Raw genomic sequence first — 72,089 nt, 5'->3', positions numbered from 1 at the left:
GCGACTCGCCCGTCCGCACCCCTGGGATCCCTTCGTTCCTCGTTCCTGGAGCCTTCTCCGCTCCTCTTCCTTCCTTCTCCCTCTTCCAGGCCTGGGCCTCTGTTACTAGGCCCGCCTCCGGAGCAGAGCTCATGCAGAGCCCCTGCTCCCTGTCACTTCTGCTCAGACTTCTCTGCACTGAACTAAGATGGTGCCCACCTTTTATACTCCCTTCTCAATGCACCCAGGAACTGCTTCCTCCCTGCTCCTGCACTACAGGGTTCCCCTTCCTCGGTGTTCCCTCCCCCCACTCCAGCCAGGGACATGGACTGTCGTGCCCAACTCAGGGGAATATTGGCGCCCTGCCCCACGGCAATGTGGTGTAATGCATGTAGGTGTCGGGGTCCTGATCCACACTCCATCCTTACCTGAGAGTGAGATATCACACCTCTGGGTGAGGTGCAATACCTCTGTAGCAACCGAGCCCTCAGGGTGCTACAGTTCCATTTATCTTCAGCCTAGGTGACGTATTGAGATACAGGGCCGTGATTTTGGCTATAAAAGGGTCCCCTAGACCCCTACTCCAAGCTTTTTAAGAGAATAATATATGGCGTGCCAGGAGACTCTATGGAATGCTTTCTCAGCATCCAACGAGAGTATCTAATTACAAATTTTTAACTGCATCTAGCCCAGGAAATACTTTGTGCCTAGTAGCAGTGTCTGCTAGTCAGCGGATTATCCCAGCTGTTAAGCAAGCTACACCACCTGTAGTTTGGACACTTATTTTTTCAAAGGAAATGCTTCGGGACCCCGGGATACTCAGTGAAGAGCATCAGGAGGCACCCCAAGGGGGCTGTGACTGGGGGCAGGACGCCTTGCGGTGGACCGCCGAGCTCGATCCTTATAAAAGCTTTTTAACTGCAGCCGCTTTAGTGGACGCTACTGGAGCTGGAATTACGCGGCTGCTGGCATGAGACTTGCCCTCCAATAGATCCTTGTAAAAGGATTTAAAGTGTATTCATTCAAATTAGAGAGACAATTTAAATTAAAAAGCTTAGACCTGCCTCCACCACAGGGGGGGCTCGCTCGACCCACCAGCGGACAGGCACCAGTATTGGGAGAGGGGGGCTGGCCGTCAGGGTCCACCGCGGCTCTGGCACAAACCCGGCGACACGGAGGTCGCACGGGCAGGAACGGACTGGCCGTGTCGGCTTCTCACTTTTTGGGTTTTAGAAGGGCATGACATGCCTATATCTGTGTCTCCCGCTCCTTTTACTCTTCCACCTCTTTTCTTTTTGCATGACTATATGTACTTGTCACTTTTCCATGTGTTAGTTGTGTCTTCTGAGCAGTTTGTCAGCTTTTGGACACCTTTGAAGGTGTTTTATATGTGTTTCTATGTATTTTTGTTTGCCTGACAATGGTTTTACCGGTGTTCGAAGGTGTTCGTCGAACAGTTCGACGAACAGTTCGGCGAACATACGGGTGTTCGACGAACCAAACCGAACTCGAACACTACGGGGGTGGCTCAACACTATTTGTGAGCAGAAGAGAGCAGTTGTGGAGTACCAGATGCAACAAGGCCGTCGATATTCAGGTCAGACTCCACACATAAGACCTCAGGAGTGGACCTGGATGTCTGACATATGTACCATCCTGACAAGCTTTGAGGAGTCCACCAAGATGGTGAGTGGCGATGACTAGTGTTGAGCACATGTAAGATTCTGCAACAGTCTCTGCTGATACTCCTGCATGCGTGCATCCCTTTCTATGGCAGGAATAATTTCTGCAAATTTACTTTTGTACCGGGGATCTAACAGTGTGGCAACCCAGTAGTCAGGATTATTTCTAATTCTCACAATTCGAGGGTCATGTTGCAGGTAGTGCAGCAAGAAGGCACTCATGTGTGTTGCGCATCCAGGAGCACCAAGTCCCTGTTGTGTTGGTGGCGAGGTAACAATCATGCTTCCTTCCTCTGTCCTCTCCCCCCAACCTCGCACAACAAAAATGTGATCAAGGTCTCCCTCATCTAATGAGTCTTCCATCAGTTCGTCCTCCACTTCTTCCTGGGCTCCTGCACCTTCCTCACTAGTTTGGCTGCTACCATGCGCCCTGGTAAGACCATCTCCCCCACCCTCACATGCCTGCCGCCTTGGTGCTGCCGACCGTCTGGACCTTGCAGATGTTAGCCCTTCCGCATACAACTCCTCCTCCTCTACTTCCTCCACCTCCTCTTGTGCCACCACCTGACTCCGAATTCTGTTTAACATGTGCTCCAGTATGTAAATCACCGGAATAGTCATGCTGATAATGGCATCGTCAGCACTAAACATCTTCGTCGCCATTTCAAAACTGTGCAGAAGGGTGCATTGGTCCCTGATAGGTCCCTGATAGGTCCCTGATCTGAGACCACTCCTCCAGCGTGATTTGCCCCACCTCTGGATCTCGTTGGCCCAGGCTATACGTCAGAACGTATTGCACCAGGGCATGTCGGTGCTGCCACAGTCGCTGCAACATGCAGAGTTGAATTCCACCGGGTAGGCACATCGCATTTTAGCCGGTGAAGTGGCAGGCCCAACGACTTCTGTAGAGATGTAAGTCGCTGAGCTGCGGGATACGAACGGCGGAAGTGAGCACACAGCGACCGTGCCCTCTGCAGAAGGCCATCTAGTCTGGGATAGTGGGCTAAAAATTGCTGGACAACCAGGTTCAACACGTGAGCCATACAAGGCACGTGTGTGACATTGCCCCGGCGAAGGGCCGCACCCAGGTTTGCAGCATTGTCGCACACGGCCTTCCCTGGTTTCAGGTCCAGTGGAGACAACCATTCATGAAATTGGTTCTCCAGAGCTGACCACAACTCCTCAGCTGTGTGACTCACATTTCCCAGACATTTCAATGTAAAAACCGCCTGATGACGTTGAGCCCTACTGCCAGCATAGTAAGGAGGTGTGCAGGATACCTTCTGCGCAGTTAGAAAGCTTGTGGCATGACCAGACAGGCTTTGGGTGCAGGAGGAAGACCGTGAGGAGGTTGAGGAGGCAGAAGCAGTGGAGGAACTTTGACATAAAGAGGATTGACGCACAACTCGTGGGGACGGCAAGACTTGGACAGCAGCCCTTTGTCCTGCTGTCACCATAGTTACCCAGTGCCCAGTCAGCGACATGTAACGCCCCTGTCCATGCCTACTCGTCCAAGTGTCTGTGGTGAAATGCACCCTGTCACACACAGAGTTTCTCAAAGAAGCGGTGATGTTGTGTGTGACATGCTGGTGGAGCGCAGGCACACCTTTCTTTGAGAAGTAGTGCCGACTGGGCATCTGGTACTGGGGCACTGCGACGGACATAAGGTCTCGAAAATCCTCTGTGTCCACCAGGCGGAAAGGCAGCATTTCTGTAGCTAAGAGCTTGCAGATGGTGAAATTCAACCTTTTAGCTTTCTCATGGCTAGGAGGAAATGGTCTTTTACTTGTCCACATCTGAGGGACCGAGGGCTGGCTATTGTGCTTAGACGGGGTTGATAAGGGTGTCCCCGGCAAACTGCCGGTCTGTGAGGAAGATGCAGGCGGACATGTTAGGTTGCCTTGATCCAAAGGTGGTGCTATCGATGTCGGACAGCGCTCAACACCAGCTGGTGTTACCACCTCCAAAGAAAATGATGACCTGCCAATCACGCTGGCTGTTGCGGGTAAAGAGGTGGCAGGTCTGCGCCCCAAAACAGGTGTGACTGCTGTCCCCCCAGTCACAGAGGATGAAGAGGCCGCGGATGCACAAGATATGGCAGACGGTGGTTGGCCCGGACGGCTAGGCCGCATTGTAGCACACTGAGCTTCCCACTGCAACTTATGCTTCATGTCCATGTGCCGGTTCATGCATGAAGTACTCAAACTATGTATTTTTTGGCCTCTACTTAGCTTTTGCTGACAAATGTTACAGATAACACGAGTTGGGTCATCTTTATCGATCTGAAAAAATGCCCAGGCTATGCAAGGCTTAGCACCAATGCGACCTGAAGAGCCACCACGACTTGTGGTGAGAGGCAGAGTTGTGTTTGAGGATGCAGTTGTTGACGTGCTTCCAGTACTACGTCTCTGTCCAGGAAGGCGCAACCTGACCTCGTCGTCACTAGCATCTTCCTCCACCTCCTCTGCTGACCTCATCTCTTGGCTGACTGTGGGTTGACAGTAAGTGGGATCTCCAACCTCATCATCATCACCCTGTGCGTTATCACACCCGTCGTCCTCAGAGCCAACCTGTTCCTGCCCTGACAAAAAACTAAAGTTGTCGCTCCAATCAGGTATTTGAGTCTTATCATCGTCTTCCTCATTGTCTCCACCAACAGGAGTTACAGTTTGGGAATGAGGGTCTACATTATGGTCAGAACCTTCTGCGTCTGGTCCTGGATCCGACTCATAAAGATTCTGGGCATCAGTGCAGATCATTTCCTCGTCTGGATTCACAGAAGCGCTGGAGTCGACCTCTGATTCCCAGGCTATAGTATGAGTAAACAGCTCTGCAGACTCAACCATCTGTTCTACCTCATACTCAGACGGGCAGCTGGAGATTTGGGAGCTGTGAGGTAGAAAGTGCGATTGGGGTGACACCTTTGAGGACTGGAGTATTTGTGATGTTGAAGTTGATGTAGAGGAGAGCCCACTTAAAGGATATCCGTTGAAGCACCTGCTGTTTTTGTGCCTCATCTGGAATTTGTAGCGATTGGCGTGGCCGTAAGAAAGGGATCTTATCACATTGTCCGCTAAAAGAAGTAGACATTTTAGTTTGGCTGGAAGATGGTCTTTCTTCTGCAGATGTTACTGTTGCTTTAACACCTACCCCACGGACACAACTTTTTTCCCCTTCCCAACACGCCTATTCCCCTTTCCACCAGCAGCAGGCCTTTTTCCACTCATTTTGGTGGTTAACTAATTCACAACTCTGGAGTTGTTTGCACAAAAAAACAATGGATGGGAACCGAGCAGAGCTGAGTGGCCAAACTGTGGTATTAGGCCAAAACTATTGGCTGGGTTAGATGCAGAAAAAAATTATATTCAATTTGCAACCTGATGGAGGTCAGTATAGATGGACTAATAGAACAAGTCCCACACACAGCTAGAAGCCCAAATATTTTTTCAGAGGTAGATGCAGAAATTTTTTTTATTCAGTTTGCAACCTGATGGAGGTCTGTATAGATGGATTAATAGAACAAGTCCCACACACAGCTACAAGCCCAATATTTTTTCAGAGGTAGATGCAGAAAAAAATATATTCAGTTTGCAACCTGATGGAGGTCAGTATAGATGGACTAATAGAGAAAGTCCCACACCCTGCTAGAAGGCCAAATATTTTTTCAGAGCTAGATGCAGACAAAAAATTATTTTGAATTTGCAACCTGATGGAGGTCAGTATAGGTGGACTAATAGAACAAGTCCCACACACTGCTAGAAGGCCAAATATTTTTTCAGAGCTAGATGCAGACAAAAAATTATTTTGAATTTGCAACCTGATGGAGGTCAGTATAGGTGGACTAATAGAACAAGTCCCACACACAGCTACAAGCCCAATATTTTTTCAGAGCTAGATTCCGGAAAAAATTATATTCAGTTTGCAACCTGATGGAGGTCTGTATAGATGGATTAATAGAACAAGTCCCACACACAGCTAGAAGCCCAAATATTTTTTCAGAGGTAGATGCAGATAAAAATTATTTTTAATTTGCAACCTGATGGAGGTCAGTATAGGTGGACTAATAGAACAAGTCCCACACACTGCTAGAAGGCCAAATATTTTTTCAGAGCTAGATTCCGGAAAAAATTATATTCAGTTTGCAACCTGATGGAGGTCTGTATAGATGGATTAATAGAACAAGTCCCACACACAGCTAGAAGCCCAAATATTTTTTCAGAGGTAGATGCAGATAAAAATTATTTTTAATTTGCAACCTGATGGAGGTCAGTATAGATGGACTAATAGAGAAAGTCCCACACACTGCTAGAAGGCCAATTATTTTTTCAGAGCTAGATGCAGAAAAAAATTATATTCAGTTTGAAACCTGATGGAGGTCAGTATAGATGGACTAATAGAGAAAGTCCCACACACTGCTAGAAGGCCACATATTTTTTCAGAGGTAGATGCAGAAAAAAATATATTCAGTTTGCAACCTGATGGAGGTCTGTATAGATGGATTAATAGAACAAGTCCCACACACAGCTAGAAGCCCATTATTTTTTCAGAGGTAGATGCAGAAAAAAATATATTCAGTTTGCAACCTGATGGAGGTCAGTATAGATGGACTAATACAACAAGTCCCACACACAGCTAGAAGCCCAATATTTTTTCAGAGGTAGATGCAGAAAAAAATATATTCAGTTTGCAACCTGATGGAGGTCTGTATAGATGGATTAATAGAACAAGTCCCACACACAGCTAGAAGCCCAATATTTTTTCAGAGGTAGATGCAGAAAAAAATATATTCAGTTTGCAACCTGATGGAGGTCAGTATAGATGGACTAATACAACAAGTCCCACACACAGCTAGAAGCCCAATATTTTTTCAGAGGTAGATGCAGAAAAAAATATATTCAGTTTGCAACCTGATGGAGGTCTGTATAGATGGATTAATAGAACAAGTCCCACACACAGCTAGAAGCCCAATATTTTTTCAGAGGTAGATGCAGAAAAAAATATATTCAGTTTGCAACCTGATGGAGGTCAGTATAGATGGACTAATACAACAAGTCCCACACACAGCTAGAAGCCCAATATTTTTTCAGAGCTAGATGCAGAAAAAAAATTATATTCAATTTGCAACCTGATGGAGGTCAGTATAGATGGACTAATAGAATGATGCTATGCCCAAAAGATTTTACTTCACTAGGTGCAGTAAAAAAATTGGTATTCTATACACAGGTGGTATATCTTGCAACACAGATAGGCTACTCCACTGACTAACACACTCTGCAATAGGCCAAAAAGGATTAGCTTTGCTAGATTCAGCCAAATTCTGTGAAAAAAACTTGCACAGCACTGGCACAGACCTGCCTGGCAAAAACTGATAGGAACTGATGTAACCTAGTCCTAAAAAAGGACTCCAATTACAATTAGTCTTTACTCCCACAATCTATCTATTTAAGAGCACAGACCTGCCTGATAAAAGTCGTAGGAAATGCTGTAACCTAGTCCTTAAAAGGACTGCAATTACAACTATTCCCTACTCCCAAGCTATCTGTAGATTTGTGTGAAAATTGGCTTGAAATTAACAAGGTATAGCGCACACAGCAACAGCGGTGCCGTCTAACACGCAGCTGCAGCAGTGAGAAAATGGTGGCGACGGGGAAAATGGCTTGGTCTTATAGGGCAAGGACATGTGACATACACTGCCAATGACACATGCCCTTGCTTGTGTGAAAAAAAGCACTTCGCTCCGTGTGTGCGCTGCTGATAGGCTGACAGATTGCACCTCCCCACTGTAAATGCGGGAAAGAGAAAAAAAAAATCGAGATCTTCATTGTTCCTGCAGAGATCCATCCCCTGCCCCTCCCCCCACCCCGCTGTACACTCAAACTGCGTATTAACATTAATTTTCATCATTACTGAGAAAAAATCCAGTTATGATTTTGGTGCACGAACAGTTATCGAACATAACCTCGAACAGCCGAATTTTTCTCAAATTGTTCGTGTTCGCCGAACGGCTCGAACACCGCCCAAAACAGCTCGAATTTGAGATTGGCGAACAGTTCGAGTAGAACAACGCTCATCTCTAGCGATGACGCCATCATTAGCGTCAGCATCCCACTTGTCTGTCTTTTGCAACGCTCTCTGCAGAGAATTAAACAGGAGGCATTGCAGCCAGAGTATGATGAGATAGATCAAGAAGCCGTAGCGGGTGATTACACACAGCCTAGCCTCATCTCATCCCAATGTGCATTGGGGGACAATGAGAGAGAGGAGGAGCAGGAAGAGGAGGAGAGGGAAGAACAGGATCTGGTATCATGCGCTGTACACGGAAGTATATGTACAACTGTCATACCGTCGGTTCAGCGTGGGTGGTCTGAGGACAGAGGGGAGGAGGAAGAGGAGGAGGAGGAGAGCATGGTCAGTCGTCATCTTGGTGAGGACACGGAAGTCTTGCCCGTTACCAGTCTGGCACGCATGGCTGACTTTATGTTACGCTGCCTTAACCGTGACCCTCGCGTTGTCAAAATGTTGGGTGACAGTCATTACTGGTTGGTGACACTTTTAGACCCCCACTACAAGGAGAACTTTCACTCTCTTATTCCTGAGGTGGAGAGGTCTACAAAAGTGGGGCAGTACGAGAAGGCCCTTGCTGCAGAACTGTTAAAAAAATTCCCATCTGAACACGCTAGCGGCAAAGGTCACAGTTCGTTTCCCAACCAAGGTGTACAGGTGAGAGAAACGCAATGCCAATCCAGCAGAGCCATGGGATGACTGTCAACATTCTGAGACAGTTTTTTGAGACCCGCCCAGCTTTCAGGCCCTGAGGCGCGGGGTACTCTCACAAGGAGTGGAAAGTTTCAAAAGATGGTGAGGGAGTACCTTGCCGACCATACCAGCATCCTCCGTGATTCCTCTGTGCCTTTTAATTATTGGGTATCCAAGCTGGACATTTGGAATGAACTCGCTCTGTACGCCTTGGAGGTCCTGGCCTGCCCTGCCGCTAACGTGTTATCGGACGTGTTTTTAGTGCCGCTGGGGGAATTATAACTGATAAGCGCACTCTCCTGTCAACTGACAATGCTGACAAGCTGACCCTTATCAAAATGAACAAGGTCTGGATTGTGCCTGACTTCTCATCACCACCAAATAACAGCAGAGTAACATAAAGTCAAATCCACTGTGTTATTTTGGGAGGTGTATTCCCATGCACCGCTTCAAACCTACACATGGGTATACGCTTCCTCATTTCGGCTGTTTTTTGCTCTTCTCCTTATCCTCAGCCTCCACCACCACTATACCACCAGGGTGACCGTGGTCCGTGTTGCCAGCATTGCAAGTTCCTCCGTCCTAATTTTGGGCAGCTTTTGCTTTGAAGACATAGGCAAAGACTATGGGAGACCCACTCCCCAATAATGGGAATAAAGTTTTTAATATGCTGTACTGAATGGCTCTTGTAAGTGGCATTGTAAGTTTCTCCATCCTAATTTTTGGCAGCTTTTGCTTGGAAGGCATAGGCAAACACAATGGGAGACTTACTCCCCAATAATGGGAATAATGTTTTTAATATGCTGTACTGCATGGCTTTTGTAAGGGGCATTAAAATTGTCTTGTTAACCCTAGAACGCATACCTGGGGCCTCGCAGGCCCGCCCTGTTAATTGTTTTCTATTTTCTGCAAGATTACTTTAGTTAGAATTTTGAAACTCTAGGTATTTCTCAGGTATATAGTTGCTTGTCATTTTTGTTTGAGTTATTCCATGTTATTTGCACACTGGCCTAAAAGGCCCCAGGTATGTGAAAATGTAGATTTTTATGGTCATGCGTTCTAGGGTTAAGCTACTGTGACCTCCTTGTCTCTTCCAAGTGTCATTGAAATTGTCTTTTTATTCCACTGTAACCTCCACCACTCTTCCAAGGGGCATTGATATTGTATTTTTATTCCACTGGGACCTCCACTACTCTTCCAAGGGGCATTGATATTGTCTCTTTATTCCACTGGGACCTCCACCACTCTTCCAAGGGGCATTGATATTGTCTTTTTATTCCACTGTAACCTCCACCACTCTTCCAAGGGTCATTGATATTGTATTTTTATTCCACTGGGACCTCCACCACTCTTCCAAGGGGCATTGATATTGTCTTTTTATTCCACTGGGACCTCCACCAATCTTCCAAGGGGCATTAAAACCGTCTTTTTAAACCACTCTGACCTCCACGTCTCTTCCAAGGGGCATTAAAACTGTCTTGTTAAGCTACTGTGACCTCCACGTCTCTTCCAAGGGGCATTAAAACCGTCTTGTTAAGCTACTGTGACCTCCACGTCTCTTCCAAGGGGCATTAAAATCAATTTGTTAAGCTACTGTGACCTCCACGTCTCTTCCAAGGGTCATTGATATTGTCTTTTTATTCCACTGGGACCTTGACCACTTTTCCAAGAGGCATTGAGATTGTCTTTTTATTCCACTGGGACCTCCACGTCTCTTCCAAGGGGCATTAAAACCGTCTTGTTAAGCTACTGTGACCTCCACGTCTCTTCCAAGGGGCATTAAAACCTTCTTGTTCAACCACTCTGAACTCCACGTCTCTTCCAAGGGGCATTAAAATCGTTTTGTTAAGCTACTGTGACCTCCATGTCTTTTCCAAGGGGCATTAAAACCATCTTGTTAAACCACTCTGAACTCCACGTCTCTTCCAAGGGGCTTTAAAATCGTCTTGTTAAGCTACTGTGTCCTCCACGTCTCTTCCAAGGGTCATTCATATTGTCTTTTTATTCCACTGGGACCTCCACCACTCTTCCAAGGGGCATTGATATTGTCTTTTTATTCCACTGCGACCTCCACAACTCTTCCAAGGGGCATTGATATTGTATTTTTATTCCACTGCGACCTCCACCACTCTTCCAAGGGGCATTGATATTGTCTTTTTATTCCACTGGGACCTCCACATCTCTTCCAAGGGGCATTAAAACCATCTTGTTAAACCACTCTGAGCTCCACGTCTCTTCCAAGAGGCATTAAAACCATCTTGTTAAGCTACTGTGACCTCCACGTCTCTTCCAAGGGGCATTAAAACCGTCTTGTTAAACCACTCTGAACTCCATAGCTCTTCCAAGGGGCATTGAAATGTTGTTTTAATTACCTCTAAACTCCACCACTCTTCCAACGGGCATTCCATTTCCTCCTAATTTTAGTCAGCTTTTGCTTTTCAATGCATAGGCGAACACTAAGGGAGACCCACTCCCCAATAATGGGTAGAAGGTTTTTAGTACGCTGTTATCCACGTCTGTTTCAAGGGGCATTGCAGTTCCTCATAATTTTTGGAAAGCCTTCCATTCACTGCTTAAGCCAACAGTGTTCAGGAGACCCAGTTGCTATAAATGGAAAAAACGGTTTAGTTAAGGCCCTCTGACCTCCATGTCACTTCCAAGGGGCATAGGAGTGCCTCGAAAATTTTGGTAGGCATTGCATTCACTGTATACCCTATAACTGTGTAGCCGAATGGCTCCTTTTGGTACAGAAACATATCCTACAAGACATGTGAGGTTGACTGGCCTGATATTGATGTGAATGGTCCCTGTTCCTCCTGCTCTTTCTCCTTTGCCACCACCTCATCCATCATTCATCGCCTGAAGCTTTGCTTTAATGGGAGTCATAGAACTTGCATAGTAGCAGGAAAACATCCAGCAATCCTCGGAGGAGGTAGGATATGCGCCAAAACGCTGACCACCTCAGGCCTAGCCGCTACTACATACATGCGCTTGCATTCCAAGGAAGAGAAAGCTAAGGAGATGGATGGCCTCATGATCATGAATAATTTACTCATTGTGTAGGAGGCTGACCACTGACCCAGGACCCGCAATCCTCTATGTCTGGAGGATGTGTTGCATCCTGTAGCATCGGCGTCTCTGCCCCCTGCCAGGCAGAGATGCCATCTCTCTCACCGCCGCGCTCCACGCCCGACGTCTTCCTGCGCTCCTCTTCCTGCTGCTATCAGTGCATGCAGCTTCCCGGGCACTGTGCTTAGGGCGCGCGCTCCCTCCCTCTTAAAGGGGCCGCGCGCGCCGTCCTAAGGAGTCCCCGGCCAATAGCCGGAGTTCCTCCCATATATAAGGCACCTCCTCCAAAATGGAGGTGCCCGAGAAAAGTTGTAGCTTAGTGTACTCACCTCTGCTTCAGCCCTCAGGTCTTGCTGCTAACCTGACTACTAGTCCTGTCTGCCAGCCTGACTTCTCTCCAGCCCGACAGTCTGTCGTCTTCTGCTCAGTCCGCCAGTCTGTCTATGGGCTCTGCCCACCTGCTTACCTGGAAGCACCTGCCTGTTTCCTGCTGTGCCTACCTAGAGGCTACTGCCGTCACTTGCCGTGACCACCTGCCAGCCTACCTAGAGGCTCCTGCCGTCACTTGCCGTGACCACCTGACAGCCTACCTAGAGGCTCCTGCCGTCACTTGCCGTGACCACCTGAAAGCCTACCTAGATGCTCCTGCCGTCTCTTGCCGTGACCACCTGTCAGCTTACCTAGAGACTCCTGCTGTCACTTGCCGTGCCTAACTGACAGCCTACCTGGAGGCTTCTGCTTGTTATTGTTAGAACCTTGCTCTTAGGTTTTTTCCTTTGCTGGTCACATGACCTTGTTGGCCTATTTAATCCTGCTCCGCCCTTCTGGCTTTGCTGGACTTCATTGTATATCTACTTTCTAGCTAGCCTGTGCTCTGTGTCTTGCTCTGTTAGTTTGCTTGGTTTACTGACCTCTATGTTCTTTATATTTTGTTTGTTCGTCTGTCTGCTACTATTTCTGTTAGGAGGTGTCCCATATTCCTCCCAGTCCTTAGTACTTGTAGGGATTCCTCCCCCACATCTATAGGTCTTCGTACAGACTAGCTTAGGACTTTAGCAGGTCTGATCGCAGGATCAGGTTCCCTGTTACATCGTAGGGATTCAGCTGAGTTCTATCGTAGGGACAGATCTCCTCTCTTTCCTTAGCTCTGGTAGCAGAACATAACAGTAAGTCCAGCCAGCAAATTCTCTAAGGAAAGATTTTTCTGTTCCATCATGGTGTCGGTTCAGGATTTGGCTCATCGCCTGCAGGGACTCTCTCTGGAAGTGGCCGAGCTCCGTCAGCACGTGAGTAACTGTTCTGGAGCACATTTCTTGGAGCCTAAGGTATGTTTGCCGGATTTATTTTTTGGTGAACATCGAGAATTTTTTTCATTTAAAAATGCTTGCTTATTGTATTTTCGTTTGAGACCCAAGTCCTCTGGGGATGAATCCCAGCGCGTAGGGTTCATAATGTCACTTTTGCGCAAAGAGCCTCAGGAGTGGGCCTTTTCTTTGCAACCTAGTGATACATGCTTCAGATCAGTGGATAGTTTTTTTTCTGCTTTAGGACTATTATATGATGATCCTGACCGTGTCGCATCAGCTGAGACTGAGTTGAGACGTTTAAAACAAGGATCAGGTAATGTCGAAAAATATTGTACACATTTTCGTCGTTGGTCCACTCAAACAGGGTGGAACGATTCTGCTCTGAAAAGTCTATTTCTTGCTGGGCTCAGTGAAAGGGTTAAAGACCTGCTAATTGCTTATCCTACACCTGAGGATTTGCAACAGGCTATGCAATTAGCTATACGGGTGGATAGAAGACTGCGTGCTAGGGTTAATGAGAGCAAATCCTCTGCTATGTCAGTTTCTGGTTATGATAATGTGTGTACTAACAGTGGTGAACCGATGGAGATTGGATCGGTGGCATCTCGCTCTCAAGAAAAAGACCGTCGTTTTTCGAAAGGCTTGTGTTTCTATTGCGGAAAATCTGGTCATTTGATTAAAGGCTGTGAGCTTCGTATGAAGAAAGAAAAAAAAATGGTCAGTCATGCCCGTATTGCCTGTTTAAATTCCAAGGGTGTATTTTTAGCTGCTTCCACGATTGCTCAGGAAAAATTAATGGAATTTCGGGTGTTTGTTGATTGCGGGTCTACACTGAATGTAATTGATGGGGGATTCGTGGAAAAACTCAATTTAAAACCTGAACCTTTATCATCCCCCATTGCTGTGGTTTCTGTGGATGGCTCCCCTTTGAAGAATATTACTCTCAAGGTCTGTGAATTTCCTCTCACTATTAATGGTGTTCACCATGAGAAATTGGATTTGGTAGTGTTGAATAACTTGCCTTCTCCAGTAATATTGGGATTGCCCTGGTTAAAATGTCACAATCCTGTACTGGATTGGTCTACCAGTGAAATTAAATCCTGGAGCCATAAATGTTATGACAAGTGTTGTAACGGGCGTATTGCAGCTTTGGATAGGGGAGAATTGCCTGTTCCTATTTAGGATTTTTGGAGAGTTTTTTCTGAGAAGGAATCGCAGGTTTTGCCTCCCCATAGAGACTATGATTGTTCTATTGAATTTGTCCCTGGAGCGACTCTTCCTAAAAGTCGTTTATTTAACCTTACTATTCCTGAGAGGAAGGCTTTGGAGGAATACATACAGACAAGTTTGGCCGCCGGTCACATTAGGCCCTCTAAGTCTCCTGTGGCGGTTGGATTTTTTTTTGTAAAAAAAAAAGGACGGCGGTTTACGTCCTTGTCTGGATTTTCGTGAGATTAACAAAATTACGGTACGCAATCCTTACCCACTGCCATTGATTCCTGATCTGTTTAACCAGTTATTGGGGGCCAAGTGGTTCTCTAAAATTGACCTTAAGGGGGCATACAATCTGTTGCGCATGAAGGAGGGTGATGAATGGAAGACTGCTTTTAACACTCCTGTGGGTCATTTTGAGAATCTGGTTATGCCTTTTGGTCTTACTAATGCTCCTGCATTTTTTCAGAATCTGATTAATGACATCCTTAGACCTTTGATCGGTAAAAATGTGGTTGTGTATTTGGATGACATTTTGATTTATTCGCCAGATCTGGAGTCTCATTGGCGGAGCGTGCGTGAGGTATTACAGTTATTAATGGACAATTCGCTTTTTGCTAAGCTGGAGAAATGTGAGTTCGCTGTACAGAGAATTAGTTTTTTGGGCTACATTATCTCCAGCAAAGGTTTTGAGATGGATCCGGTTAAGGTTCAGGCTGTGCAGGAATGGCCTAGGCCTATTGGTTTGAAATCGATACAGAGGTTTTTGGGTTTCGCCAATTACTATAGAAAATTCATAAAAATTTTTTCTAGTATTGTCAAACCTCTGACTGATCTCACCAGGAAAGGTGCTGATGCGGTTCAGTGGTCTTCTGAGGCCATTGAAGCTTTTGTGTATCTCAAGGAGAGGTTCACCTCTGCTCCCATCCTTATGCAGCCTGATGTTACTAGGCCGTTTTTGGTTGAGGTTGATGCTTCCTCTGTGGGGGTTGGCGCAGTATTGTCTCAGGATAACGGGGATGGATTACATCCCTGTGCCTTTTTTTCAAAAAAATTTTCGGAGACTGAATTGAATTACGATATTGGTAATCGGGAATTATTGGCTATTAAACTCGCATTTGAACACTGGCGCCACTTCTTGGAAGGTGCGGAATTTCCCGTTCAGGTTCTTACGGATCATAAAAATCTGATATATCTTGACGCTGCCAAGCGCCTGAATGCCCGTCAGGCTAGGTGGGCACTGTTTTTCTCGCGGTTTAATTTCTCCGTTACTTACATCCCTGGTACTAAGAATGTTAAGGCGGATGCCTTGTCTCGCAGTTTTTCTCCCATAGTCGGTGCTGAGAAAGAGGAAAACATTTTACAAGAAGGTGTTGTGATAGCTGCTTTAGACTCCGTTTTGGAAGATGAGATTCTTAAAGCTCAGGAGAATGCCCCATCTAACACTCCTCATGGGAGGTTGTTTGTGCCTGGGACCTTTAGGAGAGATTTGTTTGTTGAGTGTCACGAATCTCGGTTGGCAGGTCATCCCGGAATCTCTGAGACCAAGAGACTGGTGGGTCGCAGTTTTTGGTGGCCTGGATGGCAGAAGGAAGTCATTAAGTGGGTACGCCAATGTACTGTATGTGCTAGATCTAAGTCCTCACATACTCCTGCTGCGGGGTTGCTTTGTCCTTTGGAGGTCCCCAGTGCTCCTTGGACACATTTGGCTATGGACTTTATAACTGACCTTCCCCCCTCTGAGGGTTTTACTGTCATCTGGGTGGTCGTGGACCGTTTTAGTAAGATGTGTCACTTGGTTCCCTTCATCAAACTGCCCTGCGCTAAAACTCTCGCTAAGGCCTTTGTCAAGGAAATTGTCAGACTTCATGGCGTTCCTACTGACATTGTTTCTGATAGGGGTCCTCAGTTCGTGGCTCGTTTTTGGCGTGCCTTTTGTGACAGGTTGGGAATTCATTTGTCGTTTTCGTCCGGATATCATCCTGAATCTAATGGCCAGACAGAAAGGAAAAACCAGGATGTTGAGCAGTTCTTGCGTTGTTTTGTGGCAGACAATCAAGAGGGGTGGTCTGAGTTTCTGCCACTTGCCGAATTTGCTCTGAACAATCATACATCTTCTTCTGCTGGTTGTTCGCCTTTTTTTTGTTGTTCTGGGAGACATCCGTCGTTTGGGTCGTTCTCCAAGTTGGGATCTGCCGTGCCTGAGGAGGAGAATTTTTCCGGTGATTTGGAAAGAGTTTGGACGGATGTGCGTGGTAATCTTCAGGAGGCCAACAGAAAATCTAAAGACTACTTTGATAGGAAACGACAGGAGGTTTTGTTCGCTGTTGGTGACATGGTTTGGTTGTCCTCTAGGAATCTGCGGTTGAGGATTCCTTCTAAGAAATTGGGTCCCAAGTTTGTAGGGCCCTTTAAGGTGCTTCAGGTTGTCAACCAATCTGCTGTTAGGTTGGAGGTTCCTACCTCCTGGAGAATTAATCCGGTCTTTCATGTCTCTCTGTTAAAAAAAAGCTGTTGTGTCGGATGGTGACGCCTCTGCCTCTGTTCCTCCGGTGGTGGAGGACGGGGAATATGAAATTTCTCGCATCCTTGACTCTAGACGGTATAGAGGTAGTTTGCAGTATCTTGTGGCCTGGAAAGGTTTCGGACCCGAGGATAACTCTTGGGTGAGGTCAGATGATGTTTCCGCGTCCAGACTTATCAGAGCGTTTCACAGGAGATTTCCTGATAAGCCTGGTCCTAGGGGATCCGGAGGATCCTCTTAGAAGGGGGGGTACTGTTAGAACCTTGCTCTTAGGTTTTTTCCTTTGCTGGTCACATGACCTTGTTGGCCTATTTAATCCTGCTCCGCCCTTCTGGCTTTGCTGGACTTCATTGTATATCTACTTTCTAGCTAGCCTGTGCTCTGTGTCTTGCTCTGTTAGTTTGCTTGGTTTACTGACCTCTATGTTCTTTATATTTTGTTTGTTCGTCTGTCTGCTACTATTTCTGTTAGGAGGTGTCCCATATTCCTCCCAGTCCTTAGTACTTGTAGGGATTCCTCCCCCACATCTATAGGTCTTCGTACAGACTAGCTTAGGACTTTAGCAGGTCTGATCGCAGGATCAGGTTCCCTGTTACATCGTAGGGATTCAGCTGAGTTCTATCGTAGGGACAGATCTCCTCTCTTTCCTTAGCTCTGGTAGCAGAACATAACAGTTATCTGCCGTACGTACCTGGAGGTTCCTGCCCGTTACCTGCCTTGCCTGGCCTGACAGCCTACCTAGAGGCTCCCGTTGTTTACCTGCCGTGTCTGCCAGTCCGTCAGTCTGGAGTCACTCGTCAGCCTGCCTGCTGTGCCCATCTGCTATATCGGTCTATCCCTGCCATCTGACCCGTGGGAGTCACCTGCTCTCTTACAAGGTTGTCCCCAGAGTAGCACCTGGTCCCTCTGCTCGGTCCCTCCCTGGTCACAGAGTTGTTAGCCGCCGTACGCGGGGTGGCTTGGGACCGAGTATGGACACCTGGCCGCCCCCTGGCGGCTGGGGACCAAGTGTGGACACCCGGCCGCCGGGCGGCTGGGGATTGAGTATGGATACCAGGCCGCCGACGCAGCCATGACATGGTGGCCAGATTCCGCCTCCACATGCCTAAAAGGCCCAATTTCAAGTGCAAGCAAGCAAGCAGTATGGTATTGCAGCCTGGGGGTGGGTGGGTGGCAGGCTGCATACTTGCACTTGCATTGCAAGGAATGAGGGAGGTAAAATTGAACACTTCTCTGGGAGAAGGACTTGCACGGGGATAGTTGCAAGTCTGCTTCTTCTGATGCGGCAAGGATCACTTCTCATGGGCACACTTTTAGGCAGTGACCTGGGTGTCAGAGATGCTTCCAGGGGTCTTTCCCATGCTGTTCCCATGTCTTTTCAGCACTGTATGCATGTGTCACACAGCACATGGGCAGATAATGTTGTAAAATGTTAAAATAACATTTCCCGGTGAATGCATTTGTCACGGTTGAAAGCAATACAAAAGTGCAAAAATGCATAAAAAAATGCTACTTGTGAACATAGCCCACGGTGTGGAGGAGTATTTTTGTTTTTGGTTATTTATTTTACCTTATACACAAGTCTTTACCCTGGAAAGGATGTTCCTTAACATATTTCACAGGAAAACCGTTTCAGTTTCGTTTTTGAACGTTTTATTTTGAGCCCGTAAAAGTGGCTTAATACCTCTGACCACGTTGTTGACAGCAGTGACCTGGGGGTCAGAAATGCTTCCTGGGGCGATCCCCATGCTGTCCCCATGTCATTTGAGCACTGTCACTATCATTTTGGGCACTTTTTAGGCTTTCTACAGACTGCCGGGGGTGCCGCCGCAAAAATAATCGGGTCTCCCATAGACTAACATAGGGCTCGTTGCTCGGGTCGAGCACCCGAGTATCGCGTTGAGCTCGGCCCGAGTTTCGAGCACCCGAGCACTTTAGTGCTCGATGAACACTACTAGTAATGTTTTTGCGTTGACGACTCAATGTTACCGGAGTTGGAAGTCTATGACTGCGATGCACACTGTGTACCTCACTGCTGTCTTGGGGGAAAACCACTCTCAAGATTGTCTTCAAGCATGTTTTGATACTCCAGCATGGGTGCCCTTTCCAGGGGGGAAGCATCTTGAAAAATGTACTCTTGTACCATGGATCTAACAGAGTGGCAACCCAGTAGTAGTCAGCACTACTTCTAATCCTAACAATACGGGCAACAATCATGTTACAGATAGTGCTGCAAGAAGGCGCTCATGGGTCGGTCTCTTTCTTGTGGTCCAAGTTCATAGTGTGTTGATGGCAGGATAACACTGAAATTTGCTTCCTCCATCTCCTCCTGCCAGTCACGGACAACAGAGAGGGGATCATTATCCTCTTCATCTCCTAACTGTTGCGTGTCCATCACCTCTTCCTCCTCGCCCTCCTCCATTTGTTCCTTGGCTCCTGCACCTTCACTAACAGTTTGTCTGGTACAATGAGCCCCCCTTGATCACTGTAATTCACCCTCCCATGGCAACCGCCTGTGCAACGGCAGCCTGGAACTTAGAGATATTGTTATCCCTTCCTTATCCTCTTGTGCTTCCTCCTCTTTCCCTGGTACCACAACCTCCTCCTGCAGACTATTCAAAGTGTTTTCCAGCATGTAGATGACCGGAATAGTGATGTTGATGACGGCATCGTCAGCACTAACCACCTTAGTAACCATTTCGAAAATGTGCAGAAGGGTGGAGAGGTCCTTTATATGTGTCCACTCCACAAGTGTGATTTACACCACGTCCGTACTGAGTTAGCCCAGGCTATGCAAAATGACATACTGTGTCAGGGCTCATCGTTGCTGCCACAGTCACTGCTGCAACATGTGCAGAGTTCAATTACACCATGTCACAACATTGAATATGAACCGGTTAACCGGTAGGCTGAAAGATCTCTATAGCAATGCAAGTCGATGACCCGCGGGTTATAAATGGCATAAGTAAGAATAGAGATCGTGGTTTCTGCAGCAGTGTATCCAGGCTGGGATAGTGGTGGAGAAATTGCTGTACCAACAGGTTGAGGATGTGAGCCATGCAAGGCACGTGTGAGGTTGCCCAGGTGTAGGGCCGCCTCCAGGTTTGCACCTTTATCACACACGTCCTTCCCTCCAGGTTCAGTGGAGACAGCCATTACTCAAACTCGGCATGGATAGCTGTCCACAACTGTTGATATGTATGACTGCAATCTCCAAGACATATTAATTTAAACACTGCCTGATTGTGGTGAGCCCTGGCTGCACAGTACAGAGGTGGGGGGATTCTCTCTGCACTGTTGGAATGCGTGTCTCGTTAAGGCAGAAGTTGATGGCGCAGATGGAGGCCAAAGAGGAGGTGGAGGAGGCAGAGGCAGTGGAGGAAGTGTTAGATACAGAGGTTTGTTCCCCAAGCCTTGGGGAATCCAAGACTTGGTGTCTAGTGACACCTTGCTGTCTTAGTGATTTAGTTCTCAATCCCCTTGTGTGTAGTGGTTTAGTTCTCCAACCCTAGCTGTTTAAAAGTTTAGTTCTCCAACCCCTGTTGTCTATTAGTTTAGTTCTCCATGTTCTGGTGTGTATTTGATTAGTTCTCCAACCCTAGGTGTTTAGTTCTCCAACCCCTGTTGTCCAGTACTTTAGTTCTCCATCTTCTGGTGGGTAGTGATTTAGTTCTCCATCCTCAAGCGCCCTGCAAGCCTTGGGAATTCCAAGACTTGTGTAGCAGCCCATTCCCTGCCTGCCCCCACAGCCAGCAGAGTCACCCAGTGGCCAGTCAGTGAGATGTAACACCCCTGGCCATGCTTACTTGTCCATTTGTGAGTGGTGAAATGCACCCTGGCGGACTTACGGTAGATTTTTTTCAAGGAACGGGTGATGTTGTCTGCAACATGCTGCTGTAGTGCAGGCACATCTTTCTTAGAAATGTAATGGCGACTGGGCAACTGGTACTGGGGAACTGTGACAGCTATCAGCTTTCAGAAAACGTCTGTATCCACCAAGTGGAAAGGCAGCCTTTCCGTGACCAACAGATTGGAGATAGTGAAGTTCAAGCTCTTTGCTTTGGCATGTGTAGGAGGAAATAATCTTTTACATGACCACAACTGCAGGATCGAGGGTTGGCTGCTGTGCTGAGAGATGGTGTAGTAGGGTGAACACGACAAACTGCTGGACTGTGAGAGAGGTGGAGGCAGAGATGTTATGGTGGATTGAGAAAGATGTGGTGTGCTCGGTGTCTGAGATTGGTCAAAAACAGCAGGCGTGTCCACTTCTGTAACAGCTGACGGGCACTCACTCACCCTGACTGTAGCTTGTAAACAAGTGGACGTTCTGCGGCCGGAGACCTGTATGAGAACACGTGCTATGGTGATGGAGGAGGAAGTGACGGTAGTTGCGGTTGATGGGGCAGTCGGTGGTTGGTGAGGCCTGCTAGTCTGCATTTTAGCACGATGAGCTGCCCAGTCTAACGAATGTTGATCGCGCATGTGCCAGTTCATGCATGTAGTAGTCAGATTATTGCAATTTTTGCCTTTACTCTGTAGTTTTTAGCAAAGTTGGCAGATAATGTGAGTTGTGTCATTCTTTGTGGTCTCCAAAAAGACACAGGCTGGGAAAACCTTGCCGCCCCTGTGAACTGCAGTCCCACGACCGCTGCTGGCCACAGCCAGAGTTGTGGCTGTGGATGCAATGCTTGACGTGGTTGCTTCACTCAGTGTCTGTGCGGGAAGCTGCAATGTAACCTTCTCCTCTTCCTCCTTCACCTCTTATGCTGAGCTACTCAGCTGCATGCCTTTGGGTTCGCACCAAGTGGGATCTACAACCTCATCATCATCCTATCTGTTCTCCCACTTCTCACCCTGAGAGTCACCCTCCTCCTCTTCCTGCCCTGACAGCACAGTACAATCTGCGTGCGCCTCAGGTATCTGAGTCTCATCAGTATCAACTCTATGCTGATGGCACACAGATCTACCTCTCTGGACCTGATATCACCTCCTTACTAACCAGAGTCTCATAATGTCTGTCCGCTATTTCTTCTTTTTTCTCAGCTAGATTTCTAAAAGTTAACATGGATAAAACTGAATTCATCAGCTTTCCACCATCTCATTCCAGCACCCAAACTGACCTGTCCAAGTCAATGGTTTCCCACTCTCCCCAGTCCCACAAGCTTAACTGTGATCTCTCCTTCAAACCTGAGATCCAAGCCCTTTCCACTTCCTGCTGACTCTAACTCCAAAATATCTCCTGGATCCGCACATTCCTCAACCATGAATCTGCAAAAACACTAGTGCATGCCCTCATCATCTCCCGCCTCGACTACTGCAACCTCCTGCTCTGTGGCCTCCCTTCTAACACTCTTGCACCCTTCCAATCTATCCTAAACTCTTCTGGCCAACTAATCTATCTGTCACCTCGCTATTCCACAGCTTCTCCCCTCTGTCATTCGTTGCACTGGCTCCCCGTTGTCCAGAGACTCCAGTTGAAAACCCTAACTTTGGCATATAAAGCCATCGCAAACCTGTCTCCTCCATACATCTGTGACATAGTCTCCCAGTACTTACGTGCACGAAACCTCTGAATCTCACAAGATGTCTTTCTCTACTCCGATCTTATCTCCTCTTCCCACAATCGCATACAAGATTTGTCCCTTGCATCTCCCCTTCTCTGGAATTCTCTATACCAACATATCAGACTCTTGTCTACTGTGGAAACCTTCAAAAGGAACATGAAGACCTACCTCTTCCGACAAGCATACAACCTACAGTAACCCTCGCTCCACCATACCAATGCAGGACCAGCTCTACCCTCACTTACTGTATTCTCATGCATCCCTTGTAGATTGTTTGTATGCCCTCACAGGCAGGCACCTCTCTCCTCCTGTACCAGTCGTTGACTCTTTTTTGTTCAAGATTATTGCACTTGTTGTGTGCTATGTAAACCCCTTTTCACATGTAAAGCCCCATGGAATAAATGGTGCTGTAATAAATAATAATAATTATACTATTTGTACTGTGGGTCAATTGATGCCACTTTTCCTGGTGTCTGCCCCTAATTTGAGCCATTTTGGTTGCTTTTGTGCCCCTTTGAAGGTGTTGTGTATGCGTTTGGTTTTGCCTCCCATTACATGCATTGGGATTCGGATATGTTCAACGAACTTTTCAACGAATTGTTCGGCGAACATCAGGAAGCTCGCTGATCTGAAAAGAATCAAACCTTGAAAGGTTCACTCATCTCTATTGGAGACTGACTAGCCTGGTCTCCAATTATGTTCCCCGGACGAATCTTTAAAGTGTATTTTCTCTGAAAACAGAGTGTTTCAGGAAATAATGTATTGGCTGCGATTAATTTAGCCTGTGGTTTTGGCAGCATGAATCGTCTGGCAGGCTCCCTTTAAGCAATCACTGGGGATCCCAGCATTGCACCCACACAAAGTTAATGAATTACCTATCTAGTGAATAGTTTATAAATACTTTAGGCTTGTTCCTGAACTAGGTCTTCGAATACAACAGAGGAGTTCCCCAGATGCAAGATTTTTATCATGGCAATAGTTGCAAGAACATTTTTGTAGAATTATTCCTTAAACAAAATTGCATCAAAAATCTCTTATCCTTACAATCTTCCTGTGACAGGTAGTCATCTCAATCTTCTATTCTGAAAGTAAACGCAGCTTCACAGCTTGCACAGAAAAATTGCTATATAGTTATTATTTAATATTTTTCAGATATTTGATGAAGCTAAAGGGAAAATGTACAGAATATACTTTATCATATGGAGATTTAATATTTAAATTGAAAATAGTAGCGTAATGTAATAATTAGTGCTGAGCAAGCACTAAAATGCTCGGGTACTCGGTCGAGTCGAGCAAATTAGAATGCTCAAGTGCTCGGTCCGAGTAACGAGCTCAATGTAAGTCTATGGGAAACTCGAGCATTTTTTCGGCGGCTCTTCCCGGCGGTCTGCAGAGGGCCTAAAAATTGCCAAAATCGATGGGAACAGTGGACTCACAATAAAACAAACAAAAACTAAACAAAAATGGATTTTCCTGGGCAATATGTTAAGGAACATCCTTTCCAGGGTAATGACTTGTATATAATGCAAAATAAATAACCAAAAACAAAAATGCTCCTCCACACCTTGGGCTATGTTCACATGTAGTGTTTTTGATGCATTTTTGAACTTTTGCATTGCTTTCAATGATGAAAAATGCATTACTACCTTATCTGGCCATGTGGTTTGTGACACATCATCAGACACATTCTGTTTCATTTATGATGGAGGGACTTTGAAAGTCACAAAGACTATTTTTATAGAGCCATCAAGCGGCCCTTGCGATTCTTAAAGGGCCAGCAGTCAGCCCTCGCTATTGTCAGAGAGCTGTCAGCTGGCTGTGCTTTGTTGCTCCCATTATTAAAGAGTTGGTCTCCTATACTGTTATTACGTGTGATTGCAACGGCTGCCAAAAATTTGGAGGAATGCCCCTTGCAAGAGACATGGAGGTCAGAGTGCCTCCTGAAAACAATGTTCCCATTATTAGGAAGTGGGTCTCCCATACTGTTTGCTTATGCAGTGAAGCAATGGCTGCCAAAAATTTGGAGGAACTCCAATGCCCCTTGCAAGAGACATAGAGGTCAGAGGACCAACTGCAAAAAATTTTCCCATTATTAGAAAGTGTGTCTCCCATACTGTTTGCCTATGCAGTGAAGCAACGGCTGCCAAAAATTTGGAGGAACTCCAATGCCCCTTGTAAGAGAAGCAGATATGTTGATATGGTACATATGGTGGTGATATGGTGGTGGAGGATGAGGATGCGGAGAAGGAGGAGGACAAGAGCAAATAGACACAATCAGGAAGCGTATACCCATGTCTGGGTGTGAAGACAAAGGTACATGGGAATAGAGTTAGACCTCCCAAAAAATCCCCCACTATATTTGAGTTTATGTTACATTGGTGTTGAGAAGTCTGGCCCAATCCAGCCCTTGTTCATTCTTATAAGAGTCAGCCTGTCAGCATTTTCAGTTGACAGGCGGATGTGCCTATCAGTTATAATTCCAACAGCGGCACTAAAAACACACTCTGACAAAACGCTAGCAGCAGGGCAGGACAGGACCTCCAAGATGGTGAGAGCCAGTTCATGCCGCGTGTCCAGCTTGGATATCCATTAATTATAAGGAACAGAGGAATCATGGAGGACGGTGGTATGGTTGGCAAGGTACTACCTCAGCATCTTCCACAACTTTTCCCTTCTTGGGAGAGTACCCCGCGCATCAGGGCTTGTGTGATGGGAGGGTCTGAGAAAACTGTCCCAGAACTTTGACAGTGTTCCTCTGCCTCTGATGAATTGCATTTAGGTCTTTCTCGCCTGTACTCTTTGGTTGTCCAATGAAATGTGACCTCTGCCGCCAGCATTTTCAGATGGGAATTTTTTTAATAATTCCATAACAAGGGCCTTCTCGTACTGCCCCATTTTATGAGGCCTGTATTGTGTGGGAATAAGAGACAAAGTTCTCCTTGTAGCGTGGGTCTAGAAGTGTCACCAACCAATAATGACTGTCGCCCAAAATTTGGACAACCCGAGGGTCACGGGACAGGCAGCGTAGCATAAACTCAGCCATGTGTGCCAGACTGCAAAGAAGCAAGACTTCCATGTCCTCACCAAGATGATGACTGACCATGCTCTCCTCCTCATTCTCCTCCTCTTCCTCCTCCTCCCTGTCCTCAGACCATCCACGCTGAACAGACGGTATGACAGTTGTGCAGGTAGTACCATCTATAGCACATGAAACTAGCTCCTGATCTTCCTCCTCTTCCTCTTCCTCATTGTCACCCAATCAACGTTGGGATGAGATGAGGCTGGGCTGTGTGTAATCACCCTGTATGGTTCCTTTCTCCATCTCATCGTGCTCCGCCTGCAATGCATACTCTTTAATTGTGAACAGAGAGCGTTTCAGAAGACAAAGAAGCGAGATGGTGATGCTAATTATGGTGTCATCGCCGCTCACCATCTTGGTGGAGTCCTCAAAGTTTTGGAGGATGGTACATATGTCTGACATCCATGTCCACTTTTGAGGTCTTATGTGTGGAGTCTGAACTGAATACCAATGGCCTTGTTGATGCTGGTAGTCAACAACTGCCCTCTACTACTCACAAATCCTTCCCAACATCTGCAATGTAGAGTTCCAATGCGTGGGGACATCACACACCAGTCGGTGAGCCGGAAGCTGCAAATGCTGCTGAAGCACAGCAAGGGCGGCGGAAGCTGTAGCTGATTTTCTAAAATGGGCACACAGGCAGCGTACTTTGACATGCAGGTCCTGCAGATCCGGGATGGTTTTGAGAAACCGCTGAACCACAAGGTTAAGCACATGGGTCAGGCATGGTACGTGTGTGAGCTCGCCTCACCTCAGAGCCACCACCAGGTTCCGGCCATTGTTACACACGACCATGCCTGGCTGTAGGTTCAGCGGTGTGAGCCACAGATCTGCCTGCTCTTTCAGAGCTGTCCACAACTCTTCAACATTGTGCGGTTTGTCACCTAAGCATATTAGCTTCAGCGCAGCCTGTTGCCGCTTGGCTGAGGCAGTGCTGCAGTGCTTTCAGCTTGTGACTGATGTGGTCATTTCAGAGATGGAGGCTGAAGAGGAGGAGGAGGATGAGGTGCAGGAGCTGTAGAATGTGTGGGCAACCCTGATTGACCTAGGATCCGCAATCCTTGGTGTCAGGAGGACGTGTTCCGTCCCAAGGTCCGACTGGGCCCCGGCTTCCCCTATGTTAACCCAGTGTGCCATCAGAGAGATGTACTGTTCCTGCCCACAAGCATTTGTCCATGTGTCCGTGGTTAGGTGGACTTTCCCAGTAACTGCATTGTTGGGGGCACGGCTAATGTTGTGGGACACGTGCTTGTGTAATGCGGGGACGGCACACCGGAAGAAATAGTGGCGGCTGGGGACCAAGTACCGAGAGATGGCCACCGCCATCAGGATGCGGAAAGCTTCGGTCTCCATGAGCCTAAAAGGCAGCATTTCGAGCGCAAGCATTCTCAAAATATGTGAATTTAGTAGTGTGGCCTGTGGGATGTTGGCTGCGTATTTGCACTTGCATTCCCAGGACTAGGGTAGGGACAACTGAACGCTGCTCTGGGAAAAGGACATGGACGTGCTTGCTGATGGTGCTAGTTGAGAGTGTTCAATGACAGGTGCAGGGCGGGAGGCATCTTGGCATGCGCCAAGGACAAGGGATTGGCGTGCATGCAGAACAGCAGAGGAAGCAGTAGTGTCACCCGCAGACACTGTTGCTGGACCCTGGGGTTCGGCCCACTTAGTCGGGTGCTTTGCTGCCATGTGACTGATCAAGCTGGTGGTGGTCAGGTTGGTCGTTATGCCACCCCTGCTGATGCTGGCCTGGCAGGTGGTGCAAATGACCTTTTTGGGGTTATCGGCAGAGTCTTTAAAAAACAACCAGACTCGGGAAGACCTAACAGTTGTACTGGCAGCTTAAGTTGTGTTGATGTTACGGGGAACGGTTGCCCGCCTTCTGTCTGTGGCCACCACACTGCTTGTTCTTGCCTGCTATGGTTCTACCCCTCCCTCCCATTGTATGCTGCTGTCCTCGCTCTGCATGTCACCTTGCCAGGTTGGGTCAGTGACTTCATCGTCCACCACCTCATCTTCCACTTCCGCACCCTGGTCCTCCTCCTGACTTTCTGGTAATTGTGTCTCATCATCATCCACCTCTTGTGATAATTTCCCACCGTCGCCTTTGTGTGACCGTGGCTGCTCAAATATTTGGGCATCACTACATGCAATCTCCTCTTGCCCAGCTACAAGTGGAGCGGGCGAGAGGCCCGAATCTATAAATGGAAAAGTGTTCAGCTTATCGGAGTGTCCAAGTGTGGGATCAGTTGTCTCCGGGCACTCGGCATGGTGGGAGGAAGGAGGATCAGGGTGAGGAATATGCTGTCCAGACTCACGGCTACTGAGACTTGACCATATGGAAGACAGGGTGGTGGTGGTGATGGCTAAGTGACTGAAAGCATTATCTGCTATCCAACCAATAACCTTTGTTGTGGCACAATTTCAGCTTGCGCACAGCCTCGTCCTCTGCATGCACCATCACCATCACGTTCACTTCCCCATCACTTGCCACGCGTCTTGCCCATTTTAAATGAAGGACAATTTTCCATGGTCACTATGAATGGCTGGATTTGAACCGCAGTGATATGTGATACGTGTGACAGAATACCACAGTTTTAAATAGCTGGCCTGTAGGTTACTATTTTTCACAGCGACCTCGTGTCAATAACTTCACTGACACACTGCAACTAAATTTAAATGGAGGCCAGAAATGGATGTATATACAGTTCATTGTGAAAATATTTGGCCCCCTCAAACTTTTCGACCTTTTGCCACATTTCTGGCTTCAAACATAAAGATATAAAATTCTAATTTTTTTGGGAAGAATCAACAACAAGTGGGACACAATCGTAAAGTGGAACGAAATTTATTGGATATTTTGAACTTTTTAACAAATTAAAAACTGAAAAGTGGGGCGTGCAATATTATTCAGCCCCCTTGAGTTAATACTTTGTAGCACCACCTTTTGCTGCAATTACAGGTGCAAGTCACTTGGGGTATGTCTCTATAAGTTTTGAACATTGAGAGGCTGAAATGCTTGCCCATTCTTCCTTGCAAAACAGCTCAAGCTCATTGAGGTTGGATGGAGGGTGTTTGTGAACAGCAGATTTTAAGCTCTTTCCACAGATTCTCGATTGGATTCAGGTCTGGACTTTGACTTGGCCATTCTAACACCTGGGTACGTTTATTTTTGAACCATTCCATTGTAGATTTTGATTTATGTTTGGGATCATTGTTTTGTTGGAAGATAAATCTCCGTCCCAGTCTCAGGTCTTTTGCAGACTCCAACAGGTTTTCTTCCAGAATGGTCCTGTAATTGGCTCACTCCATCTTCCCATCAATTTTAACCATCTTCCCTGTCCCTGCTGAAGAAAAGCAGGCCCAAACCATGATGCTGCCACCACCATGTTTGACAGTGGGGATGGTGTTTTGAGGGTGATGAGCTGTGCTGCTTTTACGTTGTAACATACCTGGTGGCGGGCTTGCATGGTACACCATCTCTCACCATGCAAGATCGCAAACTTGATCATCAGTCCAGTCGGCTAGCCTGGCTTATATTCATGCTGTCTGTTTGTCTTTGTTCTGACTGCTTAGGGCGGCGGCCCGGTTGCTTCCTGTTTCTTGTAGCTGCTGTGGGCACACCCCTAATGCATCCTCAGCCTATTGCTGTCTGTCACTGGATATTTAAACCAGCTTCATCTGGAAGCTGATGCCTGAGAAACGCTATCATTCAGTGCGCTTCTTGACTCTGAATGTGCCAGGTCCTGTTCTGCTCTTGTCTGTTTCCGCCACTCTGGGGACTGTATTCCCAGACTGGCTCCTGTATCTCTTTCAGTAGCAGCTCCTGTCTGAACTGTACCCTAGCCTGTCTGTCAGCCTTCCTGTAGGCTGTATTTCCAGGCCAGTCTGACCACGCTCATAGCCTGTTTGTCCCGCCTTCTAGGGGCCGCATACCTAGACCCGCTCCTGTGTCTCGCTGCAGTGTCAGTTCCTGGCTGAACACTCAGTTCCTGTCTGAACACTTTCCTAGCCTGTTACCTGTTCTGCTCTATGTCCGTTTCCTCCCTTTTGCTGCAGTTTCTGAACCAGCACTTGGCTATACCTAGGCTCGTTCCTGTATTTCGTTGCAGTAACAGTTCCTGTCTGAACTGTCTCCTAATCTGTTACCTGTTTTGTCTCTATGTTCATTTCCTCTTCTTTTTCTGCAGAGTCTGAACCTGCACCTAACTGCTGCTCGTTGTCGCTGTACTTCCGTTTGTGAGTTTGGAGTCCACTCGCTACTTCTTTGCAAGTACCTTGTGTGTATCTGGTTCTGCCTTTCCCTTTCAGTCAGCTCCATGTGAACAGAGCCCTGTCCACCGCACCAGCGGTTTATCTCTGCTCTGCTTTGCTTACCGCTCCGGCGGTTCCTGCCTGCTCTGCCTTGTCCACCGCGTCTGCGGTTTCGCTCTGCTCTGCCTTGTCCATCGCATCTGCGGTTTCGCTCTGCTCAGCCTTGTCTACCGCATCTGCGGTTTTGCTCTGCTCAGCCTTGTCCACCGCATCTGCGGTTTAGCTCTGCTCAGCCCTGTCCACCGCACCTGCGGTTTCGCTCTGCTCAGCTTTGTCCACCGCATCTGCGGTCTCGCTCTGCTCAGCCCTGTCCACCGCATCTGCGGTTTCGCTCTGCTCAGCCCTGTCCACCGCACCTGCGATTTTGCTCTGCTCAGCCCTGTCCACCGCATCTGCGGTTTCGCTCTGCTCATACCTGTCCACCGCACCTGCGGGTTCGCTTTACTCTGCGTGATTACCGCATCTGCGGCTCTGAACCCGTCTCCCAGTCTGTACTGGACCCTACCCAGCCTGTGCTCTAACCTGCCTGTTCCTGTATTCCCCGGTGTGGGTCAACAGCCATGTCCAGAGTCTGACCTGGAGTGGCACCTGGTCCCTCTGCTCAGTTCCTCCCTGGTGCACGGCGTCGTAGCCGGCGTGCGACCTGGGTCGGATCTGGTTGATACTTAATTACGCCCCTCCAGGCATTCTCCGGTTCATGGCACAGTGGGATCACTAATCACGCACACGCCAGTCAGTCCGGGCGTGTGCATAACAGTTTTCTCAGGCCATGGTTCCCGTTGAGCCCCACGGCCCTTCGCTCTCATTTTGAATCAGTGTCCAGCAAATACGTGCATTAAAAATAAATAAATAAAAAAAAAATTTTCTCTAGCTATGGCCCAGGCGATGTACGCACCAGTCCAAATAGAGCTTTCTGCACCCGTTCCTGCGGATCCGCCACGGTACTATGGGGATCCTAAACAAAGCCGTGCATTTGTGGAGCAATGCATGCTGCATTTCAAGTTCTACCCTCTCTATTTTCCTACCGATTTGGCTAAAGTGGCATTTATGTTATCCTACCTAGCGGGTGATGCCTTGAAATGGGTCACCCCCCTATGGGAAGCATGGGATCCTATCGTCCTTGACCTGCAGGCCTTCCTGGTGGCCTTTCTAATGGTCTTCGATGACCCCAATCCTGAATCCTCTGCTAATGCTTCACTTCCCAGTATCCCGGAGCAGCCCCGATGGGTGATGTGTTTGGGTAGCTCACCTGCTCTCCTGCCCGAAGAGACTGATGCCCACCCAGTATCCACACAGGATGACTACGCTCCGCAGAATACTTCTCTTCACAACCTCAAGAGGCAGTCCAGACGTGCAAGGCGTAGAAGCAAACCATCACGCCAGGTTCTGTCCTCCCAAAGTCCTCTTGTTCCCCAGCCTGCAGAAGCAGCTACCCGCACTGAATCCATGAAGGTTGACCATGTTCGGCAGGCAAAGCAGAGGCCGGAACTCAGTTACGAAATCGGATTGCAGTCCCGCTGCGGTTGTTTGGGTCCCCCTGATGGTCTTTGTCCAGTGAAGGTTGGAGAATCCCAAGACATTAGGCCTGTAGGAGAGGCTGCCCTGGGTATTGGTGTTTCCTCTCCACAGATGACCATGACTGTCTCCGTGGCAAGTAAAAGCCTCGGATTAATCTGAAGTTTCGGGCTTAATGCCTTGGAGAGTCAGTGTCTGATTCCCTTCCGAAAACTCCAGAAGCCGGTTTGGGCATTGTCAGCAGAAGGACGAGCCCTACTCAGAAACAGTCAAAAGATGTCTGTACAAATTAAGCTCCAGATTGGAGCATTACACTCGAAGAAGCTTTCCTTTCAGGTGCTGACTGGTTTACCCAAAGTAGTCCAGAGACGAGAAATCTAGTGCCCGCTCAGGTCTGGAGACCTTGCATGGTGTATCGTGGGGGACTGTTAAGGTACAAGTGGTGTCCAGTCCCCATATCTTCAGGACAGTCAGCAATGTCTTCTTCTTCCTCACCAGATCTGCTAGTCGCTGACTCGCTTTGTGCTGAAGTCTCCAAAGGAAGAGAAGCAGAGGTAACGTCCCCACACAGTCTCGACGATTGTACCAATGATCTGGCTTCAGGTACCGTCCCGCCTCACAGACATGTCATCTCTGAAACCAGTTTGAGGATGGTCCCAAAGCATGGACCCTCCATCTTTCATAGATCTGGCCTTGCTTCCATCGAGGCGGTGGATACCCCCAAGTCTCTGCACCCCTCCAACCAGGCGGAGGACCTCCAGTTGCCTCCTGAATCCTCCGGAGTGCTACCTGATAACAAATGGACAGAGACTTTCCTACACCCTGTACCTGATACCTCGCTCACTTCGTCCAGTGAGCTTGACCAAGTGTACCCCGAAGCAGTGGTTACCCCCGAGTCTCTGCACCCCTCCAAGCAGGCGGAGGACCTCCAGTTGTTTCTGAACCCTCCGGGGTGCTACCTGATAACAAATGGACAGAGACTTTCTTACACCCTGTACCTGGTACTTCACCCACTTCATCCGCTGCTGAGAATGGCTTGATGGGAGGAAGCATCCTAGTTACCAAGATGATGAGACCAGTTTCATTTCCTCTAGTGGACAGAGGAGGTAATCCTCTTGAAGAGAAGGATTGGCCTCCCAATTCTCTGTGGAACACTCTTGCAGGCTTGAAGAAGAGGGGGCGTAAGGGGGGGGTACTGTAACATACCTGGTGGTGGGCTTGCATGGTGCACCATCTCTCACCATGCAAGATCGCAAACTTGATCTTCAGTCCAGTCTGCTAGCCTGGCTTCTATTCATGCTGTCTGTTTGTTTCTGTTCTGACTGCTTAGGGCGGCGGCCCGGTTGCTTCCTGTTTCTTGTAGCTGCTGTGGGCACACCCCTAATGCGTCCTCAGCCTATTGCTAACAAAGAAAATGACGGCACTTCCGCTACAAAAAATAGGTGTGAACAGGTGCTTACTAAGAGCAGCTACCTCCATATATAATGAACAAATAAAGTAGCACACTGTAACACTGAGTATATAGATATAAAACATGAAATATAAATAGCATAACTGCTGTAGAAAATAGAAATAAATGAAAAATTTTCGAAAAAAAATTTTTAGCGCATGTAAATATGAAGTATGGAAAATGAATAGCATTACTGCTGTAAATAAATTAGAAATCTTAGCGCATAAATTGGCCAATTCATGTGTACCTGACAGCCGCGGTAAGGCGTTTCTCGATGTCAGGACCTACCAATGTGAATACCTCTCTAAGAGACCTCCGTCTGCTTATGTGTGGGAAAGACAGATCCTGATGCATTTAAAACCACCTGCGGCATGGGGGTGGGGGTGGAGTGCTCAGTCAATGCTAAATCTAGTAACAAAGAAAATGACGGCACTTCCACTACAAAAAATAGGTGTGAACAGGTGCTTACTAAGAGCAGCTACCTCCATATATAATGAACAAATAAAGTAGCACACTGTAACACTGAGTATATAGATATAAAATATGAAATATGAATAGCATAACTGCTGTAGAAAATAGAAATAAATGAAACATTTTTGAAAAATTTTTCATTTATTTCTATTTTCTACAGCAGTTATGCTATTCATATTTCATATTTTATATCTATATACTCAGTGTTACAGTGTGCTACTTTATTTGTTCATTATATATGGAGGTAGCTGCTCTTAGTAAGCACCTGTTCACACCTATTTTTTGTAGTGGAAGTGCCGTCAATTTCTTTGTTACTAGATTTAGCATTGACTGAGCACTCCACCCCCACCCCCATGCCGCAGGTGGTTTTAAATGCATCAGGATTAGTGTTGAGCGAGCACTAAAATGCTTGGGTGCTCGAAGCTCGGGCCGAGCTCACTGTGATACTTGGGTGCTCGACCCGAGCAACGAGCCCAATGTTAGTCTATGGGAGACCCGAACATTTTTGCGGCGGCTCCCCCGGCAGTCTGTAGAAAGCCAAAAAAGTGCCCAAAACGATAGTGACAGTGCTCAAATGACATGGGGACAGCATGGGGATCGCCCCTGGAAGCATTTCTGACCCCCAGGTCACTGCTGTCAACAATGTGGTCAGAGGTATTAAGCCACTTTTACAGGCTCACAATAAAACGTTCAAAAACAAAAGTGAAAGTGCTTTCCTGTGAAATATGTTAACCCCTTAACGACCATGGGTCTTTCTGTTTTTGTGTTTTCCTTTTTTGCTCCCCTTCTTCCCAGAGACAGAACTTTTTTAATTTTCGTTCAATATGGCCATGTGAGGGCTTATTTTTTGCGGGACGAGTTGTACTTTTAAACACCATCACTGATTTTACCATATCGTGTGCTGGAAAATGGGAAAAAAATTCCAAGTTCAGTGAAACTGCAAAAAAAATGCAATTCCACAGTTGTTTTTTGGGTCCTTTTCTTACCACGTTCACAGATTGCTAAAACTGACCTGCCATCATTATTTTCCAGGTCGTTACGAGTTCATAGACACCAAACATGTATAGGTTCTTTTTTATTTAAGTGGTGAAAAAAAAATCCAATGCTTCCTAAAAAAAACAAAAAAAAATGACGCCATTTTCCGAGACCCTTAGCTTCTCCATTTTTCGGGATCTGGGGCCAGGTGAGGGCTTATTTTTTGCGTGCCGGGCTGCCGTTTTTATTGATACCATTTTGGGGTAGATCCGATGTTTTGATCGCCCGTTATTGCATTTTATTGCAAAGTTGTAGCGACCAAAAAAACTTAATTCTGGCGTTTAAAATTTTTTTCTCGTTACGCCGTTTACTGATTGCATTAATTCTTCTTTTATATTGATAGATTGGGCGATTCTGAACGCGGCGATACCAAATATGTGTATGTGTTTTTTTATATATATATATATATATATATATATATACCGGCGTGCGCATTTTGCAGCTTTTTTTTTAAGCTTTTTTCACTGTTTTTAGAACATTAACAATAAGAACATGGAAGAGTCCAGGAGCCATTTGGTGAGCTGCATATCCTGCTACATGTTCACAGACTTGCCAGTGGAAAAGCCAAACTTCACATGCCAGAAATGCAAGCTTGTGTCCCTGTTGGAGGAAAAGTTGCGAAATCTAGAAGAGAGGTTAACTACCTTGAAAATCATTAAGGAAGGTGAAGAGTTCTTAGACAGAGCAGAATTATCTCTTCATGATTCAGAAAGAGAAGAAATTCGAACTGCACCTGACGAAACAGAGGAATGGAAGCATGTGACCCACAGAAGCAGGAGGATCGAGAGGCAGTCAGCACCCATACTGCTCAGGAACCAGTACCAGGCTCTCACGCAGGAGAACCATGAAGAAATACAGCAAAATAAGACTTTGCCAGCAATGAATAACCTTGTAAGCCCTCAGAATCCTCCTGGATGGAGAAAGAAGAATGTTGTGAAGAAAAAACGGAGAGTGGTGGTCATGGGGGATTCCCTGTTAAGAGGAACAGAGGCCGCTATCTGCAGACCAGACATAACCTCAAGAGAAATGTGCTGTCTTCCAGGAGCAAAAATTAAAGATGTGTCTGACAGGATATCAAGACTCTTCAGACCTACAGATCACTACCCATTCCTGCTAATACATGTGGGGACAAATGACACCACAAGAAAGGACCTGGAAACCATCTGCAGTGACTTTGAAGACTTAGGCAAGAAAGTGAAAGAATTGGGAGCGCAGGTGGTCTTCTCATCCATCCTCCCAGTGGATGGCCATGGAACAATGAGGTGGAATAAGATTCTACAGGTGAACAACTGGCTACGTCGATGGTGCCGTCAACAAGAATTTGGATTTCTGGATCACGGAATGAATTACCTATACGATGGACTACTTGCTAGAGATGGGGTGCACCTTACGAAGACTGGAAAACATGTATTTGGAAGTCGCCTTGCTACACACATCAGAAGAGCTTTAAACTAGAACAATGTGGGAAGGGAAGCAAAAGGCCAGAAAAAGCCATACAGCTGACAAATACTATTGAGATCTCTGCTACTGGAAGTGGAAAGGAAGAACAAAGACAAAACAATTTAAATAATAAAAATATGGGAGGAAGAGAAACCAATCACAAACTAAAATGTTTTTATACAAATGCACAAAGCATGGGCAACAAACAAGGAGAATTGGAACTACTAATGCAGGAAAAGGAATATGATGTCATTGGAATCACTGAAACTTGGTGGGACGATACACATGATTGGAATAAAAGGCTAAAAGGATACAACTTATTTGCAAGAAACAGACTTGATAAACGAGGAGGAGGTGTTGCATTGTATGTTAGAAAAGCGTATATCTGCACAGAGATTGAAGCTTCAGAGACTGGGAGTTCTGTGGAAACTGTTTGGGTAAGAATACAAGGAGAGAACAACGGAAAGGACACCATTGTAGGCATTTACTACAGGCCACCTGGGCAAGCTGAAGATATGGATGAACTCTTTATGTATCAAATGACCAAGTTCTCCAAAAAATATGACGTAGTGGTCATGGGAGATTTCAACTATCCAGACATTTGTTGGGAATCTCTCTCAAGTAAAACTAACAGGTCAAGCAAATTCTTATCCTCTCTTGCTGACAACATTATCTTCCAAAAGGTAGGGGAGAAAACAAGGGGATCTGCTACTTTGGATCTAATCCTTATAAACAGGGAGGAAATGGTTGAGGAGGTAAAGGTGACTGGGACCCTAGGAGGCAGCGATCATGCTATTATAGAATTTTGGATAACTAGAGGAGGAAGACATGTGAAGACTCAAACTTCAAGGTTAGGTTTTAGAAAGGCAGATTTTAAGAGACTCAGAAAGAGAATAGGAGGGATCCAATGGCTGGATGTCCTTAAGGACAAAAATGTCCAGGAAGGATGGGAAATTTTTAAAACTGAGATTCTCAAAGCACAATCGTTAACAATCCCGAAAAGTAGGAAGAATGGGAAGCATTTAAGGAAACCAGGATGGATGAACACAGAACTTAAACACATGCTAAAAAGAAAGAAAGAAATGTTTATTAAATGGAAAGAGGGAGGCATATCTAAAGAAGATTATAATGCAGTCTGCAGATCCTGCAGGGCACGTATCAGGTTAGCTAAAGCTGACAATGAATTAAGGCTTGCAAGAGATGTCAAAAGCAATAAAAAAGGATTTTGGGGGTATGTCAAAAGTAAAAGAAAAGTCAAAGATGCTATAGGATTTTTACAGGATGAAAATGGAGAAATGGTAAGAGAGGATGTTGAGAAGGCCGAACTTTTTAATTCCTATTTTGCATCTGTTTTCTCTCAGAAAGAAAATGTAACATCAACTGATCTTTACTGTCCTTTTAAAGGAATAGAGGAATCCAAGTTATCTGTAAACAGAAAGATTGTGAGGGAATATTTAGCTAACATAAATGAGTTCAAGTCTCCAGGTCCAGATGAATTACACCCCAGAGTACTGAAGGAGATCGTAGAAGAAATTTTAGAACCACTCTCCATAATCTTTGAAAATTCTTGGAGAACAGGAGAAGTCCCAGAAGACTGGAGAAGAGCAAATGTTGTTCCTATCTTCAAAAAGGGGAAGAAGGTGGACCCAGGGAACTATAGGCCGGTGAGTCTGACTTCTATAACAGGAAAGATCTTTGAACAAATTATTAAACAACATGTATGTAAGTACATGGATAAGAATGAAGTGATTAACCAGAGTCAGCATGGGTTTGTAACTAACAAGTCATGTCAGACTAACTTAATTTCCTTCTATGACAGAATCACTGACTGGGTGGATCAGGGAAATGCTGTAGATATAGTATATCTTGACTTCAGCAAAGCATTTGACAAAGTATCTCACACCATCCTTATTGAAAAAATGACCAAGTATGCAATGGACCAGGCAACTGTTAGGTGGATTCATAACTGGCTTAGTGATCGGACTCAAAGGGTGGTTGTAAATGGCTTCACATCCAGCTGGATGAATGTCCCAAGTGGGGTACCACAGGGCTCCGTCCTGGGACCTGTATTGTTCAACATCTTTATCAATGATTTAGATGAAGGAATTGAGGGTAAACTGATTAAATTTGCTGATGACATAAAGCTAGGAGGGATAGCTAATACTAGAGAAGAGAGAGAGAGGATTCAAAAAGACCTAAATAAACTGGAGCAGTGGGCAGCAACCAACAGAATGTTTTTTAACAGGGAAAAATGCAAAGTACTACATCTGGGCAATAAAAATGAAAAAAGCATATACAGAATGGGAGGAATAGAGCTAAGCAACAGTACATGTGAAAAAGACTTAGGTATACTAATAGATCATAGACTGAACATGAGTCAACAGTGTGATGCAGCAGCAAAAAAGGCAAATACAATTCTGGGATGTATTAACAGAAGCATACAGTCTAGATCACGTGAAGTCATTATCAGTCTTTACTCCTCTTTGGTCAGACCTCATCTGGAATACTGTGCACAGTTTTGGGCACCACATTTTAAAAAAGACATAGACAAACTGGAGCAAGTTCAGAGAAGAGCAACCAGAATGGTGACTGGTCTGCAAACCATGTCCTATGAGGAACGGTTGCAGGATTTGGGAATGTTTAGCTTGCAAAAAAGAAGACTGAGAGGAGACTAAATAGCTGTCTACAAATATGTCAAGGGCTGTCACATTGTAGAAGGATCATCTTTATTCTCATTTGCACAAGGAAAGACTAGAAGCAATGGGATGAAACTAAATGGGAGGAGACACAGATTAGATATTAGAAAAAACTTTTTGACAGTTAGGGTGATTAATGAGTGGAACAGGCTGCCACGAGAGGTGGTGAGTTCCCCTTCAATGGACGTCTTCAAACAGAGGCTGTCTGAGATGATTTAGTGAATCCTGCTTTGAGCAGGGGGTTGGACCAGATGACCCAGGAGGTCCCTTCCAACTCTACCATTCTATGATTCTATGATTTTATTTTGAATTTGGCGAAAGGGGGGTGACTTAAACTTTTATATATTTTTTATTTTTTTTAAAAACTTTTTTTTACACTTTCTGCTTGCTTCTATAGTCTCCAGAGGAGACTAGAAGCAGCAGTTGTCTGATTGCTTCTACTGCATACAAGCGATGAGCAGATCGCTTGTATGCAGGAGAAATGTTCACTTGCTATGAGCGCTGACCACTAGGTGGCGCTCATAGCAATTGAGACATGAAAACCACATGCGTCTGCTGCAGTCCCTGAGTTGTCATGCCCACCCATTGGTGACCCGCGATCACGTGACGGGGTCACTGATGGGCGGGGCTTAGGACTCCCGGAAGCGCGAGTTAAATGCCACTGTCAGAGATTTAACATGTTAACAGCCGCGGGTGGATTGCGATTCCAATAATCAGCTGACATGTGCTCGCTTCAGTGCGGGCTCACCGCCGGAGCCCCGCTGAACCGGCCTTCCCGACCTGGTGCGTACTATTACTGACCAGGTCGGAAAGGGGTTAAGGAACATCCTTTCCAGGGTAAAGACTTGTGTATAAGGTAAAATAAATAACCAAAAACAAAAATACTCCTCCACACCTTGGGCTATGTTCACAAGTAGCATTTTTTATGCGTTTTTGCACGTTTGTATTGCTTTCAACCGTGACAAATGCATCCACCGGGAAATGTCATTTTAACATTTTACAACCTAATCTGGCCATGTGCTGTGTGACACATGCATACAGTGCTAAAAAGACATGGGAACAGCATGGGGAAGACCCCTGGAAGTATGTCTGACACCCAGGTCACTGCCTAAAAGTGTGCCCATCAGAAGTGATCCTTGCCGCATCAGAAGATGCAGACTTGCAACTATCCCCGTGCAAGTCCTTGTCCCAGGGCAGTGTTCAATTGTACCTCCCCCATAACTTGCAATACAAGCGCAAGTATGCAGCCTGCCACTCACCCACCCCCAGGTTGCAATACCATACTGCTAGCTTGCTTGCACTTGAAATTGGGCCTTTTAGGCATGTGGAGGTGGAATCTGGCCACCACGTCATGGCTGCGTCGGTAGCCTGGTATTCACACTCAGTCCCCAGCCGCCCGGCGGCCGGGTGTCAACGCTTGGTCCCCAGCCGCCAGGGGGCGGCCGGGTGTCCATTCTCAGTCCCCAGCCGCCCCGCGGCCGGGTGCCCACACACAGTCCCCAGCTGCGTGGGGGTGGCCGGGTGTCCATAAACGGTCCCCAGCCGCCCCTATTTGTCCCGCTGCACCTTATACACAAGCGCGCATACCAAAACATTACCTGTGCCCTCCCCAGTGCATTTAGTGGGAAGGACAGCCTAACCACAAACACGTGGACAAGTGAATGTGGCCAGGAATGGTCCATCTCACTGACGCCTTCACACTGGGTTAATATTGTGGAAGCCGGGACACAGTTGGACACTGGGATGCATCACGTCCTCCAGACATAGAGGATTGCGGGTCCTGGGTCAATCAGGCTTCAACACAAAGTTCAGAAGGTAGACAGCAGCAGTGGTCGGCCTCCTACACAATGAGTAAATTATTCATGATCATGAGGCCATCCACCTCCTTAGCTTTCTGTTCCTTGGAATGCAAGCGCATGTATGTAGTAGCAGCTAGGCCTGAGGTGGTCAGCGTTTTGACGCATATTCTACCTCCTTCGAGGATTGCTGGATGTTTTCCTGCTACTATCCCAGTTTCTGCATAGTTAGTAAAGCCGAATAAAGACTTGCGTCCATCAAGTTCGACCTGTTAGTTCTGTAATTGCTAAAGTTGATCCAGAGGAGGGCAAAAACCCCAAATGATTTAGCCAATCTTCACCTGAGGAAAAATTCCCTCCCGACTCTGAAACCAGCAGTCAGAATAAATCCCTGTATCAACCTACTATTTTATTCTATTTTTAAGTATATGCAGAAATCTGCCTGGTATCTAGAAATGCATCCAGTCCCCGCTTGAACTGGTTTAGTGAATCCGACATTACCGTCTCCTCACTCAGTGAATTCCATATTCTCACTGCTCTTACCGTAAAGAACCCCTTCCTATGCTGGTGCTGAAACCTTTTCTCTTCCAGTCTTAGTGAATGCCCTCTTGTTACCGTAATATCCCTCCTTTTGAACAAATCCCGGGCAAGGTCTCTATACTGTCCCCTAACATATTTGTACACATTTATTATGTCCCCCCTCAACCTTCTCTTTTCCAGGCTGAATAGTCCTAGTTTTGCCAACCTCTCTGGGTATTGCAGTCCTTCCATTCCCCTTATTAATTTTGTTGCCCTCCTTTGTACCTTTTCAAGCTCATTTATATCCTTTCTATATATTGGGGCCCATAACTGAGCACAGTATTCCAAGTGTGGTCTGACCAGTGCTTTGTACAGTGGAAGAACAATGTTCTCATCCTTTGCAGCTATACCTCTTCTGATACATCCCATTACCCTGTTTGCCCTTACAGCAGCGGCCTGACTTTGGGCACTCCAATTTAGTTTGCTATCAATCAAGATGCCCAAGTCCTTCTCCATCTCTGAATTCCCCAATGATTTCCCATTCAGTGAGTACTGGTGACTTCCATTTTTCCTTCCCATATGTATGACCTTACATTTCTCCTCGTTAAACCTCATTTGCCATTTAATGCTCCACCTACCCAGCTTATCCAAATCCCTCTTGTAGGTCTGCACTGTCCTCTTTTGTATTAATTGTTTTACATAACTTTGTGTCATCTGCAAATATTGATATTTTACTATTTATCCCGTTGACTATGTCGTTAATAAAGATATTAAATAACATTGGGCCTAGTACAGACCCCTGTGGTACCCCACTAGTGACGCTTACCCAATCTGAGTATATTCCATTTATAACCACCCTCTGCCTTCTATCCCTTAGCCAGTTTGCTACCCACTTGCAGACATTTTCCCCCAGCCCCATCATTCTCATTTTGTATACCAACCTATTATGTGGCACGCTATCGAACGCTTTTGAGAAGTCGAGATACACGACATCCACTGGTTCCCCCTGATCTACTCGAGAGCTAACCTCCTCATAGAAGTCAATCAGGTTTGTTTGGCAGGAGCGATTCCTCATGAATCCATGTTGGTTCGGGGTTAATAGATTATTAGCATCAAGATGCTCCATGATTGCCTCATTAATAAAGCCTTCAAAAATTTTGCCCACAACGGACGTCAGACTCACCGGCCGATAGTTTCCGGCGTCACTTTTCGCTCCCTTTTTGAATATTGGCACTACATTCGCCTGTCGCCAATCAAGTGGCACAGACCCAGTCTCAACAGAGTCCTTAAATATAAGATATAACGGTCTGTCTATCACATTACTTAGTTCCCTTAGTACCCGTGGGTGTATGCCATCAGGTCCTGGTGATTTGTTTATTTTAATGTTACTGAGGCGTTTCTGTACCCCAGCTTGGGTTAGATTAGTCATACTTAGTTCTATGACTCCCGTTAAAACAAAGCTTCAGGTGATGAATGATGGATGAGGTGGTGGCAAAGGAGAAAGAGCAGGAGGAACAGGGACCATTCACATCAATATCAGGCCAGCCAACCACACATGTCTTGTAGGATATGTTTCTGTACCAAAAGGAGCGGTTCAGCTACACAGTTATAAGGCATACAGTGAATGCAATGCCTACCAAAAATTTCGAGGCACTCCAATGCCCCTTGGAAGTGACATGGAGGTCAGAGGGCCTTAACTAAACCGTTTTTTCCATTTATAGCAACTGGGTCTCCTGCACACTGTTGGCCTAAGCAGGGAATGGAAGGCTTTCCAAAAATTATTAGGCACTGCAATGCCCCTTGAAACAGACGTGGATTACAGCGTATTAAAAACCTTCTACCCATTATTGGGGAGTGGGTCTCCCTTAGTGTTGACCTATGCATTGAAAAGCAAAAGCTGACAAAAATTAGGAGGAAATGCAATGCCCGTTGCAAGAGTCGTGGAGGTTAGAGGTAATTAAAAACAACATGTCAATGCCCCTTGGAAGAGCTGTGGAGTTCAGAGTGGTTTAACAAGACGGTTTTAATGCCCCTTAGAAGAGACATGGAGTTCAGAGTGGTTTAACAAGACAGTTTTAATGCCCCTTGGAAGAGATGTGGAGGTCACAGTAGCTTAACAAGATGGTTTTAATGCCCCTTGGAAGAGACGTGGAGTTCAGAGTGGTTTAACAAGACAGTTTTAATGCCCCTTGGAAGAGTGGTGGAGGTGACAGTGGAATTAAAAGACAATATCAATGCCCCGTGGAAGAGACGTGGAGGTCACAGTAGCTTAACAAGACGGTTTTAATGCCCCTTGGAAGAGTGGTGGAGATCGCAGTGGAATAAAAATACAATATCAATGCCCCTTGGAAGAGTGGTGGAGGTTACAGTGGAATAAAAAGACAATATCAACGCCCTGTGGAAGAGACGTGGAGGTCACAGTAGCTTAACAAGACGCTTTTAATGCCCCTTGGAAGAGTGGTGGAGGTCGCAGTGGAATAAAAAGACAATATTAACGACCCTTGGAAGAGACGTGGAGGTCACAGTAGCTTAACAAGACGATTTTAATGCCCCTTACAAGAGCCATGCAGTACAGCATATTAAAAACATTATTCCCATTATTGGGGAGTGGGTCTCCCATAGTCTTTGCCTATGCCTTCCAAGCAAAAGCTGCCAAAAATTAGGAAGGGAGAAATTGCAATGTCCCTTACAAGAGCCATGCAGTCCAGCATATTAAAAACATTATTCCCATTATTGGGGAGTGGGTCTCCCATAATCTTTGCCTATGACTTCCAAGCAAAAGCTGCCAAAAATTAGGACAGAGGAACTTGCAATGCTGGCAACATGGACCACGGTCACCCTGGTGATATAGTGGTCGTGGAGGCTGAGGATAAGGAGAAGTGCAAAAAACAGCCGAAATGAGGAAGCGTATACCCATGTGTGGGTGTGAAGCGATGCATGGGAATACACTTCCAGAAATAACACAGTGGATTTGACTTTATGTTACTCTGCTGTCATTTGGTGGTGATGAGAAGTCTGGCCCAATCCAGCCCTTGTTCATTTTGATAAGGGTCAGCTTGTCAGCATTGTCAGTTGACAGGCGAGTGCGCTTATCAGTTATAATTCCCCCAGCGGCACTAAAAACACGCTCCGATAACACGCTAGTGGCAGGGCAGGCCAGGACCTCCAAGGCATACAGAGTGAGTTCATTCCAATTGTCCAGCTTGGATACCCAATAATTAAAAGGCACAGAGGAATCACGGAGGACGCTGGTACTCCCTCACCATCTTTTGAAACTTTCCACTCCTTGTGAGAGTACCCTGCGCCTCAGGGCCTGTAAGCTGGGCAGGTCTCAGAAAACTGTCCTAGAACATTGACAGTCATCCCCTGCCTCTGCTGGATTGGAGTTGCGTCTCTCTCGCCTGTATGCCTTAGTTGGGCAGCTAACTGTGACCTCTGCCGCTACCGTGTTCAGATGGGAATTTTTTTAATAGTTCTGCAGCAAGGGCCTTCTGGTACTGCCCCATTTTTGTAGACCTCTCCAACTCAGGAATAAGAGAGTGAAAGTTCTCCTTGTAGAGGGGGTCTAAAAGTGTCATCAACCAGTAATGACTGTCACCCAACATTTTAACAATGTGAGGGTCACGGTTAAGGCAGCGTAACATAAAGTCAGCCATGGGTGCCAGACTGGTAACGGGCAAGACTTCCGTGTCCTCACCAAGATGACAACTGATAGTGTTGAGCGATCACTAAAATGCTTGGGTGCTCGAAGCTCGGGCCGAGCTTACCGTGATACTCGGGTGCTCGACCCGAGCAACGAGCCCAATGTTAGTCTATGAGAGACCCGAGCATTTTTGCGGCAGCACACCCGGCAGTCTGTAGAAAGCCTAAAAAGTGCCCAAAACGATAGTGACAGTGCTCAAAAGACATGGGGGCAGCATGGGGATCGCCCCTGGAAGCATTTCTGACCCCCAGGTCACTGCTGTCAACAACGTGGTCAGAAGTATTAAGCCACTTTTGCAGGCTCACAATAAAACGTTCAAAAACGAAACTGAAACGGTTTTCCTGTGAAATATGTTAAGGAATTTCCTTTCCAGGGTAAAAACTTGTGTATAAGGTAAAATAAATAACAAAAAACAAAAATACTCATCCACACCTTGGGCTATGTTCACAAGTAGCATTTTTCATGCGTTTTTGCACTTTTGTATTGCTTTCAACCGTGACAAATGCGTTTACCGGGAAATGTCATTTTAACATTTTACAACCTTATCTGGCCATGTGCTGTGTGACACATGCATACAGTGCTGAAAAGACAAGGGATCAGCATGGGGAAGACCCCTGGAAGCATCTCTGACCCCCAGGTCACTGTCTAAAAGTGTGCCCATCAGAAGTGATCCTTTGCCTCATCAGAAGATGCAGACTTGCAACTATCCCCATGCAAGTCCTTGTCCCAGGGCAGTGTTCAATTGTACCTCCCCCATTCCTTGCAATGCAAGTGAAAATATGCAGCCAACCACCCACCCACCCACAGGCTGCAATACCATACTGCTAGCTTTCACTTGAAATGGGGCCTTTTAGTTTGGAGAAAGCCGAAGCTGGCCACTACCTCATGGCCGCTTCGGCAGCGAGGTATCCATACTCTGTCCCCAGCCGCCCGGCGGCCGGGTGTCCACGCTCGGTCCCCAGCCGCCAGGTGGCGGCCAGGTGTCCATACTCGGTCCCCAGCCACCCTGATTTCTCCTGTCACCTTCCCCCACATTTTTTTTGGCCTGGCCTGCTTTAGGGCAGCATTGGACGAGCCCACCAGAGAACCAGACTCCTCCGGTGGGACCTGGCTTCTCCATCAGGGGAGTTGAGAGTGCCTAGGTGAGGAGCATGATGATGATGATAGAAGTTAGCATCCGCTTTGTTTTCTTGGAATGCAAGCGCATGTATGTAGTAGCGGCTAGGCCTGAGGTGGTCCGCGTTTTGGCGCATATCCTACCTCCTCCGATGATTGCTGGATGTTTTCCTGCTACTATCCCAGTTCTATGACTCCCGTTAAAACAAAGCTTCAGGTGATAAATGATGGATGAGGTGGTGGCAAAGGAGAAAGAGCAGGAGGAACAGGGACCATTCACATCAATATCAGGCCAGTCAACCAGATATGTCTTGTAGGATATGTTTCTGTAACAAAAGGAGCGGTTCGGCTACACAGTTATAGGGCATACAGTGAGTGCAATGCCTACCAAAAATTTCGAGCCACTCCAATGCCCCTTGGAAATGACATGGAGGTCAGAGGGCGTTAACTAAACCTTTTTTTCGATTTATAGCAACTGGGTCTCCCGTGCACTGTTGGCCTAAGCAGTGAATGGAAGGCTTTCCAAAAATTATGAGGAACTGCAATGCCCCTTACAAGAGCCATGTGTGGCACCCCAGGGGTCTGGTCACCACAGTAATAGAGATATTACGTCGGAGAGCAAGTGGGAGGTTTCCTGGTCAGGATCCCTTAAACATGCAACATCCTCCTGCCCCAGTCCTGGGAGGGGAGAATTCTGCCCTTATAAACTGGATCTGGGGCGGGGTTGAGTGAGTCAGAGAACAGTCAGAGTCAGAGTGAGAGCAAGGGAAAATAACAGCAAGGAGCTCTGTAGGAGCTAGGAGCTAAAGACCAGGGGCTGGAAGCTGAGCAGAGCTCGCCCTGGCAGAAGACAATAGGAACCGGACTCAGGAGTCCGAAGCTGTGAGGACTTATATATCCAGCAGCAGAAACCAGCCGGCAGGGGATTTCAGGTCCTCTGGCCATAGAAGCCCGGAGGCTCAGTCACAAGCAAGGGACCAGCACCGCCGTCGTGGAGTGGAGGCTAACAGAAGACCCCAAGTCACCAGCCATACGGGTGAGCACTACATGGTACACTCAGGGATGTGGGCTACTTCTACCCGCTTACAGCAAGGTAGCCAGGAAGAGTGCAGACAGACGGGGAGGCCTACAACTCCACCTGGCCAGGGGAACTCCTGCTTGCTCACAGACTGACCAGGCCTCTTATGCTAGCCAGTACTCCCGGGAGGGTCTACCTTATAATCATCAGCAAAGACCCTGAACTGCACTGCAAAGACTCTGAGTCGTTCCTGCTGCGCTCGTGCACCATCACCCCCATCATCCACACTCACTGCCCTGAGGCTATACTCCTCCCGAGGGGAGTTATCCCATTCTATGCTGCGCACACAACACCAGCCTCAGAGGTCTGCCTCGCAGCGGTGGTACTCCCTGACCGCAATCCACGGGTGGCGCAGTCGGACAATTAACCTCAAAACCTAAGAAAGACTGCCACTGGTTTGACCAGCCTGAGCCACGGGACCGGGTCACCGCCACGGAGACTACAGACCCCAGAGACCCGGCACCGGGTATCCCACACACGTGTACACACGGCCCAGGGGGCGCGTCACATGCAGTACAGCATATTACAAACATTATTCCCATTATTGGGGAGTGGGTGTCCCATAGTATTTGCTTATGCCTTGCAAGCAAAAGCTGCCAAAAATTAGGACAGAGGAACTTGCAATGCTGGCACCCTGGTGGTATAGTGGTGGTGGAGGCTGAGGATAAGAAGAAGAAGATTAAACAGCCGAAACGAGGAAGCGTATACCCATGTGTGGGTGGGAAGCGGTGCATGTGAATACACCTCCCGAAATAACACAGTGGACTTGACTTTATGTTACTCTGCTGTCATTTGGTGGTGATGAGAAGTCTGGCCCAATCCAGCCCTTGTTCATTTTGATAAGGGTCAGCTTCTCAGCATTGTCAGTTGACAGGCGAGTGTGCTTATCAGTTATAATTCCCCCAGCGGCACTAAAAACACGCTCCGATAACACGCTAGCGGCAGGGCAGGCCAGGACCTCCAAGGCGTACAGAGCGAGTTCATTCCAAGTGTCCAGCTTGGATATCCAATAATTAAAAGGCACAGAGGAATCACGGAGGACGCTGGTACGATCGGCAAGGTACTCCCTCACCATCTTTTGAAACTTTCCACTCCTTGTGAGAGTATCCCGCGCCTCAGGGCCTGTAAGCTGGGCGGGTGTCAGAAAACTGTCCCAGAACGTTGACAGTGTTCCCCTGCCTCTGCTGGATTGGAGTTGCATCTCTCTCGCCTGTACGCCTTGGTTGGGCAACGAACTGTGACCTCTGCCGCTAGCGTGTTCAGATGGGAATTTTTTTAAGAGTTCTGCAGCAAGGGCCTTCTGGTATTGCCCCATTTTTGTAGACCTCTCCACCTCAGGAATAAGAGAGTGAAAGTTCTCCTTGTAGCGGGGGTCTACAAGTGTCAACAACCAGTAATGACTGTCACCCAACATTTTGACAACGCGAGGGTCACGGTTAAGGCAGCGTAACATAAAGTCAGCCATGCGTGCCAGACTGGTAACGGGCAAGATTTCCGTGTCTTCACCAAGATGACGACTGACCATGCTCTCCTCCTCCTCCTCTTCCTCCTCTCCCCTGTCCTCAGGCCACCCACGCTGAACCGACGGTATGCCACTTGTACAGGTACTACCATCTACAACGCATGATAGCAGCTCCTGTTCTTCCTCCTCCTCCTCCTCCTCTCCCTCATTGTCCCCCAATGCACGTTGGGATGAGATGAGGCTGGGCTGTGTGTAATCGCCCGCTACGGCTTCTTGATCCATCTCATCATACTCTGGCTGCAATGCCTCCTCTTTAATTCTTTGCAGAGAGCGTTGCAAAAGACAGACAAGTGGATCCTGACACTAATGATGGCGTCATCACCACTCACCATCTTGGTGGCCTCCTCAAAGTTTGTCAGGATGGTACATATGTCAGACATCCAGGTCCACTCCTGAGGTCTTATGTGTGGAGTCTGACCTGAATATCGACGGCCCTGTTGCAGCTGGTACTCCACAACTGCTCTCTTCTGCTCACAAATCCTTTGCAACATGTGGAGGGTAGAGTTCCAACGTGTGGGGACATCACACACCAGTCGGTGTGCCGGAAGCTGCAAACACTGCTGCAACACACAAGGGCGGCGGAAGCTGTAGCCGACTTGCGAAAATGAGCTGACAGGCGGCGTACTTTCACGAGCAGATCTGGCAACTCGGGGTACGATTTAAGAAACCGCTGAACCACGAGGTTAAGCACATGAGCCAGGCATTGTAAGTGTGTGATCTCAACTCGCCTCAGAGCCGCCACCAGGTTACGGCCATTGTCACACACGACCATGCCTGGATGTAGGTTCAGCGGTCTCAGCCACAGATCTGCCTGCTCTTTCACAGCTGTCCACAACTCACAAGCAGTGTGAGGTTTATCACCTAAGCTTAAGAGTTTCAGCACAGCCTGTTGCCGCTTGGCGGAGGCAGTACTGCAATGCTTCCAGCTTGTAACTGATGTGGTGATATCTGAGATGGAGGCTGAACATGAGGAGGAGGAGGAGGAGGAGGATGCGCAGGAGCTGTACACTGTGGGGGCAACTCTGACTGACATAGGGCCCGCAATCCTCGGTGTGGGGAGGATGTGTTCCGTCCCAAGGTCCGACTGGGTCCCAGCTTCCACTATGTTTACCCAGTGTGCCGTCAGAGAGATGTACCGTCCCTGGCCACAAGCACTTGTCCACGTGTCCGTTGTCAGGTGGACTCTCCCAGTAACTGCGTTGTTGAGGGCACGGCAGATGCTTTGGGACACGTGCTTGTGTAGTGCGGGGATGGCACACCGGGCAAAATATTGTCGGCTGGGGACCGAGTACCAAGGGATGGCCACCGCCATAAGATTGCGGAAGGATTCCGTCTCCACCAGCCTAAAAGGCAGCATTTCCAATGCAAGCAGTCGTGAAATGTGCGAATTTAGGACAGTGGCCTGTGGGGCGTTAGCTGCGAATTTCCGCTTTCGTTCAAAGGTCTGGGATATGGACAATTGAACGCTGCGTTGGGACGTGGACGTGGACGTTGATGCTGTTTCTTGAGAAACTGCCATAACAAGTGAAGACTGAGAGTAGGGGGCATCTTTACATGCAGTATGGACAGGGGATTGCCTTGCACACACAACAGGGGGTTCTATTGCATGCACAACAGTGGAAGAAGCAGTAGTGATACCCACTGACACTGGTCGTGGACCCTGGGTTTCGCCCCACAAAGTCAGGTGCTTTGCTGCCATGTGCCTGATCATGCTGGTGGTGGTCAGGCTGGTAGTTTTGTCACCCCTGCTGATGCTGGCGTGACAGGTGGAACATATGGCCTTTTTGGGGTTATCAGCAGAGTCTTTAAAAAAATTCCAGACTCTGGAAGACCTACCGCTTGTACTGGCAACGTCCCTCGTGTTGGTGTTACGGGGAACGGTTGCCTGCCTTCTGTCTGCGGCCACCACACTGCTTCTTCCTGCCTGTTGGGGTACTCTGCCTCCCTCCCCCTGTGTGCTGCTGGCCTCACTCTGCATGTCCTCCTTCCACATTGGGTCAGTTACTAGATCATCCACCACCTCCTCCTCTTCCACTTGCGCACCACGATCCTCCTCCTCACTTCCTGGCAATTGTGTCTCGTCATCGTCCACCTCTTGTGACAGATTGCCAACGTCGACTTCCTGTGGCCGTGGCTGTTCAAATATTTGGGCATCGCAGCATGGGATCTTCTCTTCCACCACTTCAAGCGTATCAGGCGAGGGGCCCAAATATGGAAATGGACCAGTGAACATCTCTTCAGAGTGTCCAAGTGTGGGATCACTTGCTGTCTGACGACACTCGGCATGGTGGGAGGAAGGAGCATCAGGGTGAGGAGGAGTATGCGGTCGAGACTCACGGCTACTAAGAGTTGACCGTGTGGAAGACAGACCGGAGGTGGTGGTGCCCAGGTAACTGGAAGTATTGTCTGCTATCCAATTAATAACCTGTTCACACTGATCAGTTCGCAATAGTGGTGTTGTTCTGTGCTTCCCTAGTAATTCGGTCAAGAAGTGGGAGCGAGAAGATGTGGCTGTTGGTTGTGGCACATTTTCACCTTGGCCACGGCCCCGTCCTCTGCACGAACCATCACCAGAACGTCCACTTCCACGTCCCTTGCCACGCGCCTTGCCCATTGTAAATGAAGTAAAATAGCTTACACTTGCACTATCAATGGAAAAAGGGTAATAAAGAGTAGATTAGAACCGTAGAAATGGAAAACCACAGTTATTGTTTACTGGGGTACACCACACTTTTTTAAATAGAGATATTTGTGGCTGAACAGTGAGCGACACACTCAAACTGCTTTTTTTTTAGATACCAAAGGCCCAAAACTGGATAGTACAGCGATTTGACCCATGGAACTGCGAAACCACACTGGGATGTCGGGCCTACACAAGACTATTTTTAACAGATATATTTTTGTGTCACAACAGTCAGGAGACACTACTGTTTCTCTTTACGGAAAAAAACTACCAAAACCTGAATAATAGAGATTTTTTACCGTGGGATGGCAAAACCACAGTTATTGTTTACTGGGGTATACCACACTTTTTTAAATAGAGATATTTGCGGCTGAACAGTGAGCGACACACTCAAACTGCTTTTTTTTTAGATACCAAAGGCCCAAAACTGGATAGTACAGCGATTTGACCCATGGAACTGCGAAACCACACTGGGATGTCGGGCCTACACAAGACTATTTTCAACAGATATATTTTTGTGTCACAACAGTCAGGAGACACTACTGTTTTTCTTTACGGAAAAAACTACCAAAACCTGAATAATAGAGATTTTTTACCATGGGATGGCAAAACCACAGTTATTGTTTACTGGGGTATACCACACTTTTTTAAATAGAGATATTTGCGGCTGAACAGTGAGCGACACACTCAAACTGCTTTTTTTTTTAGATACCAAAGGCCCAAAACTGGATAGTACAGCGATTTGACCCGTGGAACTGCGAAATCACACTGGGATGTCGGGCCTACACAAGACTATTTTCAACAGATATATTTTTGTGTCACAACAGTCTGGAGACACTACTGTTTTTCTTTACGGAAAAAACTACCAAAACCTGAATAATAGAGATTTTTTACCGTGGGATGGCAAAACCACAGTTATTGTTTACTGGGGTATACCACACTTTTTTAAATAGAGATATTTGCAGCTGAACAGTGAGCGACACACTCAAACTGTTTTTTTTTTAGATACAAATGGCCCAAAATGGATAATACAGAGGTTTGAACCGTGGAAATGCAAAACAACACTTCTGTTTCTCTAGCCTACACCAGACTATTTTCAACAGTTATATTTGTGTCTGAAAAATCAGAGGCACGCTTTTTTTTTGGGGGGAGGGGGGGACACACCAAAAGGTTAATAAGACGGGTATTTGTACAGTGTGAAGGAGGAAAAAAAAAGAAGGATTTAGATGGAAAAAAAAGGATTTTTCCTGGCCCCCGACACCTGGTGCTAAGTCCAGCAATTTGAGCAACAGGAGCACACAGGACTGTAATGCAGCGTTTGCTGGTATAACCACTGTGTCTCCTATACAGCCTGCCTGCCTGGTATCTGGGATGGATATTAGTCCTGAAAAGGACTGTTTGTTTGTTCTGGCAGCCTTTACAGACCCTACACTAACTATTTCGCAGTTTATATCTCTCCCTAAATCAGCAGCGCTGTCCCTACACTGTCTAATCCGGAGCGACTGTGTCCAAGATGGCGGCGCCCGGTTTTAAATACTCAAGGTGACGCTGTGCGGTCAGCCAATCACTGTAATGCCCACAACCAACATGGCTGCAGCATTACAGTGACTGGCTGGCAATCCCTGCATGTTCATTGGCTCTGTAAAGAGCGCCAAACATGCAGGGCGGAGACCCGAGCTCCCGCCCGAGTAACCCGGAAATGCTCGGTGCTCACCGAACATCCCGAGTAGCGTGATGCTCGGGCGAGTACCGAGCAGTGTCGAGCATGTTCGCTCAACACTAATCAGGATCTGTCTTTCCCACACATAAGCAGACGGAGGTCTCTTAGAGAGGTATTCACATTGGTAGGTCCTGACATCGAGAAACGCCTTACCGCGGCTGTCAGGTACACATGAATTGGCCTATTTATGCGCTTAGATTTCTCATTTATTTACAGCAGTAATGCTATTCATTTTCCATACTTCATATTTACATGCGCTAAAAAAAATTTTCAAACATTTTTCATCTATTTCTATTTTCTACAGCAGTTATGCTATTCATATTTCATATTTTATATCTATATACTCAGTGTTACAGTGTGCTACTTTATTTGTTCATTATATATGGAGGTAGCTGCTCTTAGTAAGCACCTGTTCACACCTATTTTTTGTAGTGGAAGTGCCGTCATTTTCTTTGTTACTAGATTTAGCATTGACTGAGCACTCCACCCCCACCCCCATGCCGCAGGTGGTTTTAAATGCATCAGGATCTGTCTTTCCCACACATAAGCAGACAGAGGTCTCTTAGAGAGGTATTCACATTGGTAGGTCCTGACATCGAGAAACGCCTTACCGCGGCTGTCAGGTACACATGAATTGGCCAATTTATGCGCTAAGATTTCTCATTTATTTACAGCAGTAATGCTATTCATTTTCCATACTTCATATTTACATGCGCTAAAAAAAATTTTTCAAAAATTTTTCATTTATTTCTATTTTCTACAGCAGTTATGCTATTCATATTTCATATTTTATATCTATATACTCAGTGTTACAGTGTGCTTCTCAGCCTATTGCTGTCTGTCACTGGATATTTAAACCAGCTTCACCTGGAAGCTGATGCCTGAGCAACGCTCTCATTCAGTGCGCTTCTTGACTCTCATTGTGCCAGGTCCTGTTCTGTTCTTGTCTGTTTCCGCCACTCTGGGGACTGTATTCCCAGACTGGCTCCTGTATCTCTTTCAGTAGCAGTTCCTGTCTGAACTGTACCCTAGCCTGTCTGTCCGCCTTTCTGTAGGCTGTATTTCCAGGCCAGTCTGAACACGCTCCTAGACTGTTTGTCCCGCCTTCTAGGGGCCGCACACTTAGACTCGCTCCTGTGTCTCGCTGCAGTGTCAGTTCCTGGCTGAACACTCAGTGCCTGTCTGAACACTTTCCTAGCCTGTTACCTGTTCTGTTCTATGATCGTTTCCTCCCTTTTGCTGCAGTTTCTGAACCAGCACTTGGCTATACCTAGGCTCATTCCTGTATTTCGTTGCAGTAACAGTTCCTGTCTGAACTGTCTCCTAACCTGCTACCTGTTTTTTCTCTATGTTCGTTTCCTCTCTTTTTCTGCAGAGTCTGAACCTGCACCTAACTCCTACTCGTTGTCGCTGTGCTTTTGTTTGTGAGTTTGGAGTCCACTCGCTACTTCTTTGCAAGTACCTTGTGTGTATCTGGTTCTGCCTTTCCCTTTCAGTCTGTTCCATGTGAACAGAGCCCTGTCCACCGCACCAGCGGTTTATCTCTGCTCTGCTTTGCTTACCGCTCCGGCGGTTCCTGCCCGCTCTGCCTTGTCCACCGCGTCTGCGGTTTCGCTCTGCTCTGCCTTGTCTATCGCATCTGTGGTTTCGCTCTGCTCAGCCTTGTCCACCGCATCTGCAGTTTCGCTCTGCTCAGCCTTGTCCACCGCATCTGTGGCTTCGCTCTGCTCAGCCTTGTCCACCGCATCTGCAGTTTCGCTCTGCTCAGCCCTGTCCACCGCACCTGCGGTTTCGCTCTGCTCTGCCTTGTCCACCGCATCTGCAGTTTCATTCTGCTCAGCCCTGTCCACCGCATCTGTGGTCTCGCTCTGCTCAGCCCTGTCCACCGCATCTGCGGTTTCGCTCTGCTCAGCCCTGTCCACCGCACCTGCGGTTTTGCTCTGCTCTGCCTTGTCCACCGCATCTGCGGTTTCATTCTGCTCAGCTTTGTCCACCGCATCTGTGGTCTCGCTCTGCTCAGCCCTGTCCACCGCATCTTTGGTTTCGCTCTGCTCAGCCCTGTCCACCGCACCTGCGGTTTCGCTTTACTCTGCGTGATTACCGTATCTGCGGCTCTGAACCCGTCTCCCCGTCTGTACTGGACCCTACCCAGCCTGTGCTCTAACCTGCCTGTTCCTGTATTCCCCAGTGTGGGTCAACAGTCATGTCCGGGGTCTGACCTGGAGTGGCACCTGGTCCCTCTGCTCAGTTCCTCCCTGGTGCACGGCGTCATAGCCGGCGTGCGACCTGGGTCGGATCGGGTTGATACTTAGTTACGCCCAGGCATTCTCCGGTTCATGGCACAGTGGGATCACTAATCACTAGTGTTGAGCCACCCCCGTAGTGTTCGGGTTCGGTTCGGTTCGTCGAACACCGGGATGTTCGAGGAACTGTTCGTCGAACTGTTCGTCGAACACCTTAGAACACCGTCGAACACCGTTAAAACCAATGGCAGGCAAACAAAAACACATAGAAACACATAGAAAACACCTGCAAAGGTGTCCAAAAGCTGACAAACTGCTCAGAAGACACTCTCTTTAAAAAAGCCGGCCGGCAAATTCAGCAGCGGCATACACCGGTACCCGACAATTTAGACAAGAAGGAATAGAGCATCACACATAGATTAGATAGATAGAAACATGTCAGTCACACATATAAGAAGCACAGTGACAGTGTTGGTTACTGTACTTGTCATTTAGTGTAAAGGATTTATTTAAAAAAATAATAGTGTTTTCATGCACTGTCTCTTTAAAAAAGCCGGCCGGCAATTCAGCAGCGGTACCCGACAATTTAGAACAGAAAGATAGAGCATCACACATAGATTAGATAGATAGAAACATGTCAGTCACATATATATGAAGTACAGTGATAGTGTTGGTTACTGTACTTGTCATTTAGTATTAAAATAAAGGATTTATTATTAAAAAAATTGGCGTGGGGTTCCCCTTAATTTTAGGCTCTAGCGGAGGTTAAGCAGACAGCTGGGGCAGATGTTTGAAGCCTGGGAAGGGAGTAATACCCACGGAGCTTCCCAGGCTACTAATATCAGCCCCCAGCTGAATACATAGCCTTTACTAGCTATTAAAATGGGGGACCCCCCAAAAAAAATGACGTGGGGTCCCCCCTAATTTAATAGCTAGCAAAGGCTAGGCAGACAGCTGGGGGCTGATATTAATAGCCCAGGAAGGGAGCCATGAATATTGGCCCCCTCCCAGGCTAGAAACACCAGCCGTCAGCCGCCCCAGAAATGGCGCATTCATAGGATGCGCCAATTCTGGCACTTAGCCTCGCTCTTCCCACTGCCCTGTAGCGGTGGCAGTGGGGTAATAGGGTTGGGGTTGATGTCAGCTTATAATGCCAGCTGACATCAAGCCCAGGTTAGTAATGGAGAGGCGTCTATAAGACACCCCCATTACTAACCCCATAGTCAAAGTTAAAAAAAACACAAACACCCAGAATAAAGTCCTTTAATTGAAATAAAGACACAATTCTTTATTGTTCTAAATTAAACCATACTTACCGTCACGCCCATTCCAGCTGAAGCCAACGATCTCCTGCAATAAAAGAAAAATAATAAAGCAACCTCATCCTTACCTTTCCATGGTTCCCACGACAGCTTCAGCTCTGCTACATCGAGATGACAGGCTGGACCGCAGCAGAACGCTGCCATCCAGCCTCTCATCCCGCAGACACTGAGAAGCGCAGGCTTGCTTGCGCTGCTCAGCGTCTCTCTGTGACGACATCCAGATGAGCCGAGTTCATGTCCAATGAACTCGGCTCACCTCATGCACGTCACTGACAGCGTGGGAAAATTCTCACGCTGAAGCGCTGATTGCAGGAGAATTTTCCCACGCTGTCAGTGACGTGCAGGAGGTGAGCTGAGTTCATTGGACATGAGCTCACCTCATGCACATCACTGACAGCGTGGGAGAATTCTCCTGCACTCAGCACTTCAGCGTGAGAATTTTCCCACGCTGTCAGTGACGTGCATGAGGTGAGCCGAGTTCATTGGACATGACCTCGGCTCATCTGGATGCCGTCACAGCGAGACAGTGAGGAGCGCAAGCATGCGTGCGCTTCTCAGTGTCTGCGGGATGACAGACTGGATGGCAGCGTTCTGCTGCGGTCCAGCCAGTCATCTCGATGTAGCAGAGCTGAAGCTGTCGTGGGAACCATGGAAAGGTAAGGATGAGGTTGGTTTATTATTTTTCTTTTATTGCAGGAGATCGTTGGCTTCAGCTGGAATGGGTGTGATGGTAAGTATGGTTTAATTTAGAACAATAAAGAATTGTGTCTTTATTTCAATTAAAGGACTTTATTCTGGGTGTTGTGTTTTTTTTAAATACTTTACTAGAAATTCATGGCGGTCATGTCTAATACTGGCGTGACCCCATGAATTTTGGGCTTGGGGCCAGCTGATAATACCAAGCTGGCCCTAACCCCTTTATTACCCAGTGAGCCACCGCACCAGGGCCCTGGATGAGTTGGGTACAGCGCCAGAAGATGGCGCTTCTATGAACGCGCCATTTTCCGGGGTGGCTGCGGACTGCAATTTGTAGCGGGGGGGGGCCCAGAAAGCTTGGGCCTCCCTGCGCTGCAGATTCCAGCCCCCAGCTGCCTAGTTGTACCTGGCTGGACACAAAAATAGGGCGAAGCCCCACGTACTTTTTTTTTAATTATTTCATGAAATTCATGAAATAATTAAGAAAAAAAGGGCTTCCCTATATTGTTGTGTCCGGCCAGGTACAAATAGGCAGCTGGTGGATGGGGGCAGCCCGTTCCTGCCTGCTGTACCTGGCTGGACACAAATATAGTGCGAAGCCCCACGTCAATTTTTTTAAATTATTTCAGGAAATTCATGAAATAATTTAAAAAAAATTGACGTGGGGCTTCGCACTATATTTGTGTCCAGCCAGGTACAGCAGGCAGGAACGGGCTGCCCCCAACCACCAGCTGCCTATTTGTACCTGGCCGGACACAACAATATAGGGAAGCCCTTTTTTTCTTAATTATTTTATGAAATAATTTAAAGAAAATTGACGTGGGGCTTCGCCCTATTTTTGTGTCCAGCCAGGTACAACTAGGCAGCTGGGGGCTGGAATCCGCAGCGCAGGGAGGCCCAAGCTTTCTGGGCCACCCCCGCTGCAAATTGCAGTCCGCAGCCACCCCGGAAAATGGCGCGTTCATAGAAGCGCCATCTTCTGGCGCTGTACCCAACTCATCCAGGGCCCTGATGCGGTGGCTCACTGGGTAATAAAGGGGTTAGGGCCAGCTTGGCATTATCAGCTGGCCCTAAGCCCGAAATTCATGGGGTCACGCCAATATTAGACATGACCACCATGAATTTCTAGTAAAGTATTTAAAAAAAACACAACACCCAGAAAAAAGTCCTTTAATTGAAATAAACACACAATTCTTTATTGTTCTAAATTAAACCATACTTACCATCACGCCCATTCCAGCTGAAGCCAACGATCTCCTGAAATAAAAGAAAAATAATAAAGCAACATCATCCTTACCTTTCCATGGTTCCCATGACAGCTTCAGCTCTGCTACATCGAGATGACAGGCTGGACCGCAGCAGAACGCTGCCATCCAGCCTCTCATCCCGCAGACACTGAGAAGCGCAGGCTTGCTTGCGCTCCACAGTGTCTCTCTGTGAGGGCATCCAGATGAGCCGAGTTAATGTCCAATGAACTCGGCTCACCTCATGCACGTCACTGACAGCGTGGGAAAATTCTCCTGCACTCAGCGCTTCAGCGTGGGAGAATTCTCACGCTGAAGCGCTGAGTGCAGGAGAATTCTCCCACGCTGTCAGTGACGTGCAGGAGGTGAGCTGAGTTCATTGGACATGAGCTCACCTTATGCACGTCACTGACAGCGTGGGAAAATTCTCCTGCACTCAGCGCTTCAGCGTGGGAGAATTCTCACGCTGAAGCGCTGAGTGCAGGAGAATTCTCCCACGCTGTCAGTGACGTGCAGGAGGTGAGCTGAGTTCATTGGACATGAGCTCACCTTATGCACGTCACTGACAGCGTGGGAGAATTCTCCTGCACTCACCGCTTCAGCGTGAGAATTTTCCCACGCTGTCAGTGACGTGCATGAGGTGAGCCGAGTTCATTGGACATGAACTCGGCTCATCTGGATGTCGTCACAGAGAGACGCTGAGCAGCGCAAGCATGCCTGCGCTTCTCAGTGTCTGCGGGATGAGAGGCTGGATGGCAGCGTTCTGCTGCGGTCCAGCCTGTCATCTCGATGTAGCAGAGCTGAAGCTGTCGTGGGAACCATGGAAAGGTAAGGATGAGGTTGCTTTATTATTTTTCTTTTATTGCAGGAGATCGTTGGCTTCAGCTGGAATGGGCGTGACGGTAAGTATGGTTTAATTTAGAACAATAAAGGATTGTGTCTTTATTTCAATTAAAGGACTTTATTCTGGGTGTTTGTGTTTTTTTTAACTTTGACTATGGGGTTAGTAATGGGGGTGTCTTATAGACGCCTCTCCATTACTAACCTGGGCTTGATGTCAGCTGGCATTATAAGCTGACATCAACCCCAACCCTATTACCCCACTGCCACCGCACCAGGGCAGCGTGGAAGAGCGAGGTTAAGTGCCAGAATTGGCGCATCCTATGGATGCGCCATTTCTGGGGCGGCTGACGGCTGGTGTTTCTAGCCTGGGAGGGGGCCAATATTCATGGCTCCCTTCCTGGGCTATTAATATCAGCCCCCAGCTGTCTGCCTAGCCTTTGCTAGCTATTAAATTAGGGGGGACCCCACGTCATTTTTTTTGGGGTGTCCCCCATTTTAATAGCTAGTAAAGGCTATGTATTCAGCTGGGGGCTGATATTAGTAGCCTGGGAAGCTCCGTGGGTATTACCCCCTTCTCAGGCTTCAAACATCTGCTTAACCTCCGCTAGAGCCTAAAATTAAGGGGAACCCCACGCCAATTTTTTTAATAATAAATCCTTTATTTTAATACTAAATGACAAGTACAGTAACCAACACTATCACTGTACTTCATATATATGTGACTGACATGTTTCTATCTATCTAATCTATGTGTGAAGCTCTATTCTGTCTGTTATAAATTGTCGGGTACAGATGCTGAATTGCCGGCCGGCTTTTTTAAAGAGACGGTGCATGAAAACACTATTATTTTTTTTGATAAATCCTTTACACTAAATGACAAGTACAGTAAGCAACACTGTCACTGTACTTCATATATATGTGACTGACATGTTTCTATCTATCTAATCTATGTGTGAAGCTCTATTCTGTCTGTTATAAATTGTCGGGTACAGATGCTGAATTGCCGGCCGGCTTTTTTAAAGAGACGATGCATGAAAACACTATTATTTTTTTTGATAAATCCTTTACACTAAATGACAAGTACAGTAAGCAACACTGTCACTGTACTTCATATATATGTGGCTGACATGTTTCTATCTATCTAATCTATGTGTGAAGCTCTATTCTTTCGGTTCTAAATTGTCGGGTACCGGTGTATGCCGCTGATGAATTGCCGGCTTTTCATGTTTCACTGTTGGCACTGTTCCCATCGATTTGGGCAATCACTGTAATGCCACAACCACCATGGCTGTGGCATTACAGTGAGTGGCAGACAATCCCTGCATGATTGGTGCTCTAAATAGCGCCAGACATGCAGGACACGCTTTTGGTGCACGAACAGTTATCGAACATAACCTCGAACAGCCGAATTTTTTGCAAATCGTTCGGGTTCGTCGAACAACTCGAACACCGCCCAAAACAGCTCGAATTTGAGATTGGCGAACAGTTCTAGTCGAACACCGCTCATCTCTACTAATCACACACGCCAGTCAGTCCGGGCGTGTGCATAACATACACAAAACATATCATTTTGCATTGTGGCCAAAAAGTTTGATTTTGGTTTCATCTGACCAGAGCACCTTATTCCACATGTTTGGTGTGTCTCCCAGGTGGCTTGTAGCAAACTTCAAACAAGACTTTTTATGGATATCTTTGAGAAATGGCTTTCTTCTTGCCACTCTTCCATAAAGGCCAGATTTGTGCAGTGTACGACTGATTGTTGTCCTATGGACAAACTCTCCTACCTCAGCTGTAGATCTCTGCAGTTCATCCAGAGTGATCATGGGCCTTTTGGCTGCATCTCTGATCAGTGTTCTCCTTGTTTGAGATGAAAGTTTAGAGAGATGGCTGGGTCTTGGTAGATTTGCAGTGGTCTGATACTCCTTCCATTTCACTATGATCGCTTGCACAGTGCTCCTTGAGATGTTTAAAACTTGGGAAATCTTTTTGTATCCAAATCTGGCTTTAAATTTCGCCATAACAGTATCTCGGACCTGCCTGGTGTGTTCCTTGGTCTTCATGATGATCTTTGCACTTGAAATGGAACCCTGAGACTATCACAGAGCAGGTGCATTTATATGCAGACTTGATTACACACAGGTGGATTCTATTTATCATTACCAGTCATTTAGGACAATACTGGATCATTCAGAGATCCTCACTGAACTTCTGGAGTGAGTTTGCTGCACTGAAAGTAAAGGGGCCGAATAATATTGTGTTCTGCATGACTCAAATCTATTCGGTTAGCGACAGAGATTAACTCCTCCAGGGAGGTTGGAATCTCTCTGGTAGATAGAACATTTTTAATATGCCCAGCCAGACCCTTCCAGAACACCGGGATTAAAGACCGCTCAGACCAATTCAATTCAGCCGCTAAGGTTCTAAACTGGATGGCATAGTGGCTGGTGGTGACCGAACCCTGGACCAACGCAAGAAGCTTAAGAGCCGTATCATGCGTGACCTGAGGACCAAGGAAAACACTCTTTAGGGCATTAAGAAAGAGACCCGCATTAGCCACTACCGGGTCATTGCGCTCCCACGGAGGAGTAGTCCACTCCAGAGCCCTGGAAAAAAGAGAACCACCGAATGATAGGTCCAATCATACAAAGGATTAAATAAATCACTTTATTTATGTAAGGGTAACAAGTGGCACTACATGCAAAGAAAAAGCCGCATTGTAGAGTCCAAAACACAGAAATAAATACAGAGTACAATTACATGATGAGCTGCATAATAAACATAATGGTAATGCAACAGGTACAAGTATTAGAAATATATATATATATAGAACGAGTCTCCCAAGCATCCCCTAAGAATCTAGGAGAAAGAGCAGAAGTATGCTCAAGGATACAGAGCAAGAAAATGGACAACCAATATATATAGAAGTACTATGTGTACTGTAATACTGACCATATCTATATCAAATATCCAATATATACGTACAAGCAATACCAAAGGGACAACATACAATCAATTAGAAGAATATGTATGGGAGAAAGATGTGTGGCGTACCTGTGTAAACAGCAGCCAGTGTGAGTGGCACTCCGCGGCAAACCCCGACGCGCGTTTCGGACACCACGTCCTTCGTCAGGGGGTTACTCCAGAGCCCTGTGGGAGAGTAACAAGATGACATAACCCACTTTGGCCCATTCGGAAGGGAACCGTGCCTCCATCATCTCCAATTGAATGATGAATTGAATTGAATCTGCTGGCCCTCACTGAAACCTGGATCCAGGACTCTGACACTGTCTCCCCTGCTGCTATTTCTCATGGCGGCTTGCATTTTTCCCATTCCCCGAGACCTGCGAACAGACTTGGTGGTGGAGTCGGCTTACTCCTGTCCCCACAATGCACCTTCCAGGTCATCCAGCCAGTACCATCACTCTCATTCCCTTCTTTTGAGGTACACACCATCAGGCTCTTCCATCCCCTCTCCCTCAGAGTAGCGGTCGTATACCGTCCCCCAGGCTCACCCACCCAGTTCCTTGACCATTTTTCTGCCTGGCTGCCACACTTCATGTCCTCAGATTTACCAACCCTTATCCTGGGAGACTTCAACATCCCCATAAACAGCCCCACCTCCTCATCCGCATCCCATCTTCTATCTTTAACCACTTCTCTCGGCCTCTCACAGCTTTCAACCTCTGAGACACACAAAGATGGAAACACCCTTGATCTGGTCTTTGTCCGGCTTAGTTCAATCCCCCACCTAAATAACTCCGCTCTTCCCCTCTCTGATCATAACATTCTCTCCTTCACGCTCACAAATCCTCGCCCGCCCCAGCACACTCCTACCTATCACACATTCAGAAATCTACAAGCCATTAACCCTCATACACTCACAGACTCCCTTCACTCATCACTGTCCCCAATCTCCTCTTCTTCCTGTCCTAATCTGGCTGTAAACCACTACAATGACACTCTCAGAAGCATGCTGGACCAATTAGCGCCCCTCACCCTCAGAACCTCTAAACACAGAGTAAAACAGCCCTGGCTCACACCGCAAACCCGATTTCTCCAGCGATGCTCTAGAAGTGCCGAACGGCTATGGAGGAAAACTCGGACACCAGAAAACTTTATCCACTACAAATTTATGTTAAAAACATATAACTCTGCCCTTCACCTCGCCAAACAGACCTACTTCACCATCCTGATCTCCTCACTATCCAACAACCCCAAAAAACTCTTCGATACCTTTCACTCCCTCCTCAGTCCTAAAGCGCAGGCCCCCACCACGGACATTTGTGCTGAAGACCTGGCCTCCTACTTCACAGAGAAAATAGACACCATCCGTCAGGAAATCAGCTCCCAGCCACAAAGTGCCGTGACTCCCACCCCCCCGCACATCCCCTCTGGATCCCTCTCCACATTTGACCCAGTCACAGAAGACGAAGTCTCCAGGCTCCTCTCTTCTTCTCATCCCACCACATGCACCACTGACCCCATCCCCTCACATCTACTCCAGCCTCTTTCTTCAGTCGTCACTACTCACCTAACTAAATTCTTCAACCTCTCCCTCTCTTCGGGTATCTTCCCCTCCTCCTTCAAACACTCCATCATCACTCCATTATTAAAAAAGCCCTCTCTTGACCCTTTCTGCACAAACAACTACAGACCAGTCTCCAATCTTCCCTACATCTCTAAACTCTTGGAGCGCCTGGTCTACTCCCGCCTTACCAGCTACCTCTCCACTCACTCTCTTCTAGACCCATCACAGTCCGGCTTCCGCCCTCTACATTCTACAGAAACTGCACTCATCAAAGTAACCAATGACCTTCTGACTGCAAAACACAATGGTGACCACTCTTTGCTCATTCTTCTTGACCTCTCTGCAGCCTTTGACACCGTTGACCACCACCTCCTACTCTCTATGCTTCACTCAATCGGCATAAAGGACACTGCTGTCTCCTGGTTCTCCTCCTACCTATCTGACCGCTCTTTCAGTGTATCGTTCGCTGGCCCCACTTCTTCCCCTCTTCCTCTCACTATTGGGGTTCCTCAGGGTTCAGTCCTTGGCCCTCTTCTCTTCTCTCTCTACACAGCCCCAATTGGACAGACAATCAGCAAATTTGGTTTGCAGTATCATCTTTATGCTGATGACACACAACTATACACCTCATCCCCTGACCTTACCCCCGCTGTACTACAGAACACCAGTGACTGTCTGGCCGCAGTTTCTAAAATCATGTCCGCTCTCTATCTGAAACTCAACCTCTCAAAAACTGAACTTCTTCTGTTCCCGCCGTCCACTCACCTCTCTAAATCTGACTTCTCTCTCTCAGTGTGTGGCACCACAATAATGCCAAGCAAGCAGGCGCGTTGCTTGGGCGTTGTGTTTGACACCAATCTCTCCTTCACCCTCCACATACAATCTCTTGCCCGCTCTTGTCGCTTGCACCTGAAGAACATCTCTAGAATCCGCCCCTTTCTCACCTTGGAAACAACAAAAACCCTCACTGTTGCCCTGATCCACTCCCGCCTTGACTACTGTAACTCTCTCTTAATTGGCCTCCCCCTCACTCGACTTTCCCCCCTCCAGTCCATCCTTAATGCTGCAGCCAGGGTCATCTATCTGGCTAATCGTTACTCAGACGCTTCCGCTCTGTGCCAGTCATTGCACTGGCTGCCCATGAATTATAGGATCCGATTTAAATTGCTTGTTCTCACCCACAAAGCTCTCCACAGTGTGGCACCCCCCTACATCTCTTCCCTCATCTCTGTCTATCGGCCTACCCGTTTTCTACGCTCTGCAAGCGACTTTCGACTAACATCCGCACTAATCCGTACCTCCCACTCCCGGCTTCAAGACTTCTCCCGAGCTGCACCTATTCTTTGGAATGCTCTACCCCAAGAAATTAGGATGAACCACAATTTACACAGTTTTAGGCGCTCCCTAAAAACACATCTGTTTAGGGTGGCCTATCACGTTCCCTAATCAAAGTCCTTTTATATTCTCATAGCCCATTCCTTATTTCTCCAAACATAAGTCTCTACCCAACCAAAAAGCACTAGATACTGGCTGGTGATAAGCTCATGCAGCCTCTATCTATCCCTCATCCCCTCAAGATGGCTGGACCATCCTTGTAAATAAGCCATTGTACTTTGTGTCACCCCCACCTCATTGTAGATTGTAAGCTCTTAGGAGCAGGGTCGTCATTATTTTTGCTGTAATTATTGTATTATCTTTAGCTATGTTACTTATGACTGTTGTACATGAACCTGTGAATTGTTAAGCGCTGCGGAATATGTTGGCGCTATAAAAATAAAGATTATTATTATTATTATTATAATGGAGCATAGGTTAATGAAACCTCTGCAGAATCTGCTGTCTCCAGAAAATTTTTCCGGGAGAACAAAACGGGGTAATGGAGCAATTGCAGCTGCCGCAGCATTTACTGCAGCCGAGTTAACCAGATTGGCTGGTTGAGAAGCCGCCTGGGTAGCTACTGCAGTAATATCAGCTACCGGGTCAGCTTGTTCCAGAGTCCTAAGTCTGGCCTCAAGTTGCTGTATATTGCGCTGCAGTTGCTGGTTGTCAGCCATGTGCGGCAAGACCCTGGCGCTCTGATACTGTTAAGGGGACGGTTGCAAACAACTTTATTAAATAATGGAAAGCAACCAAACCCGGGGTCCGCGATGCAGCCTGGTGGACTGCGGCCGAACACCTTCCGGGTGAGAAGGTAAAACAACCAGCTTAAATAGCAATCCCCTCCGTGTTACAGCACACCGGAGCGGGAATAGGGATTCGCACTATCTCCGTTAACTGCACGAGAGATGTGCGATAAATAATGTATCTGTAGTCCTGTTGCAGCACAGGGACTACACAGTTGGCGCTAGGATGCGTGTGTGACTCACGCCGGCGAATATTTGCTCCCAGCCAGCGTGCTACCGGATTGAGGAGAATCTCTCCACGTGGCTTACAGGTGGTACCGGGAATAGGGTGTCTACAGACTGCTCGGCGTGTAAGGCGACCCCTTTGTCGGAGCCAGACTGTCAGATGAAGCTACCTGCTTATTTCATCTAAGCCTGCCTATTTCCACTAAAAATAGCGTCCACACAACACCATCACAGCTCAATGATCAGAGCGCGCCGCCATGTTTGTGGGCGGGCTTTTTAAAGATTAAGCCCTGCCCACCGTCGCACCATTGGCGACGTCACCTGCGACCAATCAGGCGGTGTCAGGTCACCGGATCAGCTGACTCCCAAACCACCAATCACGGTCCGCCATGTCACGGGCATGCTCAGTACAGAGAATCCTGGACTTAGGCTTTAACAGCCCTGTCTCCCTCCGCAACCTATCCTTCATGTTGCTAGGAACAAAGATCCAAGAGGCAACCTGTACCTCTTGTGGACCAGCTAGGCATTGGGACTGACAATGATGCTGAGTAGCATCAGCCCTGGCTGGACAGGATTGGGAGACCACAGAAGGTTCTGGACCCATTTCAAATTCACCAAACCCCTGACTAAGAGTTTTTTTTTTTCCTGTTGGCGGTTACTTTAACTGAGGAAAGCGCGGACAGCCAATCATAGCGCCGGAAGCATCTACACTGTCCAGACATAAGGGCTTCTGCAATTCGCTGCAGAAATCACATGTCCTCTGAATATAAAAAGCGTCCATGTTCCCTCAGCTCCATTATATCCATGTCACTGCTGGAGACAGACGCAGCTCAGTGTTCTCCTTTGTAATGAGAGATATTAGCTATATAGATGGGTGCTTGTGTGGTAGTCAGATAGTGTACATAATTCCTGGCCTGTGTACCTCTGCAACTGCTGGTGCAGCACATTTTTGGTGTTCTTGTGCAAGTACTGAGATTCTGGCAGAAACAGAGGGCCCATGCCATACAATAGTGCTGAGCACCGCTGGTATAGAGCTCAATGTCTCAGTATACCTTGAATCTTTTTTTGCACTTGCTAATGTGATAAAGCAAGCGCAGTGACCTTTTCATTTAGTGGGGTTGAAATTGTGCTCTGCACAGTCTGCAGAGCTTCTCATTGCAGAGCACAAAATCAGTTTTTTTTCTGTTGCTATTGTGATATTGAAAGCTGTGTGCAGTAAAGTTTTTTTTTAGTGTCAGATACTATTTTAGTGGAGTTGAATTTCAGGTGGTTTCAAAGTAAAAAAATAAATTTTTTCTCTTGCTACGCCCAGTCCAAAAAATATTTTTTCCTGTGCCAAAAGTCATACAGTGCTATAAGCCAGCAACTACGTCAGTGGCGGTCAAATTCAGCTTGTATGCACAGTCAAACCTATATATATTTTTGGTTGGCAGGCAGAGTCCACAAAGGTTTTTTACTGTGGCAAAGTTGATCCAGTCTACTAAAAGGCAGATCCTATTTTAGTGGCATTGAACTTGTCCTGGTTTCACAGTAAAAAAAAAACAAAACTTCTTTTACTAGACCCAGTCCAAAAAATATTTTTTCCTGTGCCAAAAGTCATACAGTGCTATAAGCTAGCTACTATGTCAGTGGCGGGCATATTCAGCTTGTACGCATAGTCAAACGTATATATATTTTTGGTTAGCAGGCAGAGTCCACAAAGGTTTTTTACTGTGACAAAGTTGATCCAGTCTACTAAAAGGCAGATCCTATTTTGGTGGTGTTGAACTTGTCCTGGTTACACAGTGAAAAAACAAATTCTCTTACTAGGCCCAGTCCAAAAAATATTTTTTCCTGTGCCAAAAGTCAAACAGTGCTATAAGCCAGCTACTATGTCAGTGGTAGCTGGCTTATGCAGAGTAACCCAAAAATATTTTTTGCTCTGAGTAAAGTGATACAGCTGGCTAGATATGATTTTGAAATATTTTGGAGCATATATTCTATGTCATACTGGCCTCATCCACATTCAAAAAAAAATTTTCTTCCATTCCTAAAGTAATACAGCCGAGGACAGCTCAGCTTGAAATTGTTTGGAGAATATCTCATAGGTTTTACTGGCCTCATGCACACTAACAAATTTCTTTTGTCTGTTAGTAACGTTATACAGCAGGCCATATCTTACCTTGTCATTTAGTGTTGCTGAAATTCAGGTGTGTGCTGAGCTATTGCACAGGAAAAAAATGTATTTTTCTTTAGTTAATTGCATGCTCCTACCACTGTATCTGACCAACATTAGTGGGAAAAAGCGAGGGCGTGGTGGAAGGGGGGATAGGCTTGGTGTTCAAGATGTACATGGGGTACGTGGTAATGTTAGTGAAAGCACTAGTGAACCAACACAAACAGGTCCTATCTAAAGACAACTGACAACTTATGTTAGTGGACGGCCTACTGAACTCCTTTAATTTGGCAGCCGCACAGCGATACGCCTTGTTGATAGGGTCCAGAAAGAGCAGGTGCTCCAGTGGATGGCAAGCTCTGCTTCCAGTGCCCTCTCATCTTCTTCCTCCACTTCAACATCACACGCAGTATAGTCCACAGAGGTGGCACCCCAATTACCCATACTTCCCCCCACGTCACAACTAGTGTTGAGCCACCCCCGTAGTGTTCGAGTTCGGTTCGGTTCGTCGAACACCCGTGTGTTCGCCGAACTGTTCGTCGAACTGTTCGTCGAACACCTTCGAACACCGTTAAAACAAATGGCAGGCAAACAAAAACACATAGAAACACATAGAAAACACCTTCAAAGGTGTCCAAAAGCTGACAAACTGCTCTGAAGACACAACTAACACATGGAAAAGTGACAAGTACATATAGTCATGCGAAAAGAAAAGAGGTGGAGGAGTAAAAGGAGGGGGAGACACAGATATAGGCATGTCATGCCCTTCTAAAATCCAAAAAGTGAGAAGCCGACACGTTCAGTCCGCTCCTGCCCGTGCCACCTCCGTGTCGCCGGGTTTGTGCCAGAGCCGCGGTGAACCCTGACGGCCAGCCCCCCTCTCCCAATACTGGTGCCTGTCCGCTGGTGGGTCAAGCGAGCCCCCCTGTGGTGGAGGCAGCTCTAAGCTTTTTAATTTAAATTGTCTCTCTAATTTGAATGAATACACTTTAAATCCATTTACAAGGATCTATTGGAGGGCAAGTCTCATGCCAGCAGCCGCGTAATTCCAGCTCCAGTAGCGTCCACTAAAGCTGCTGCAGTTAAAAAGCTTTTATAAGGATCGAGCTCGGCTGTCCACCGCAAGGCATCCTACTGCCAGTCCCAGCCCCTATGCCTTGGGGTGCCTCCTGATGCTCTTAACTGAGTATCCCGTGGTCCCGAAGCATTTCCTTTGAAAAAATTAAGTGTCAAAACTACAGGTGGTGTAGCTTGCTTAACAGCCGGGATAATCCGCTGACTAGCAGACACTGCTACTAGGCACAAAGTATTTCCTGGGCTAGATGCAGTTAAAAATTTGTAATTAGATACTCTCGTTGGATGCTGAGAAAGCATTCCATAGAGTCTCCTGGCACGCCATATATGATTCTCTTAAAAAGCTTGGGGTAGGGGTCTAGGGGACCCTTTTATAGCCAAAATCACGGCCCTGTATCGCAATACGTCACCTAGGCTGAAGATAAATGGAACTGTATTACCCTGAGGGCTCGGTTGCTACAGAGGTATTGCACCTCACCCAGAGGTGTGATATCTCACTCTTAGGTAAGGATGGAGTGTGGATCAGGACCCGACACCTGCATGCATTACACCACATTGCCGTGGGGCAGGGCGACCAATATGCCCCTGAGATGGGCATGACAGTCCCTGTCCCTGGCTGGAGTGGGGGGAGGGAACACTGAGGAAGGGGAACCCTGTAGTGCAGGAGCAGGGTGCATTGAGAAGGGAGTATAAAAGGTGGGCACCATCTTAGTTCAGTGCAGAGAAGTCTGAGCAGAAGTGGCAGGGAGCAGGGGCTCTGCATGAGCTCTGCTCCGGAGGCGGGCCTAGTAACAGAGGCCCAGGCCTGGAAGAGGGAGAAGGAAGGAAGAGGAGCGGAGAAGGCTCCAGGAACGAGGAATGAAGGGATCCCAGGGGTGCGGACGGGCGAGTCGCCACCGCACGCCCGAATCCACCTGCGTGGAGGGGTCAGGCCAAAGGGGGAGACCGGTCCCCGAAACTAGTGGAGGCAGGAAATAACCCTCAGCTAGAAACCGGAGGCTGTGACATTTTATGTGGTGCAGCCCCTCGCTACACCCGCTAGGAAGGCACCACATAGGGTCAGGGAAACTGGCGCCAAGTTTACCAAGAGGAGGCCCGAGGCAGCCGGACAGAAGGGTTGGTAAGAAAGGCCAGACAAAGGACACACAAAGGGGGTCCTGTGAAGCGCTCCAAAGTTATCTGGGAGTTGTCTGAGCCCCTCACCTGGTGAGAACAGTACGACGTGGGCAGCCGTTACCTGCAGACGTGGTCTGGATAATAAGAACTGTGAGTAAAGGCCCTGGACTGCATCACTGACTCCGTGTCGTTACTGCTGCTGCACTGCACCATCACCCCCATCCTCCGCATACACTGCCCTGAGGCTATACTCCTCCCGTGGGGAGTTATGCTACGCTCTGCTGCACCCACAACACCAGCCTCAGTGGTCTGCCCTTGTCACGGGTGTGTTGCCACGAAGATCGTCACGAGTACACAGCCTGACTTCTCGCAGCTGACTTGTTGGTGCTTTGTGTTTCTCGGCAGTGAGGGAGTTAATTCTCTCTCTCTCTCTCTGGGCTAGATGAGGTCCAGCCTCGCCCAGCTGCAATCAATACTTCTGTAGTGAGACTCCTTCATATACCTGCTGGTCTGTCTGGGAGGTGTCGGTGAAAGCATTTCATTCAGACTGACAGAGCGGATCGTGGTGTTTGGAGTTGCTGAGATAAGTGTACTTGGAAGTGTTTTTTCCCTTTCCTCGCTTTATCATTTATCTCCTTTCCCGTTGGTTTTCCCTCTGTTGTAGTTGAGAAGTTGTTTGTATGCAAGGTGGTTTTGGTTTTTCCCTTGTACTGTCTCGTTCGTCTAAATACTGTGTTTGGGCATATTATTTCTTGTTCCCTTTGGTTGTGATCGGGGTCCTTCTCAGGACTAGATTACTGAGGTGCAGGGATCTTCAGGAGGTAGGGGTTACGCTGGCGGCCTGGACCTCTGTACCTTTAACAGTACCTCCAGGTTGAGGGATTAGTCAGGGCCCCAGCTTAGGGTCAGCTTAGGCCCCCTACCTCCAGTATACAGAGACAGCGTGACATTTTCACCGACCGAGGAGGAACGATTTTCCTCATCACTCGCTTCAGTATGGAGAGGGGTGCTGAAGAATCTGAATACTATGGGGAACCGATACAAACGTATGGCTGATAGGAGGAGAGTGTCTGGTCCGGACCTAAGTGTGAACGATCGGGTATGGTTGTCTACCAGGAATATAAAACTTAAGGTTCCCTCCTGGAAACTGGGTCCCAGGTTCATCGGGCCGTACAGAATCAGTTCTATTATTAATCCGGTGGCATTCCGTCTTGACCTCCCCCCTACGTTTAAAATTCACAACGTGTTTCACAGATCATTGCTTAAGAGGTATGTGGCGCCGGTGGTACCGTCACTTTTACCTCCCCCTCCAGTGGTTGTCAATGGTAACTTGGAGTTCCAGGTATCGAGGGTCATTGATTCACGCTTTAATCGCCGGTCCCTTCAGTACTTGGTTCATTGGAAGGGGTATGGTCCTGAGGAGAGGATGTGGGTTCCTGCGTCGGATATTAACGCAGACCGATTAGTTCGGGCCTTCCACACGACTCACCCGGATAAACCTGGCCCTGAGGGTCCAGAGGCCCCTCGTAGAAGGGGGGGTACTGTCACGGGTGTGTTGCCACGAAGATCGTCACGAGTACACAGCCTGACTTCTCGCAGCTGACTTGTTGGTGCTTTGTGTTTCTCGGCAGTGAGGGAGTTAATTCTCTCTCTCTCTCTCTGGGCTAGATGAGGTCCAGCCTCGCCCAGCTGCAATCAATACTTCTGTAGTGAGACTCCTTCATATACCTGCTGGTCTGTCTGGGAGGTGTCGGTGAAAGCATTTCATTCAGACTGACAGAGCGGATCGTGGTGTTTGGAGTTGCTGAGATAAGTGTACTTGGAAGTGTTTTTTCCCTTTCCTCGCTTTATCATTTATCTCCTTTCCCGTTGGTTTTCCCTCTGTTGTAGTTGAGAAGTTGTTTGTATGCAAGGTGGTTTTGGTTTTTCCCTTGTACTGTCTCGTTCGTCTAAATACTGTGTTTGGGCATATTATTTCTTGTTCCCTTTGGTTGTGATCGGGGTCCTTCTCAGGACTAGATTACTGAGGTGCAGGGATCTTCAGGAGGTAGGGGTTACGCTGGCGGCCTGGACCTCTGTACCTTTAACAGTACCTCCAGGTTGAGGGATTAGTCAGGGCCCCAGCTTAGGGTCAGCTTAGGCCCCCTACCTCCAGTATACAGAGACAGCGTGACAGCCCTGGAGCGGCGGTTCACTCTGACCGCAATCCACGGGTGGCGTAGTCGGACATTTAAACATCAAAACCACATAAATAGTTCCGCCACTGGTTTGACCGCCCTGAGCCACGGAA

This window comes from Phyllobates terribilis, unplaced genomic scaffold (assembly GCF_046119375.1).
Source record: "Phyllobates terribilis strain yellow unplaced genomic scaffold, ASM4611937v1 Scaffold_1__5_contigs__length_1240528914, whole genome shotgun sequence".
Taxonomy (NCBI): domain Eukaryota; kingdom Metazoa; phylum Chordata; class Amphibia; order Anura; family Dendrobatidae; genus Phyllobates; species Phyllobates terribilis.
This window is presented reverse-complemented; position numbering follows the sequence as displayed.